Source organism: Entelurus aequoreus, linkage group LG08 (assembly GCF_033978785.1).
Source record: "Entelurus aequoreus isolate RoL-2023_Sb linkage group LG08, RoL_Eaeq_v1.1, whole genome shotgun sequence".
Taxonomy (NCBI): domain Eukaryota; kingdom Metazoa; phylum Chordata; class Actinopteri; order Syngnathiformes; family Syngnathidae; genus Entelurus; species Entelurus aequoreus.
In genome coordinates this window covers 2,355,671-2,416,839 of record NC_084738.1, presented here as the reverse complement: position 1 = coordinate 2,416,839, position 61,169 = coordinate 2,355,671, and the positions used below count along the sequence as shown (strand labels likewise).

Sequence of the window (61,169 nt, the reverse complement as noted above, 5' to 3'; positions counted from 1 at the left end):
CTACTACTACAACCATATTATTTACCAGCAACATAAAGTGAAACAGAGGCAGAGGTGTCCTGCCACCGTCAGTAACAAAATAAACAGAAAACAGTAGTGGTCAAATACAAATAAGGCAACAAGAGAAGTATCCTACACTTCTCTTTTGTAAAGTAAATCTGAACAGCCGACATGGGCATCTACATCAACTATTTGATTTGCCTGAGAAGCTGGACAGGACAACAACAACAAAAAAAAGTTTTTTAAAAATTACAACAACAAAAAAAAATCAATTTGTGGCGGCCTTAATTCTTTCGTGGCGGGCCGCCACAAATAAATGAGAGTGTGGGAAACACTGTAGTAACATATTGGCTCTTAACTAGTCATTAATAAGTACTTATTAATGCCTTATTCAGCATGGCCTTATTATAAGCCTAACCCTTTAATCCTGGCCCTAACCCTCTAACCCTAACCCTAACCAAATAACTCTAAATTAAGTCTTTATTACTTAGTATATGTTCCCCTAGTGCAGGGGTCGGCAACCCAAAATGTTGAAAGAGCCATATTGGACCAAAAATACAAAAACAAATCTGTCTTGAGCCGCAAAAAATTAAAAGCCATATTACATACAGATAGTGTGTCATGAGATATAAATTGAATTATGATGACTTAAAGGAAACTAAATAACCTGAAATATAGCTACAAACGAGGCATAATGATGCAATATGTACATATAGCTAGCCTAAATAGCATGTTAGCATCGATTAGCTTGCAGTCATGCAGTGACCAAATATGTCTGATTAGCACCCCACACAAGTCAATAACATCAACAAAACTCACCTTTGTGCCTTCACGCAGTGTGGTGGACAAAATGAGACAGAAAAAGAAGTGGCATAAAACACGTCCTAAAAAGTCGGAGAAAGTTATACATGGACACAAACTAAGGTGAGTTCAAGGACCGCCAAAAGTAGTAGGACAAAACGGTGCTCGCCAAATACTCGAATCAGTGAAGCATGTTTAATATAAACAGTGTGATTTATAACAATTAGGGAGGTTTGTGTCATGTTTGTCCTCCTACAGAAACCATATTAAAACAAAAAATATCTTTTTTTCCCCTCATCTTTTTCAATTTTTCATACATTTATGAAAAAGCTCCTGAGAGCCACTAGGGCGGCGCTAAAGAGCGGCTTGCCGACCCCTGCCCTAGTGTCCAAAAAACTCTAAATGAAGTCTTTGTTACTAAGAATATGTTCCCCATACTAAAGTGTTACCAAAAACATATAACTTTGTCTTGAATTTGAAAAAAAACAACATTTTATTTTTCACTAAAGGGTTCGGTGAATGCGCATATGAAACTGGTGGGGTTTGGTTCCTCCAACCAGGTTAAGAACCACTGATCTACACGTATTATTATATTTGCATGGTTCTATTTTGGTAGTTAAAATTTATATAGTTAAACACAAAAAACTGACTTAGAATCATTTTAACTTCAGTGGCTATAGTCACTGAAAATACAAAAAAAAAAAGGAAAATCCATGTTTGTAGTGATGTGTATTTCTGGTCTTGACATCCTCGTCCGGACAGTAGGGCGACACGTCAGTGCTGCTGGATCAAAAGAGACGTCGGAGACGCTTTACTGAACCAAAAGTTGCTTTATTACAAGCGAGTGTCATTATACAGGACTGCAGTACCTGGAGGAGGTCAAGTAAAAAAAAAAAAGAGGCACTCCTAACTTGGGAGGAGCCGAACCACAGTCTTATATATCCTTCTTTCTCTGCCTGGGTGTGTGTTAATTCAGGAAAGTACAACCTGACCATGTAAGGAGATGTTGATTGATTGATTGAGACTTTTATTAGTAGGTTGCACAGTGAAGTACATATTCCGTACAATTGACCACTAAATGGTAACACCCAAATAAGTTTTTCAACTTGTTTAAGTCGGGGTCCACTTAAATTGATTCATTCGTGTGTAAGTCACTGGGAAGACAACAGATGTATACCACAACTTGTAGGTTGACGTTAAGATAAACGTGGAATCTCTCCTCCAGGATAGAGCTATCACTTTTGCATTCCGAAGTCTGAATTTATCGCCTCTTCTCGTGAGAGGGTTAACCCAGTCCACATACGAATGTCCAACTAAGGCTCCTTAATTTATTATGGGCTCAACCATTATTTACTCAAACTTGGTGGTTCGCTCTCTCCAAGGTGAATATAAACATTCACCATAAGTAGAACATAATATGACTTAATTAATTCACTTCAGTAGAAAGTTACTATTTACAGTATACACATATGTTGTATGTTATAAAACAAATTGACATGTATAAAAACAAATGTGTTATTTACTTGTTGTAAAATACTGTTAAATTGTGATTAAAGTAGTCCGTGTGCAGCTGCCTGTGTAAAAAAAAGGAGGTGCCTACAAAGAAATTGTCTAAAATCTTTAGGAAAATGTACACACTCAGTCAAATACGTACATACTCATCCACTTAAAGGATGTCAATACCTATAATAATCCGATACAATATCAGCACGAATCGTGGTGCATACTTTTATTTTGTAATGGAGTGCACAAAAATTGATTTGTGGTTCTTATTATTCCTGATTCTAAATTGATAAATGATTTTCAAAAATCAGTTTTAAGAAAAAAAAATGTTTTTCTTGTTAAATAATACATTTTTAAAAAGACGTTATTAGGCCATCTTCATTCAACCAAAAATATATTTCCTAATTTATTTGAAAAATGTTCATTATAACTATTATGCAACATAATACATTGCAAGTATCGTTTTTTTCGTGTTGAATTGTCACCCCGGGAGTCGCACCGTATCGTCAGGTGCCAATTCAACACGAAAAAAACGATACTTGCAAGCTATTATGTTGCATAATAATATACACTACCGTTCAAAAGTTTGGGGTCACATGTAAATGTCCTTATTTTTGAAGGAAAAGCACTGTACTTTTCAATGAAGATAACTTTAAACTAGTCTTAACTTTAAATAAATACACTCTATACATTGCTAATGTGGTAAATGACTATTCTAGCTGCAAATGTCTGCTTTTTGGTGCAATATCTACATAGGCCCATTTCCAGCAACTATCACTCCAGTGTTCTAATGGTACAATGTGTTTGCTCATTGGCTCAGAAGGCTAATTGATGATTAGAAAACCCTTGTGCAATCATGTTCACACATCTGAAAACACTTTAGCTCGTTACAGAAGCTACAAAACTGACCTTCCTTTGAGCAGATTGAGTTTCTGGAGCATCACATATGTGGGGTCAATTAAACGCTCAAAATGGCCAGAAAAAGAGAACTTTCATCTGAAACTCTACAGTCTATTCTTGTTCTTAGAAATGAAGGCTATTCCACTAAATTGTTTGGGTGACCCCAAACTTTTGAACGGTAGTGTATTTCCTAATCTAATTTGAAAAATGTTCATTATAACTATTATGCAACATAATAGATTGCAAGTATCGTTTTTTCGTGTTGAATTGTCACCCCGGGAGTCGCACCGTATCGTCAGGTTCCCAAAGATTCACACCCCTATTTTGTATAGTGTGGAATGTTAGAAAAAGCTTGAGTATGTGAAATTACTCAGAACAGTAGTATGTGAAATAAAACATTAAACCTATGACAAATTTATGCTGTTGACGTGGTAATTATTATTTTTGTTGTTATCACAATAACTCATTTAAATTAAGCGCATGACGCAGTAAGTCGAATGATGCGGACACATCTGTTACTGGATAATTTCTAATACGCTGCTGCCTTTGAGATTTTGTATCTATACATGTTTATATTGACAAATACAGTGTTTCAGTCTGCAATATTGTTAAATTAAAGACACCTATTATTACATGTCTAGCTTATGTGCTATTGTGTACTTGGCTGCTGTTGGCCTATATCAGGGGTCACCAACGTGGTGCCCGCGGGCACCAGGTAGCCCGTAAGGACCAGATGAGTAGCCCGCTGGTCTGTTCTAAAAATAGCTCAAATAGCAGCACTTACCAGTGAGCTGCCTCTATTTTTTAAATGTTATTTATTTACTAGCAAGCTGGTCTCGCTTTGCTCGACATTTTTAATTCTAAGAGAGACAAAACTCAAATAGAATTTGAAAATCCAAGAAAATATTTTAAAGACTTGGTCTTCACTTGTTTAAATAAATTCATTAATTTTTTTACTTTGCTTCTTATAACTTTCAGAAAGACAATTTTAGAGAACAAATACAACCTTAAAAATGATTTTAGGATTTTTAAACACATATACCTTTTTACCTTTTAAATTCCTTCCTCTTCTTTCGTGACAATTTAAATCAATGTTCAAGTAAAAATTTTTTTTCATTGTAAAGAATAATAAATACATTTGAATTTAATTCTTCATTTTAGCTTCTGTTTTTTCGACGAAGAATATTTGTGAAATATTTCTTCAAACTTATTATGATTAAAATTCAAAAAAATTATTCTGGCAAATTTAGAAAATCTGTAGAATCAAATTTAAATCTTATTTCAAAGTCTTTTGATTTTCTTTTAAAATTTTTGTTCTGGAAAATCTAGAAGAAATAATGATTTGTCTTTGTTAGAAATATAGCTTGGTCCAATTTGTTATATATTCTAACAAAGTGCAGATTGGATTTTAACCTATTTAAAACATGGCATCAAAATTCTAAAATTAATCTTAATCAGGAAAAATGACTAATGATGTTCCATAAATTCTTTTTTTAATTTTTTCAAAAAGATTCGAATTAGCTAGTTTTTCTCCTCTTTTTTTCGGTTGAATTTTAAAGAGTCGAAATTGAAGATAAACTATGTTTCAAAATTTAATTGTCATTTTTTTTCGTGTTTTCTCCTCTTTTAAACCGTTCAATTAAGTGTAAATATCATTAATTATTAATAATAACATAGAGTTAAAGGTAAATTGAGCAAATTGGCTATTTCTGGCAATTTATTTAAGTGTGTATCAAACTGGTAGCCCTTCGCATTAATCACTACCCAAGAAGTAGCTCTTGGTTTCAAAAAGGTTGGTGACCCCTGGCCTATAGCCTAACATGTTTACCTCTTGACTAAAATAGAAGGATAAGTCCAACCCTGTGTGCTCGTTGGAGGACATTTAGATGTCAACTGGCTGTCCATATTTGCACAAGTCAACACGCTTGTATCGGACTGATATCAATATGGGATCAGGACACCACTCCTCAATAAGTCTGGTATGCTGGCAAGGAGAAACTACTAGCTGCATTCAATCAGGCTCACCCAGGAGAAATCGAAAGCGCGTAGCTTTGAGTAGAACTTACAGTGGCATGTAAACTGTAGGTCACACCTTAGAAAGACTATTTCCTCAAAGTGTTAAGATACAGTGGAACCTCGATTTACAGACCCCTCTATGTACGAACTTTTCGGTTTGTGAACTTTTAAGATCGCGCCAAACATGCCTCTGTGTGCGAACCATGTGTCTGTGTACGAACACGTTCATTTTGGCAGCCGTTTTCTGCTTGCTCGTATTGAAGAGATTGAGGAAACCATTTTTGTGTTACAGCAAGTTTTTAATTGTAATGTAAACTGACTTTTTTGGAAAAAAGATGCGAACGCAGACTACCTGTTGTTCAGCTCCCTCCCAGCAGGCACAAGACATTGATACAACGTTGATTATACATATTTGTTTTTTAAAACGGACTTCTAAACAATGTTGCAAAATTAGTTGTATTTGTAAACTGAGACAACGTTGATGTCTAACGTTGGATCCACGTTGTTGGTCAAATCAACGTCACAACCTGACATTGAATAAATGACGTCAAAAAGCATAATGTTTCAACGTTTTATTTGTGTTGTAAAATATTGGTTTGGAAATGACCAAATTTCAATGGTCAAATCAACGTCACAACCCAACATTGATTAAACGTTGTCAAAAAGCATTTTGTTTCAACGTTGTATTTGTGTTGTAAAATATTGGGTGGGAAATGACCAAAATTCAATGGTCAAATCAACGTCAGAATCAGTACCCAACATTGATTAAACATTGTCAAAAAGCATGTTGTTTCAACGTTGTATTTGTGTTGTAAAAGATTGGGTGGGAAAATGACCAAATTTCAATGATCAAATCAAAGCCAGAACTCAGAACCCAACATTGATTAAACGTTGACAAAAAGCATGTTGTTTCAACGTTGATTTGTGTTGTAAAATATTGGTTTAGAAATGACCAAATTTCAATGGTCAAATTAATGTCACAACCTGACATTGAGTAAACGTCGTCAAAAAGCATGTTGTTTCAACGTTGTATTTGTGTTGTAAAATATTGGTTTATACAGGGAATAAGCGGTACAAAATGGATGGATGGATAAATTTCAATGGTCAAATCAACGTCACAACCTGACATTGACTAAACGTCGTCAAAAAGCATGTTGTTTCAACGTTGTATTTGTGTTGTAAAATATTGGTTTAAAAATGACCAAATTTCAATGGTCAAATCAACGTCACAACCTGACATTGAATAAATGACGTCAAAAAGCATTTTGTTTCAACGTTGTATTTGTGTTGTAAAATATTGGGTGGGAAATGACCAAATTTCAATGGTCAAATCAACGTCAGAACTCAGAACCCAACATTGATTAGACATCGTCAAAAAGCATGTTGTTTCAACGTTGTATTTGTGTTGTGAAATATTGGGTGCGAAACGACCAAAATTCAATGGCCAAATCAACGCCAAAACTCGGAACCCAACATTGATTAAACATTGACAAAAAGCATGTTGTTTCAACGTTGAATTTGTGTTGGAAAATATTGGTTTAGAAATCACCAAATTTCAATGGTCAAATCAACGTCAGAACTCAGTACCCAACATTGATTAAACATTGACAAAAAGCATGTTGTTTCAACGTTGAATTTGTGTTGGAAAATATTGGTTTATAAATGACTAAATTTCAATGGTCAAATCAACGTCACAACCTGACATTGAATAAACGTCGTCAAAGAGCATGTTGGTTCAAAAATGACCAAATTTCAATGGTCAAATCAATGCCAGAACTCAGAACCCAACATTGATTAAACGTTGTCAAAAAGCATTTTGTTTCAACGTTGTATTTGTGTTGTAAAATATTGGGTGAGAAATTACCAAAATTCAATGGTCAAATCAACGTCACAATCTGACATTGAATAAATGACGTCAAAAAGCATGTTGTTTCAATGTTGTATTTGTGTTGTAAAATATTGGGTGGGAAATGACCAAATTTCAATGGTCAAATCAACACAAAGAGCATGTTGTTTCAACGTTGAATTTGTGTTGTAAAATATTCGTTTAGAAATGACCAAATTTCAATGGTCAAATCAACGTCATAACCTGACATTGAATAAATGACGTCAAAAAGCATGTTGTTTCAACTTATTTGTGTTGTAAAAGATTGGTTTAAAAATGACTAAATTTCAATGGTCAAATCAACGTCAGAATCAGAACCCAACATTGATTAAACGTTGTCAAAAAGCATGTTGTTTCAACGTTGTATTTGTGTTGTGAAATATTGGTTTAGAAATGACCAAAATTCAACAGTCAAATCAACGTCATAACCTGACATTGAATAAATGACGTCAAAAAGCATGTTGTTTCAACGTATTTGTGTTGTAAAAGATTGGTTTAAAAATGACTAAATTTCAATGGTCAAATCAACGTCACAACCTGACATTGAATAAATGACATGAAAAAGCATGTTGTTTCAACGTTGTATTTGTGTTGTAAAATATTGGGTGGGAAATGACCAAAATTCAATGATCAAATCAACGTCAGAACTCAGTACCCAACATTGATTAAACGTTGTCAAAAAGCATTTTGTTTCAACGTTGTATTTGTGTTGTAAAATATTGGTTTGAAAATGACTAAATTTCAATGGTCAAATCAACGTCACAACCTGACATTGAATAAATGACATGAAAAAGCATGTTGTTTCAACGTTGTATTTGTGTTGTAAAATATTGGGTGGGAAACGACCAAAATTCAATGGCCAAATCAACGTCACAACCTGACATTGATTAAACGTTGTCAAAGAGCATGTTGTTTCAACGTTGTATTTGTGTTGTAAAATATTGGTTTATAAATGACTACATTTCAATGGTCAAATCAACGTCACAACCTGACATTGAATAAACGTCGTCAAAGAGCATGTTGTTTCAACGTTGTATTTGTGTTGTGAAATATTGGGTGGGAAACGACCAAAATTCAACGGCCAAATCAACGCCAGAACTCGGAACCCAACATTGATTAAACGTTGTCAAAAAGCATGTTGTTCCAACGTTAGGTTTGAGTTGCTCAACGTCAGGACCTAATTCAGCAAGTTGTCAACGTTGTTTTACTGTCTTGTGCCTGCCATCTTTGCTGATGTTAATCACAATGAGCATTATTATTTAAGTATGCAATGTGCTGTAAGTGGATTTTTTTTATGTTATTATTGTAGCAATATGGTTGTTAAAAGTTAAGGATTTGTGTGCTTTCTGATCGTTTGTGAGGGCACCAATGGAACTTGTGTGTGTTGGCAGTGCAGTGCATACAGGACAGTTGAACTTGTCGTTTTTTTAGATAGTGATTTATCACCTCCTTGTTATGATATACAGTATTGTATATCACCTATTATTACTGTATATCACCTATTATTGTGCTCAAAGTGTACAAACCTGCACTAAAATATGGACTTTTGTCCACCCATTATTCATATTTACATTGTTTCTTATGGACAAATTTGCTTCACTACACATACTTTTTGATTTAAGAACACTATTCAAGAACCAAATAGGTTCGTAAAACGAGGTTCCGCTGTACTCAACTGCAGAGAGCACCAGGCGTCTGTTTGCAGATATACAGTAGCTACCTTTTTTTTTTTTTTTAAACTCTCCAGACAGACGTGGGCTGAAGCAACAAAACGTTTGAATATTTAAAAAGTCACTTCTTGTGTTGTCCTTGAGCGAAATGGCAGGCAAAGTCGTACTTGTCCGTGCACGTGTGCCCGCAGATGTTGCAGCGGAAGGGGTGCTCGTAGACGTGGCAGCCCATGTGGATGGTGTGCAGGACGTTGTCGGGGAATTGGATGTCACAGTGCGGGCACCTCTGCGGGTCCTCGGTGAGCGGCGTGGCGGTGAGCGGCGTGCCGGGCCGGCTGTTGCTGACACACAAGGCGGCGTCGTTCGCGTCCAAGCCGTGCGCCGACGCGGGGCTCCTGCGGTCTGAGGCGGGGTGTTCCGTTTTGGGCGTTCGAGTCTGGACGCCGTTGTGGCACGGCGCGGCCCGCGCCCCCGTCACCTCCTGTATCACGATGGGCTTCTCATCCGTGCCGGGCGATACTTGAGAGGCCTCGGGGTCGAGCGGCTGGAGCGACGCCAGCTGCTCCAGCGGGTTGTCGAACGACAGGCCGTTAGCGCCTCTGTTGAAGTCGTTCTGGAACACCCGGGGGGGGTTCCTGGGCTCGCCGGTTGGCATGTGGTGGTGATGCTGGTGCGGCAGCTCGTCGGCGTAGTCCAGCTTGGGCACGGGCACGGGCGGCGGGCTGAAGTTGATGAGCAGGCGCCGGCCGAAACCCAGCGAGCCGGTCCTCTTCTGGAGTGTGGCCAGACCTCGTTTGCTGGCGAAGGGCGGGCGCGCCACCCGAGCGGGCACCAGCTTGTGGCGCCGGCGGCGGTGATGCGACAGGTTGCTGCGGTCGCTGCAGCGGAAAGCGCACAGGTCGCACTTGTACGGCTTCTCGCCGGTGTGCGAGCGCATGTGGGCCTCCAGGTGGCGCTCGTACGCCGAGGCAAACGGGCACAGCTGGCAGCGGTGAGGCTTTTCTCCTGACAGACACAGAGGAGGGGAAATTTACACCAATATGAATGTAGAGGGGAAAAAAAGACCGCCAGTTTCTTGTGGGTGATCGTAGTTGACATCACAAGAAGGTGAGGCAGCTTGAGAAAACAAAGAAAAACGATTATTTTTCAATTCCACTAAGCTAACTTTAAAGGCAGTATTAACAGATTTTTAGTCGATCCAGTGAGAGTAAACTAAATGAGGTAAGCAGCAAACTCCACAATAATACACTACCGTTCAAAAGTTTGGGGTCACCCAAACAATTTAGTGGAATAGCCTTCATTTCTAAGAACAAGAATAGACTGTCGAGTTTCAGATGAAAGTTCTCTTTTTCTGGCCATTTTGAGCGTTTAATTGAGCCCACAAATGTGATGCTCCAGAAACTCAATCTGCTCAAAGGATGGTCGGTTTTGTAGCTTCTGTAACGAGCTAAAGTGTTTTCAGATGTGTGAACATGATTGCACAAGGCTTTTCTAATCATCAATTAGCCTTCTGAGCAAACACATTGTACCGTTAGAACACTGGAGTGATAGTTGCTGGAAATGGGCCTCTATACACCTATGTAGATATTGCACCAAAAACCAGACATTTGCAGCTAGAATAGTCATTTACCACATTAGCAATGTATAGAGCAGACCTGGGCATTCTCCGGCCCTTTGTGCGTCCCTGTCCGGCCCGCGTGAGGCCAATTATAAATGACAAAATACATTTAAAAAGTATCTATGTCGAGTGTGCAATACAACGGTGCTGCTTTTGTTTTGAAAATCGTTATTTGTATTACTTCCGTGTGGACGTGTGCGTGATTGTGAGTGAATGTGAACAACTGCAATTACAAATGACAAAATAAAGTTGAAAAAACATCTATGTCGTGCGTGCAATTACAACTGTGCTGCTTTTATTTTGAAAAGTGTTATTTATGGGCGTGTGTCCGTGTGTAACCTGCGAGTGAAGGTGCACATTCAGCAACAAGTGATGCACGGTTTGCACCCGAGACGCTAAAAAGAGAAAAGTTGATGACGAATGGCGTGTTTTCAACAAGACATGGACTGCCAAGCAACGTTCCCTCTAAGGTGCGCGCCTGCGCAATTGCGCACTGTTTAAGCGTCCTCTGCGCGCAGCAAATATATGCCGCGCACCAAATCAAATCCCATCTGAATTCTAAACAAAATAAACACATTTATTCTATGTAATTTTGCAATGCAACTCTGAGTGACAGTGACAACAAGCGGCCCTAACGGTGTTCGTCAACACCGTTCAATTATTGTAACGTCTGTCGAGATGCTTCGAGGACAGGAATTATATCGATCACTTTATTGAGCAAAACTGTTTATATTCGGACATAACCACACCAAAAACATGAGGAAAACAATTCTATCTTGAAAAACTAGTCATTTTCTGCCGTACAAACCAGGCCAAAACCAACTTGTCATCTGTCACCAACACGCATAGCACTAAACCACTGGTGCGTTTATGGCCACACAAAAAGTCGGACAACTCAAACACCACACAAAGTTACACTATGACTCCTCAGTCATACGTGTGCTTATTTTACTGTCATTTATTATTAATGTTAATTTATTTATATTAGTCATGGAATGCTGTTACACACACTATGTTGAAGTATTACTATTATTATTAATTATTATTATTATTATTATTTATCTTACGGTACATATCAAAAATAATATTTAGCAAAAGTTAATTGAAATATTGTTGATGTGGCCCTCCAGCAGTGCTCGGGTTGCTCATGCGGCCCCCGGTAAAAATTAATAGCCCACCCCTGGTATAGAGTGTATTTCTTTCAAGTTAAGACTAGTTTAAAGTTATCTTCATTGAAAAGTACAGTGCTTTTCCTGCAAAAATAAGGACATTTCAATGTGACCCCAAACTTTTGAACGGTATGTCTAGAAAAATGTCTTTTTAGACTTAGACAAACTTTATTGGTCCACGAGGGAAATTGTTCCACACAGTAGCTCAGTTACAAAGGATGGAAAGGATGAGGATGGAAAGGATAATGCACACAAGGGCACAAAAAGAGGGCGAAAACAATAGGTATAAAGTAGACTAAATATGTGCCATAGTGGCAATATAAAATATAACATCCATCCATCCATTTTCTACCACTTGTCCCTTTTGGGGTCGCGGGGGGTGCTGCAGCCTATCTCAGCTGTGCACATGGGCGGAAGGCGGGGGACACCCTGGACAAGTCGCCGCCTTATCACAGGGTCAACACAGAGAGACAGACAACATTCACACTCACATATAACAGGGTTTCCCACACATTCATTTATTTGTGGCGGCCCGCCACGAAAGAATTACGTCCGCCACAAATAAAAATAAAAATAAAATTAAAAAATTGCAGATTTACTTTACAAAAGAGAAGTGTAGGATACTTCTCTTGTTGCCTTATTTGTATTTGACCACTACTGTTTTCTGTTTATTTGTTACTGACTGTGGCAGGACACCTCTGCCTCTGTTTCACTTTATGTTGCTGGTAAAAAATATGGTTGGAGTAGTAGGCTAAAGTTAAATTATTTAGTATGCACTAATTAAAGGGGCAGAGCTTTAAGAGACATTTTAGCTTTTATATTTTATAAGATATATTTTTTGTAAGAACCACAATTAATAAATATATTTCAGTGAATAACTTATTGTTCAAATCTGTATATAAATATGTACATAAAGTGTTGTAATTATATTGTAAAATGGATGGATGGACGTTTAAAACAAAACTGTTATTATTAATTAGTAAGTATACTTTTTTTTTTAGAAAAAATCAAATCATTGTAGTAAATTATGCAAATTGCTCGATGATGTCATGGTGACCACGCCCATAGCCACGCCCCCACCGCCACAGGTATATTGGCAGTTTATGGGAAACACTGTATAACATATGTGTAATTTTTATATAATGATGTATTTTATTATATTATATTATATAATAATATATATACATTTTGTGGCAAGTAGACCATATCATAGTTTCTAATATAATAATACACTGTGTTTCTATCAAATATAAAACAATGTTTATTAGCTATAAGCTAGGATCCTCAAAATTATTAGAAAATCAAATGTGTGGCCCCGCCACTTCCTTTTATTTGGCCCTTAAAAGCCTGGAAATAATATTTATCAATAAAGTACTGTAACTTTTGTTACTAAATGTATTATTTATTTCTATTTTGGGAGGGAAAAAATATATGTACTCCATGTAATCGCAAATGATGTTAACTTAAATATTGTCTAATTATGCAAAAATATATTATCAAACATTCAAAACATTTTTTAAATACAAATGAATACCAATAATTATTTCAAAGCAAGTTATCCATCAAATTGTGCAAAGTAAAAGTAGCAATAGATTTCATGGTAAAAATAGTGAATTTTACTGTGATTTTTACAGCATTTTTCTCTAAATGAAAAAAATATATACTTTTTTTTACTGTAATAAACTGTGGTGTCGTTTTGGCATTTACAGTAATGCACTGAAAAATCTACAGTTGTTGATTTGCGGTAAAAAAAAAAAAAAAAAAAGGCAGCTCAGGTGCGAAAATGTTACTGTAAAATTGAAGTTTTATATATTTACAGTAAAAAAAAATAATGTACAAACCCCGTTTCCATATGAGTTGGGAAATTGTGTTAGATGTAAATATAAACGGAATACAATGATTTGCAAATCCTTTTCAACCCATATTCAGTTGAATGCACTACAAAGACAACATATTTGATGTTCAAACTCATAAACATTTATTTATTTTTTTGCAAATAATCATTAACTTTAGAATTTGATGGCAGCAACACGTGACAAAGAAGTTGGGAAAGGTGGCAATAAATACTGATAAAGTTGAGGAATGCTCATCAAACACTTATTTGGAACATCCCACAGGTGAACAGGCTAATTGGGAACAGGTGGGTGCCATGATTGGGTATACAAGTAGATTCCATGAAATGCTCAGTCATTCACAAACAAGGATGGGGCGAGGGTCACCACTTTGTCAACAAATGCGTGAGCAAATTGTTGAACAGTTTAAGAAAACCCTTTCTCAACCAGCTATTGCAAGGAATTTAGGGATTTCACCATCTACGCTCCGTAATATCATCAAAGGGTTCAGAGAATCTGGAGAAATCACTGCACGTAAGCAGCTAAGCCCGTGACCTTCCATCCCTCAGGCTGTACTGCATCAACAAGCGACATCAGTGTGTAAAGGATATCACCACATGGGCTCAGGAACACTTCAGAAACCCACTGTCAGTAACTACAGTTGGTCGCTACATCTGTAAGTGCAAGTTAAAACTCTCCTAAGCAAGGCGAAAACTGTTTATCAACAACACCCAGAAATGCCGTCGGCTTCGCTGGGCCTGAGCTCATCTAAGATGGACTGATACAAAGTGGAAAAGTGTTCTGTGGTCTGACGAGTCCACATTTCAAATTGTTTTTGGAAACTGTGGACGTCGTGTCCTCCGGAACAAAGAGGAAAAGAACCATCCGGATTGTTATAGGCGCAAAGTGTAAAAGCCAGCATGTGTGATGGTATGGGGGTGTATTAGTGGCCAAGACATGGGTAACTTACACATCTGTGAAGGCACCATTAATGCTGAAAGGTACATACAGGTTTTGGAGCAACATATGTTGCCATCCAAGCGACGCTATCATGGACGCCCCTGCTTATTTCAGCAAGACAATGCCAAGCCACGTGTTACAACAGCGTGGCTTCATAGTAAAAGAGTGCGGGTACTAGACTGGCCTGCATGTAGTCCAGACCTGTCTCCCATTGAAAATGTTTGATTGATTGATTGTGGCGCATTACTTTTTTGCAATGTGTTGCTGCCATTAAATTCTAAGTTAATGATTATTTGCACACAAAAAAATAAGTTTCTCAGTGTGAACATTAAATATCTTGTCTTTACAGTCTATTCAATTGAATATAAGTTGAAAAGGATTTGCAAATCATTGTATTCTGTTTTTGTTTACCATTTACACAACGTGCCAACTTCACCGGTTTTGGGTTTTGTAAATTACAACCTAAATACTGAGGCGTCTGGCAAGGTGTTTGTATAAAATAAAATAAAAACGACATTGCATGAATCATAATGATTTAGAAATGAAAGCTTATGATTGCATTGTTAAAAAAAAAATAATAATAATAATAAGGCAGGCTGACCTGTATGGATGCGGATGTGCTCAATCAGACGAGCCATGCCTTTGTTGGCATAGCTGCAGAAGCTGCACTTGTACTTCCCGTCACACGTCCTCTCCAGACCGTCCATCTGCACCTCGGACCCCTCCTCCAGGGGCAGGCTCACCTCCACGGATGCTGGGTCCACGCCGTTCTGCTCGCTCCTCGGACCAACTGCTCGCACAAACCCAAACACACAGTCTCCATCACCAGATCGCACACGTAGAAGATCCATGATTCCTACCTGGATCCTTCTCAAACGCATAATATCCATGATTCCTACCTGGATCTTTCTCAAACGTAGAAGAGCCATGATTTTTACCTGGATCCTTCTCAAACGTATAAGATCCATGATTCCTACCTGGATCCTTCTAAAACGTATAAGATCCATGATTCCTACCCGGATCCTTCTCAAACGTATAAGATCCATGATTCCTACCTGGATCCTTCTAAAACGTATAAGATCCATGATTCCTACCCGGATCCTTCTAAAACGTATAAGATCCATGATTCCTACCTGGATCCTTCTCAAACGTATAAGATCCATGATTCCTACCTGGATCCTTCTCAAACGTATAAGATCCATGATTCCTACCTGGATCCTTCTCAAACGTATAAGATCCATGATTCCTACCTGGATCCTTCTCAAACGTATAAGATCCATGATTCCTACCTGGATCCTTCTCAAACGTATAAGATCCATGATTCCTACCTGGACCATGATTCCTACCTGGATCCTTCTCAAACATATAAGATCCATGATTCCTACCTGGATCCTTCTCAAACGTATAAGATCCATGATTCCTACCTGGATCCTTCTCAAACTTATAAGATCCATGATTCCTACCTGGATCCTTCTCAAAGGTATGAGATCCATGATTCCTACCTGGATCCTTCTCAAACGTATAAGATCCATGATTCCTACCTGGATCCTTCTCAAACGTATAAGATCCATGATTCCTACCTGGATCCTTCTCAAAGGTATGAGATCCATGATTCCTACCTGGATCCTTCTCAAACGTATAATATCAATGATTTTTACCTGGTTCCTTCTCAAACGTATAAGATCCATGATTCCTACCTGGATCCTTCTCAAAAGTATAATATTAATGATTCCTACCTGGATCCTTCTCAAACGTATAATATCCATGATTTCTACCTGGATCCTTCTCAAACGTATAATATCCATGATTTCTACCTGGATCCTTCTCAAACGTATAAGATCCATGATTCCTACCTAGATCCTTCTCAAACGTATAAGATCCATGATTTCTACCTGGATCCTTCTCAAACGTATAAGATCCATGATTCCTACCTAGATCCTTCTCAAATGTATAAGATCCATGATTCCTACCTGGATCCTTCTCAAACGTATAAGATCCATGATTCCTACCTGGATCCTTCTCAAACGTATAAGATCCATGATTCCTACCTGGATCCTTCTCAAACGTATAAGATCCATGATTTCTACTTGGATCCTCCTCAAAAGTATAAGATCCATGATTCCTACCTGGATCCTTTTCAAACGTATAATATCCATGATTCCTACCTGGATCCTTCTCAAACATATAATATCCATGATTCCTACCTGGATCCTTCTCAAACGTATAGGATCCATGATTTCTACCTGGATCCTTTTCAAACGTATATAAGATCCATGATTTCTACCTGGATCCTTCTCAAACGTATTACACCCATGATTCCTACCTGGATCCTTCTCAAACGTATAAGATCCATGATTCGTACCTGGATCTTTCTCAAACGTAGAAGAGCCATGATTTTTACCTGGATCCTTCTCAAACATATACTATCCATGATTCCTACCTGGATCCTTCTCAAACGTATAATATCCATGATTCCTACCTGGATCCTTCTCAAACGTATAAGATCCATGATTCCTACCTGGATCATTCTCAAAGGTATGAGATCCATGATTCCTACCTGGATCCTTCTCAAACGTATAATATCAATGATTCCTACCTGGATCCTTCTCAAACGTATAAGATCCATGATTCCTACCTGGATCCTTCTCAAAGGTATGAGATCCATGATTCCTACCTGGATCCTTCTCAAACGTATAATATCAATGATTCCTACCTGGATCCTTCTCCTCACAGATGGACCCTGAGATCATGTTGACATGCTGGGTCTGCTGGGTCAGGTATTCTTGGAATTCCCTCACAAAATCCACAGGTTCTGTCTTGATCTCCTCCATTGTGCTCCTTTTGACGCAGCAAACCTAAACAAAACCAAACAAAAACTCCTACCGGACACTTTTTTTTGTGTTTGTTTTGTTTTGTGTCAAAGATCTGCTTTGATCGATGCTAGCACGGTGGCTAACGTTAGCACGCTAGCTGCAGCCCTTTGTGAGCTAACGTGTCGCGGCCATGTCGTCGGTTAAAAGGCGTTTGTAACGCTAAGTTTCACAACACCATGATGGTTCATCGGGAATTATCATAAATATGATTATAAATCCCTCATTGCGGGGTCGCTAGCGAACGCCTGTGTAGCATCCGTGTGTTTCCAATAGGGGGCTCGGTAGGTCGACACAAATGTCGACTGTGTCGATACTAGATTGACTGTCGATAGTTATTCTTACAGTTACCGATGTGTTCAAATATAGATTATTATATATTGTCAACGTTGTAATAATAACACAGAAGGGACAAATGATTTTAATTCAAACCAAAACTGTTTTTTTTTTGCTTTCATTTTTAACTTTATTTTGTTCAAACAAAAAGGAATACATATTTTATTGTGTTACATTGTTCTATTGTCGTGTACTTATAAGCATTTTTATGTTGTTGTTTTTTAATTATTTGCTATTTTTATGCATATTTCTTACTATATGCGAACAATTTCTCCTTTGGATCAATAAAGTTTGTCTATATTTTATATATAGTGCTTTTTGTTGTTTATGTTATTTAGTTTTTATTAATTGGTTTATATATAGAATGTTCTCTTGTGATTTTTATTATTTATCTGCTATTTTAATGCATATTCCTTACTTTATTTTATATATAGTGCTTTGTGTTGTTTATGTGTTTATGTGTATTTTACCATTTTTATTGATTGGTTTGTATATAGAATGTTCTGTTCTTATTGTGTTTATTATTTATTTGCTGTTTTAATGCATATTCCTTACTATATTTTGTATATAGTACTTTTTGCTGTTTATGTATAGTGCGTATTTAGTTTTTACCATTTTTATTGATTAGTTTGTTTATAGAATGTTCTGTTCTTATCCATCCATCCATCCATTTTCTACCGTTTGTCCCTTTTGGGGTCGCGGGGGGTGCTGGAGCCTATCTCAGCTGCATTCGGGCGGAAGGCGGGGTACACCTCTTATTGTGTTTATTATTTGTTTGCTGTTTTAATTCATATTCCTTACTATATTTTATATATAGTGCTTTTTGGTGTTTATTGGTAATGCTTATTTAGTTTTTACAATTTGTATTAATTGGTTTGTATATAGAATGTTCTCTTATTGTGATTTTTATTATTTATTTGCTATTTGAATGCATATTCCTTACTATATTTTATATATAGTGCTCGTTGTTTTGTTATGTGTAGTGTTCATTTAGTTTTCACCATTTTTATTGATTAGTTTGTATATAGAATGTTCTCTTATTGTGATTTGTATTATTTATTTGCTATTTGAATGCATATTCCTTGCTATATTTTATATATAGTGCTTTTTTGTTGTTTATGTGTAGTGCTTATTTAGTTTTTACCATTTTTACTGGTTGGTTTATACATAGAATTATTGTTTTTTTTGCTTTCATTTTTTACTTTATTTTGTTCGTACAAAAAGGAATAAATGCATCATTGTGTTACTTTGTTATATTGTTGTGTACTTGTAGGCATTTTTATGTATTTTTTTTATTTTATTTGCTATTTTAATGCATATTCCTTACTATATTTTATATATAGTGCTTTTTGTTGTTTATTTGTAGAAAAACCAAACCATTTTTACTGGTTGGTTTGTATATAGAATGTTCTGTGATTTTTATTACTTTGTTCTTACCTTTCTGTTTTTAATCTGTACAGCCCTTGGGGCTGTTTTAAAATTGTGCCATATAACTGAATAAACCTTACACCTTGAATTGTGTCATATTATTTAACTTGTAATAAAGACATTTGATGATTAAAACAATGTATATTTATTTGGGTTTTTTTTAACCTCGATAGAGAAATTAAAAGTAAACATTACAATGTTCATAATTATATTAAATGTCAAGTAAAAAGTATGTTTGTTCTTAACATTAAAGAAACACTTTCAAAAAATTTAAAAATGTACAACATTTTAAGGATTAAATATATTTCAAATATTTTCAGGATTAGCTTTATTGGTCAAGTATGTTTAACACACATGGCATTAGACTTGGTAGGCTGTGCACTCTTTTTTAATGTAAAAAATATATTAATGATTTACAAAAAAATATAAACAGTACGTAAATAACTAATATTTGTATGTGGAAGGCTAATAAGTAATAGTGTAGTGGAAAATAGAACAAAGCAAAAAGTGTTATACAATGTTTTCAATGTTTAAAAAATATATAATATAAATATTATAAAATATAATATAAAAATAGGTAATAAGATAATATAAAAATTAGAACAATTTCCATTGTGGATCATTAAAGTTTGTCCAAGTCGGTCTAAGTCTAAATTGTTTGAATAGTTTTAAAATGTTTTATGGTATTTAAAATGTTTTTAATGTTAAAAATTAGTAGCATTTTTAAAATGTTTACTGTGTAAAATGTTTAACATCTTTGAAGTTCAAAATGTTAACCACTTGGTATCGGGCTGATACCACAATTTCCCGTGTAGCACACACCATAGTTTCCGGTCGCGTTGCCTTCGTAAGTCGTAGGATATTTACATCACTCTGTTCATAAAAAAGTGATCAACGGAATACCAGGTAAAAACATTCCATAAAAAACAACTAAAATTGTTTTTAATTGTATTTATTGTATCTCAAAATCTTCACATTAAACCCACCACGTCAACCGGTTTACTCAAGTTCACCAGTCGTGGGGTTTCCTTTCGCGTGCGTGACATTTAAACGCAGCACTGCGTGTTACGTAGGCATGTAAACATTTACGTAACAAATCATGGCTGCCGAGTTGACGAGGACTCTGTCAAAGGTAAAGCCAGAGAGCGACTCTTAACACATCATAATATGTAAAAGTTGGTCTGTTTTGTAACGTATTTCGCTTCTCTTTAGTACTGACTTCCAATAGTTCCATAAGGGTGTCGATAGTAGCACGCTGCTGACTCGAGCTAATAGTTGTGGGTCAAGCTAGCGTGATTAGCATGACGGCTAACTAAGACTTCTTCACCATTGTTGCACTCATTGTTATAATCTTGTGGTTTTGATGCAGTTTTGATTTAGTCTTGCAGGCAGATCGCTCGCTCATGGGGTCCCTGCCAGGGTGCGTGGAGGAGCACATCCACCAAGTCTGCCCTGCATCCTGTGCAGGCTGCCGGGGTGGGTTCCTTCCCTCCTCTGCAGTCCTACTCCGAGGAAGAGAGCATGATGAGGGAAGCAGGTGAGATGATGGACGTGCAGCAGAATGGCACACGATGTTAATTAACATTTGTGTGTTTGACAGTTAGAAAGTACGCACAGGAGCGTATCGCTCCCTTTGTGGCCAAGATGGATGAGCAATCTATGATGGATGGAGAAGTGATCAAGTCTCTCTTTGAACAGGGCGTAAGAACCTCCATGAACAATAACATGCGACTACATATGCATGGTTTTGTTAATGTGTTTGTTGTTGTTGTTGTTGTAACAGCTAATGGGCATCGAGATCGAGGCGGACTACGGCGGCACCGGCTCCACGTTCTTCTCCTCCATTTTGGTCATCGAGGAGCTGGCCAAAGTGGACGCCTCCGTGGCCGTGCTGTGCGACATCCAGAACACGCTGATCAACACGCTGTTGGCGCAGCTGGGCACCCCGGCTCAGAAGGAGAAGTACCTCAGCAGACTGTCGACCGACATGGTGAGACGCGGAGGAAAGTTCACGTCTCTTCTAGAGCGGTGTTTTCCAACCCTTTTTGAAGCCGAGGCACATTTTTCGCGTTGAAAAAATGCGGAGGCACACCACCAGCAGAAATCATTAAAAAACAAAACTCAGTTGACAGTAAAAAGTCGTTGTCGCAATTGTTGGATGTGACTTTAAAGCAGGGGTGGGCAATTAATTTTTACCGGGGGCCGCATGAGCAACCCGAGCACTGCTGGAGGGCCACATCGACAATATTTCAATTAAATTTTGCTCAATATTATTTTTAATATATACCGTTAGATAAATAATAATATAATAATAATAATAATAATTAATAATAATAGTAATACTTCAACATAGTGTGTGTAACAGCATTCCATGACTAATATAAATAAATTAACATTAATAATAAATGACAGTAAAATAAGCACACGTATGACTGAGGAGTCATAGTGTAACTTTGTGTGGTGTTTGAGTTGTCCGACTTTTTGTGTGGCCATAAACGCACCAGTGGTTTAGTGCTATGCGTGTTGGTGACAGATGACAAGTTGGTTTTGGCCTGGTTTGTACGGCAGAAAATGACTAGTTTTTCAAGATAGAATTGTTTTACTCATGTTTTTGGTGTGGTTATGTCCGAATATAAACAGTTTTGCTCAATAAAGTGATCGATATAATTCCTGTCCTCGAAGCATCTCGACAGACGTTACAATAATTGAACGGTGTTGACGAACACCGTTAGGGCCGCTTGTTGTCACTGTCACTTAGAGTTGCATTGCAAAATTACATAGAATAAATATGTTTATTTTGTTTAGAATTCAGATGGGATTTGATTTGGTGCGCGGCATATATTTGCTGCGCGCAGCGGACGCTTGAGCAGTGCGCAATTGCGCAGGCGCGCACCTTAGAGGGAACGTTGCTTGGCAGTCCATGTCTTGTGGAAAACACGGCATTCTTCATCAACTTTTCTCTTTTTAGCGTCTCGGGTGTAAACCGTGCATCACTTGTCGCTGCATGTGCACCTTCACTCGCAGGTTACACACGGACACAAGCCCATAAATAATACTTTTCAAAATAAAAGCAGCACAGTTGTATTGCGCGCACGACATAGATGTTTTTTCAACTTTATTTTGTAATTTGTGTTCACATTCACTCACAATCACGCACACGCATACGTCCACACGGAAGTAATACAAATAACGATTTTCAAAACAAAAGCAGCACCGTTGTATTGCACACTCGACATAGATACTTTTTAAAATTTATTTTGTAATTTATAATTGGCCTCACGCGGGCCGGACAGGGACGCACAAAGGGCCGGATGCGGCCCGTGGGCCGCAGAATGCCCAGGTCTGCTTTAAAGCATAACCAAGCATGCATCAATATAGCTCTTGTCTCAACATAGGTGTACTGTCACCACCTGTCACATCACACCCTGACTTATTTGGACTTTTTTGCTGTTTTTTTGTGTGTAGTGTTTTAGTTCTTGTCTTGCGCTCCTATTTTGGTGGCTTTTTCTCTCTTTTTTTGGTATTATCCTGTAGCAGTTTCATGTCCTCCTTTGAGCGCTATTTCCCGCATCTACTTTGTTTTAGCAATCAAGAATATTTCAGTTGTTTTTATCCTTCTTTGTGGGGACATTGTTGATTGCCATGTCATGTTCGGATGTACTTTGTGGACGCCGTCTTTGCTCCACAGTAAGTCTTTGCTGTCGTCCAGCATTCTGTTTTTGTTGACTTTGTAGCCAGTTCAGTTTTAGTTTTGTTCTGCATAGTGACGGAAGTGGATAATTACATATATTCATATTTAAGTGTTACTTCTTTAGTTTCGTGGTCGTATTACAAAATAGCTAGTATTCTTCCTTCTTTCTCTCTCATAGTAATGTCTAGCAGTGGAATGCAGAGAGTAGAGATAACTCAGGAAGTAGTCTAAACAATGAGGGTGGGAGCGAGGGACAGAGGGAAGAACACAGGACTTCCGGGGTTTTGGGAGATCGATTTAGACTGGGCGAGGGAACGCTTCTGTACTGGATTTGGTCTCAGGTTTGTCTTCAAAGCTTTGAGAATAAACCATAAAATACCAACTACTGCCTGGTGATGAATTAAACTTCAGCTAATGTGCCATTTAAGAATTTGGGAGTGACCAGCAGCTTAAAATCCCTGGGAGGAAGAGCTGGTCAACGCGACAATTCTTAAATGGCACATAAGCTGAAGTTTAATTCATCACCAGGCAGTAGTTGGTATTTTGTGGTTTATTCTCAAAGCTTTGAAGACAATTGTGAAACCAAATCCAGTACAGAAGTGTTCCCTCGCCCAGTCTAGATCAATCTCCCAAAACCCCGGAAGTCCTGTGTTCTTCCCTCTGTCCCTCGCTCCCACCTTCATTGTTTAAACTACTTCCTGAGTTATCTCTACTCTCTGCATTCCACTGCTAGAAGGCCGACACACATTACTATGAGAGAGAAAAAAGGAAGAATACTAGCTATTTTGTAATACGACCACGAAACTAAAGAAGTAACACTTAAATATGAATATATGTAATTATCCACTTCCGTCAATAGCCTTCCCTAAGCATCAATGCCTTTTCTTAGGGGCACTCACCTTTTCTTTATTTTCGGTTTAAGCATTAGACACCTTTTTACCTGCACCCTGCCTCCCGCTGTATCCGACATCTAAAAGCAATTAGCTACCGGCTGCCACCTACTGACATGGAAGAGTATTACACGGTTACTCTGCCGAACTCTAGACAGCACCGACACTCAACAACAACACATAATTTGCAGACTATAAATACTGGTTTGCAAAAAATATTTTTAACCCAAATATGTGAAATTGGAAAATCTCCCACGGCACACCAGACTGTATCTCACGGTTGAAAAACATTGTTCTAGAGATCGACCAATGTAGTTTTTTCAGGGCCGATACCGATTATTAGTACCGTATTTTCCTAACTATAAGGCGCACTTATAATCCAACTTTTTTACTTTAAACTCGACTGTTTACCTTATAATCCGCTGCGCCTAATGTACGGAATAATTCTGGTTTTGCTTACCAACCTCAAAGCTATTTTCTTTGGTGCATGGTGAAATGATAAGTGTGACCAGTAGATAGCAGTCAAACATAAGAGATACGTGTAGACTGCAATATGATGGCAGTCACACACAAGAGATACGTGTAGGCTGCAATATGATGGCAGTCACACATAGGAGATATGTGTAGACTTCAATATGATGGCAGTCACACACAAGAGATATGTTAAAGTACCAATGATTGTCACACACACACTAGGTGTGGCGAAATTATTCTCTGCATTTGACCCATCACCCTTGATCACCCCCTGGGAGGTGAGGGGGAGCAGTGGGCAGCAGCGGGGGCCACGCCCGGGAATAATTTTTGGTGATTTAACACCCAGTTCCAACACTTGATGCTGAGTGCCAAGCAGGGAGGTAATGGGTCCCATTTTTATAGTCTTTGGTATGACTCGGCCGGGGGACTCGGCCAGGGGTCCTGGAAAATACGGTACTCAATATCGGCAACGATAATCGGTCGATATTTGGTCTCTTTTTATGCCGCAGTGCTAACTTTCTATCGCTCACAGATTGGCAGCTTTTGCCTGTCTGAGGCCGAGTCGGGCAGCGACGCCTTCGCCCTGAAGACGCGTGCGGAAAAACACAAGGACTATTACGTCATCAACGGGTCCAAGATGTGGATCAGCAACGCGGAGCACGCCGGAGTATTCCTGGTGATGGCTAATGTGGACCCCGCAGCTGTGAGTCACGCCCCCCGCGTCGGCGATGTGGCGTTCGAGCGTCGTAACACAATCCCAGTCTCTTGGCATCGACAGGGCTACAGAGGCATCACCTGCTTCCTGGTGGACAAGGAGGCGGAGGGCCTGGAGGTCGGCAAGAAGGAGAACAAGCTGGGACTGCGCGCCTCCTCCACCTGTCCGCTCAACTTTGACAACGTCAAGGTGCGACCCGACGCCATCATTAAACGCACTAATCGTGGGACTCGTACTGAAGTGCGCACTCTGCTGGACTGCAGGTGCCGGAGAAGAACATTTTGGGCCAAGTCGGTCACGGCTACAAGTACGCCATCGGAATGCTGAACGAAGGCAGGATTGGAATTGCAGCTCAGGTATGAAGCATAATTAAGAAAGATACGAGTGTGTACCATATTTTATCTTGGTTTTTTTTTTACTTTTAAATAAGTCTCAAATGTGCCATAATGGTCTATTGCAGGGATGTCAAACTGGTTTTCATCGCAGTTATGGCTGCCATCAAAGGTTATAACAGAGAATAATGTATATATATATATATATATATATATATATATATATATATATATATATATATATATATATATATATATATATATACATTATTATTTTTGAAGGAAAAGCACTGTACTTTTCAATGAAGATAACTTTAAACTAGTCTTAACTTTAAAGAAATACACTCTATACATTGCTAATGTGGTAAATGACTTTTCTAGCTGCAAATGTCTGGTTTTTGGTGCAATATCTACATAAGTGTATAGAGGCCCATTTCCAGCAACTTTCAGTCCAGTGTTCTAATGGTACAATGTGTTTGCACATTGGCTCAGAAGGCTAATTGATGATTAGAAAACCCTTGTGCAATCATGTTCACACATCTGAAAACAGTTTAGCTCGTTACAGAAGCTACAAAACTGACCTTCCTTTGAGCAGATTGAGTTTCTGGAGCATCACATTTGTGGGGTCAATTAAACGCTCAAAATGGCCAGAAAAAGAGAACTTTCATCTGAAACTCGACAGTCTATTCTTGTTCTTAGAAATGAAGGCTATTCCACAAAATTGTTTGGGTGACCCCAAACTTTTGAACGGTAGTGTATATATATTATATATATTATATATTTTATTTTATTTTTTTTTAAAGAAAACTGTCGATTTTACAGTTAAAACTTTACATTTACAAAATTTCACTGTAAAATAGTGTTTTTTGGTTGTTGTTTTTTTTACAACATTTTACGGTAAATGGAAAAACAGTACCATTGTTTTTTAGGAGGGGGTTTCCGGAAAAAGCTGGCAGCTCCGTTGCCAGAATTTTTTTTGTTAAATTTATATTGGTTTTTACAACATTTTATTTTTAATGGAAAAACAGTACAAGTTCTTTTTTTATTCTGGCAATTTAGCTGCCATTTTTTCTACCGTAAAAACAAATTTATTCATTTACAGTAATACACCGTTCAAAACGACAACCGGAGATTTTACAGTCAAAAACTGGCGGCTCGGTCAACAGGATGGGGGGGGGGGGGGGGGGGTGTATTTAATTTTTTTATTTATTTTATTTTTATTTTTTTTACATAAATACAATCATGTGTGCTTACGGACTGTATCCCCGCAGACTGTATTGATCTATATTGATATATAAAGTATATATTGTTTTTTATGTTGATTTCATTAAAAAAAAAAAAAAAACATTTTTTTTTATTTTATTTTTTTTTTTTTATACATTTCTTGTGCGGCCCGGTACCAATCGGTCCGCGGCCCGGTGGTTGGGGACCACTGGTATAATAGACTGTATTTATATTATTCACATGTAAAAAATACCTAAGTGTTTATTGTCTATTGTGAGCGAACTGTGGTACTGAATTTCCCCCAGGGATCAATAAAGTACTTTCTATTGTATTCTATTCTATATTGCAGCCTCCTGCGATAACGTTATCAGGGTTTCAGATTGCCACTATATACTGTATGTGTCGGTGGTCAATATGATATCATCATATTTATGACATAATTATTCATTTTATTGGCAATGATGCACATATGTTCTTTAAAAAGGCTAAAAAAATGTTTATAGCTATGGGTGGGCCAGAGGTGCTATCTTGCCCATGAGAAATGAGAGTTTTCCTTCATGAAACTTCAAAAGTGAGGGTTTACGTGCCTCTTCTCTCAAACAAGGGAGAAAGATAGTTTTCTCATGTTTGGTGCCGATAAACAGACTTTAGTGACACATCTCCTATTTAGAACATCTTTAAAAAAGACACTGTGGGTATTATAAAGCGACAAACTGCGTTACAGATGTTGGGTGTGGCACAAGGCTGCTTCGACCACACGATTCCTTACACCAGACAGAGGATGCAGTTCGGGAAGCGGATCTTTGACTTCCAGGTAAACTTCCCACGCGTCTTCCTCCTCGCATTCCAAACGTGCCTTTTTTTTTTTTGGTGGTTGGGTGACTTTTGTTGTTGTTTTGCATGACAGGGTATGCAGCACCAAATCTCCCACGTGGCCACGCAGATCGAAGCCGCCAGGTTGCTGACGTACAACGCCGCTCGGCTGAAAGAAGCCGGGAGGCCTTTCATCAAGGAGGCCTGCATGGCCAAATACTTCACTGCCGAGGTCAGACCACACCTCTCGCTCTTTAGAACTCGCTTGAGCCATTGTCACACGCTCCGTTTTCTTTGTTATAACTCGTCTTTTTCAGGTGGCAACGTTGACCACGTCCAAGTGCATCGAGTGGATGGGAGGGGTGGGCTTCACCAAAGACTACCCCATTGAGAAATACTACAGAGACTGTAAAATTGGTAAGTGCATGCTAGAAACCTAGGGAAAAGGTGTCCAAAGTGTGGCTAATGGGCCCTTTTTTTTTTACTCAGCATATTCTTTTATCCATATTAAATAATGATTGATTAATCAGTAATAAAACATGAAAACAAAACTTTATTTTTGAAATGTAAATGACACATTTTATGACAAATTTATTTTACTTTTAGAATGTGCTGGAGACCAATCAAAAAATATCAGCTGTGGGCTTAAATTGACCAAATTAATAATTAATAAATAATGAAATAAGTAATGATCAATTAACATTTTATTTGTTAAAAAAAAAAAAAAAAAAGACAATTATATTCTTTTCATTGAAATATTGATTAATACTTGTTTTTTGTAATATTTGAAATACGCTGAAGACCAATAAAAGTTAAATTCAGCTGAAACTCAAAAAAGAAAAAAATTATAGTTTTTTTAATTGTACTGTATTGCTAGAAATATAAATTAATTGAGTGATTATACTTTTAAAATGTGATGAAGACCCATAAGGAAAAATCAGCTGTTGCCCAAAAATTTTAAACTTTAAAAAAAAGATTTCATCAATTGGATTTTTAGAATATAAAAAAATATATTTATTTTCATTGAACTATGATTTCAATCAATAGACTTTTTTTTTTTTTTTTACATTTAAAAATACACTGATGACCTACATTCAAATGAATACATTCAGCCGGGCTCAATAATGAAAATAAAATTGGTTGATAATTTATTGTGTTTTTGAAAAATAACATTTTATATTATGCTTATAGAAATAGTTCAATATTATTTTTATTTTACTTTATTTTATTCATACAAATATTGATTAATTAATGACTCATTTTACTTTTAAAATATGCTAAAGACCAAAACAAATCAGCTGTGGCTCAAAGAAGAAAATAAATTGGTTATTAATTTCTTGTATTTAAAAAAAAAAAAAAAAAAACTTTATTTTATTGTTATTTTAATAGTTAATTTTTTTATTATTATTATTTCAGTCATACAAATATTAATGCATTGAAGACTAATTACAGGTAATTTTACTCTTAAGATATGCTGAAGACCAAAACAAATCAGCTGTGGCTCAAAGAAGAAAACAAAATTAGTTAATAATGTCTTTTATTTTAAAAATAAGAACTTTATTTTATTATTTGAATAGTTTTTTTTAAAAATTATTATTATTTTAGTCATACAACTGTTAATCCATTAAAGACTAGTTACAGATAATTTTACTTTAAAAATATGCTTAATAAATCAGTTGTGGCTCAAAAATTAAAATAAAATTAGTTGATGATAATTGTATTTTTCTATGGATATTTTTTTTTATTTCTCCAGAAGTAGTTTATTAATGACTAATTCTATTTTTAGAATATGCTGAAGACCAATTTAAAAAAAGACTAGTTACCTGTAATTGTAATTTTAAAATATGCTGAAGACCAAAACAAATCATCTGAAAATAAATAGTAAAATGAAATAATAATACAATCAGTTAACAATTCATTATTTATCATTAATTGATTTTATTTTTGAGAATATGCCGAAATAAATGTGCTGCCAGCCGAAGATGTCCCATTGCACCACACTTTAGACACTCGTGCCCTATGCAGTGTCATCAATGGTATTATTAGACTGCTGCCACACTAAACCACTGCTGTAAATGTACAACACCCAAAACCAGTGAAGTTGGCTCGTTGTGTAAATGTTAAATAAAAACAGAATACAATGATTTGCAAATCCTTTTCAACTTATATTCAATTGAATAGACTGCAAAGACAAGATATTTAATGTTCGAACTGAGACACTTAATATTTTTTTGTGCAAATAATAATTAACTTAGAATTTAATGGCAGCAACATATTTCTAAAAAGTTGGCACAGGGGCATTTTTACCACTGTGTTACATGGCCTTTCCTTTTAACAACACTCAGTAAACATTTGGGAACTGAGGAGAACAATTTTTGAAGCTTTTCTGGTGCAATTCATTCCCATTCTTGCTTGATGTACAGCTTAAGTTGTTCAACAGTCTGTCTCCATTGTTGTATTTTAGGCTTCATAATGCGCCACACATTTTCAATGGGAGACAGGTCTGGACTACAGGCAGGCCAGTCTACTACCCGCACTCTTTTAAATGGTAAATGGTAGTACTTGTATAGCGCTTTTCTACCCCTTTTTAAGGAGCCCAAAGCGCTATGACAGTATTTCCACATTCACCCATTCACACACACATTCACACACTGATGGCGGGAGCTGCCACGCAAGGCGCTAACCGGGACCCATCAGGAGCAAGGGTGAAGTGTCTTGCCCAAGGACACAACGGACGTGACTAGGATGGTAGAAGGTGGGGATTGAACCCCAGTAACCCTCAGATTGCTGGCACGGCCACTCTCCCAACTTCGCCACGCCGTCCCCCGTTTTTTGCTATGAAGCCATGCTGTTGTAACACGTGGCTTGGCATTGTCTTGCTGAAATAAGCAGGGGTGTCCAAGATAACGTTGTTTGAATGGCAACATATGTTGCTCCAAAACGTGGATGTACCTTTCAGCATTAATGGTGCCTTCACAGATGTGTACGTAAGTTACCCATGCCCTGGGCACTAATACACCCCCATACCATCACAGATGCTGGCTTTTCAACTTTGCGCCTATAACAGTCCGGATGGTTCTTTTCCTCTTTGTTCCGGAGGACAAGACGTCCACAGTTTCCAAAAACAATTTGAAACGTGGACTCGTCAGACCACAGAACACTTTTCCAGGCTCGGCTTTTTTGCTACTTGTGCCATCTTTTTTGAAACATGTTGCAGGCATCAAATTCCAAATGAGCTAATATTTGCAAAAAGTAACAACGTTTTCCAGTTTGAACGGTAAATATCTTGTCTTTGCAGTCTATTCAGTTGAATATAAGTTGAAAAGGATTTGCAAATCATTATATTCTGTTTTTATTTACCATTTACACAACGTGCCGACTTCACTGGTTTTGGGGTTGGTACAAACTAAGCAATGTTCTGTGTCGTAGTTGTGACTATTTTGTGTCGTGGTCCTCTGCAGGAACCATCTACGAGGGCACGACAAACATCCAACTGTCCACCATGGCCAAATTTATCGACAAGGAGTTTGACAATTGAAATGACTGAGCCAGACTGTCTGATACGTTGCAGTACTACCATTCTGCCGTGTTACACTCCTCTCTTCTTAACCATCACATCTAATAAGTCTACATGGCTTTCCTAGAAATGACGCAATAATACTGTACAAAACATGGAATTATTGTTACTCACGTTTTTCCCGATAAAGGGCCTTTATTTGTTTAACTACATATAAATATGGAAATTAATATAGAATGTTTCAGTGCCTTTTGCTGTGCCCGACCTCATTAAAGGTAAGTTCCTCTTTGTTCAATTATCATACTTCCCAAGCAGTTCCTGAATTGCGTCGCTAGATGGCAGCATTTTCCCTGTTACCAGTTAAAGTTGAGCGGCCAATGGTGCTCCTGCCTCAGATAGAAACATCTTGTCGTGCCTAATTGACACATTTTGCAGGAGAGTAGACGCTACAACGGCCACTTCATTAGGTACACCTATAGGACACAACCTCTGCAGGAAACTTGATGTTAAAATGTAGTAACTAGTCAAACATACACAATGTAATTACTAAATAACCTAACAATTATATTGTGTTAGTCCTGCCAATTCAAATGTGAACATTTAAATGCATTTATGACATCATATGTTGCATGCATTTTATGCAAATATGAAACTGCATTTTAACAGTAAAATTCTGGCAACTTAGCTGCCGGATTTTACCGTAAGAACGACAACTATAGATTTTACCGTGCACTATTGTGACTAGCAAAACAGTACCACAGTTTTTTTACAGTAAAAAACTGGCAGCTCAGTTGCCAGTATTTTATGGTCAAAAAACTGTGGTACTGTTTTTTCATGTACAGTAAAATGCTGTGAAACCACAGTAAAATTCATAAAGTCGCTGCAAAATCTATATAAAATTTGACAATTTGGTGAATATCTTGCTTTGAAATCATAAGTCAAGCAGATAAAAAGTATTTATTTCTAGTTTAACAAAATTTGAATTTATGATCATATATTTTGTTACGTTATAATATTTATGTTTAAAAAAAATATGCGATTGCATCGAGTACATGTATTTTTTTATGTCAAAACTGAGAAAACTAATACATTTAGCAATAAAATATAAAGTACTTTAATGACGCATATTATTTCCAGGCTTTCCAGGGCCAAATAAAGTGATGTGACGTGCCAGATCTGGCCCCTGGGCCTTGAGTTTGACATCTGTGCACTAGCATATGAGTAGATTGTGTGCATGTAAATGAACATTATTTAATTGGAAAATGAAAAATAACTGCTAATTCCCAATAATTATGTTACTTTTCATACCGTAAATATGTTCCCTTTTGCATTCTTTTAATTTCATATACTAGAGTACATTTTAGGACCATATCTGCGGACAAAGATGAAGATTTCAAAGTAAAACGAGATGGGTTATATGTGTCTGATTTGGATATTGTTTATATTACCGAACCTTACTCATGATATTGTTGTATTCAATTACACACAAGTCGGCCAATGTTGATTTAGGGGTGTCAAACTCATTTCAGCTCGGGGGCCACATGGAGGAAAATCTATTAAAATCATGGCATTAAATATAAAAAATAAAGACAAGTTCAGATTGTTTTCTTTGTCTTACTTTGGCCAAAAATAGAACAAACACATTCTGAAAATATTACAATAAAAATATTAGAAAAAAATACCCGGCAGCGGTAAAGTTTAGATCCATGAAGGAAAGAAGAAAGTCATTGAATATTTTAAGAATGTTTAAGCATAAAAAATTGTTTTCTTTTGTATTTTTTTTTTTAAAATAAATTAACGTTTATGACAACTTTTTTCCAAAACACAATATAGAATGTGAGATACAACAGGATAATGCATACATTTATCATTGGTTTTAAAAATGCTTACAAAAAAGTGGGACCCCAAAAATGTACTTCGGGACCCCATTTTTATGACTTGATGGGGTCCCTGTGACCTCATTTTGAAAATTACTAGGATAATGCAATAATATATCATTTATTTACAAAAAAGTGGGACCCCAAAAATGTACTTCGGGACCCCATTTTTATGACTTGATGGGGTCCCTGTGACCTCATTTTGAAAATTACTAGGATAATGCAATAATATATCATTTATTTACAAAAAAGTGGGACCCCAAAAATGTACTTCGGGACCCCATTTTTATGACTTGACGGGGTCCCTGGGACCCTATTTTGAAAATTCCTAGGATAAGGCATACATTTATCATTTGTTTACAAAAAAGTGGGACCCCAAAAATTTACTGTGGGACCCCATTTTTATGACTTGACGGGGTCCCTGGGACCCCATTTTGAAAATTCCTAGGATAATGCATACATTTATCTACAAAAAAGTGGAACCCCAAAAATTTACTGCGGGACCCCATTTTTATGACTTGATGCGACCCCATTTTGAAAATTCCTAGGATAATGCATACATTTAATATTTGTTTACACAAAAGTGGTACCCCATTTGTATGGTTTGAGGACCCCATTTTGAAAATTCCTAGGATAATAATATACATTTATCATTTGTTTACAAAAAAGTGGGACCCCAAAAAATTTCTGCGGGACCCCATTTTTATGACTTGAGGACACCATTTTGACAATTCCTAGGATAATGCATATATTTATCATTTATTTACAAAAAAGTAAGACCCAAAAAATGTACCGCGGGACCCCATTTTTATGACTTGACGGGGTCCCTTTGACCCCATTTTGACAATTCCTAGGATAATGCATACGTTTTTTATTTATTTACAAAAAAGTGGGACCCCAAAAATGTACAGCCGGACCCCATTTTTATGACTTGACGGGGTCCCTTTGACCCCATTTTGACAATTCTTAGGATAATGCATACATTTATCATTTATTTACAAAAAAGTGGGACCCCAGAAATTTACTGTGGGACCCCATTTTTATGACTTGATGCGACCCCATTTTGAAAATTCCTAGGATAATGCATACATTTATCATTTATTTACCAAAAAGTGGGACCCCAAAAATTTACTGCGGGACCCCATTTTTATGACTTGGGGACCCCATTTTAAAAATTCCTAGGATAATGATATAGATTTATCATTTGTTTACAAAAAAGTGGGACCCCAAAAATTTACTCCGGGACCCCATTTTTATGACTTGATGGGGTCCCTGGGACCCCATTTTGATAATTCCTGCAATAATGCATACATTTAATATTTGTTTACAAAAAAGTGGTACCCCCATTTGTATGGCTTGAGGACCCCATTTTGAAAATTCCTAGGATAATAATATACATTTATCATTTGTTTACAAAAAAGTGGGACCCCAAAAATTTACTGCGGGACCCCATTTTTATGACTTGAGGACCCCATTTTGACAATTCCTAGGATAATGCATATATTTATCATTTATTTACAAAAAAGTAAGACCCAAAAAATGTACTGCGGGACCCCATTTTTATGACTTGACGGGGTCCCTTTGACCCCATTTTGACAATTCCTAGGATAATGCATACGTTTTTTATTTATTTACAAAAAAGTGGGACCCCAAAAATGTACTGCGGGACCCCATTTTTATGACTTGACGGGGTCCCTTTGACCCCATTTTGACAATTCCTAGGATAATGCATACATTTATCATTTATTTACAAAAAAGTGGGACCCCAGAAATTTACTGCGGGACCCCATTTTTATGACTTGATGCGACCCCATTTTGAAAATTCCTAGGATAATACATACATTATCATTTATTTACCAAAAAGTGGGACCCCAAAAAACATACTGTGAGACCCCATTTTTATGACTTGATAGGGTCCCTGGGACCCCATTTTGAAAATTCATAGAATAATGCATACATTTATCATTTGTTTACAAAAAAGTGGGACCCCATTTTGAACATTCCTAGGATAATAATATACATTTATCATTTGTTTTATAAAAAAGTGGGACCCCAAAAATGTACTGTGGGACCCCATTTTTATGACTTGATAGGGTCCCTGAGACCCGGTTTTGAAAATTCCTAGCGACAACACTGATTGGTTCGTGCAAAAAAGGCAGCAGGCAGCTGTGGCCTGCGGGCCGGTTCTAATACTAATCAAATATCATCCATAGATAATTCATTGTGGCCCGCGGGCCCTGACTTGGACACCTAAGGAATATCCATATTGTATTTTCAGCTAGCAGAAGTCAAATATTTCAGCACATTTGGCTTTGTGTTCCCTTTTTAGACTAATTATTTAATGAACTGGCAGGTGATTGTGGAAGTGGAAAAAACAGAATGAATGTGCTCCTCTTTCAATCTAATTGGATGATAAGTGTCCATGACAAACTCCCCCCCTTCACCCCCCTTACCAGTTCCATCCAATCCCACGTGATCATCTCTCTGTCCAATCACAAGGACAAGAGAGGCTTTTTTTAAACCAGGATGTCATCTTTTATGTCATCATTGTGTCTGTGGAGGCTCAAGCAAGTTCACCTCCCTCTCATCACAGGATACTTCTGGAACTTTTTTTTAATGTATTTTGATGTTGCTGCATGTTGGTTGTCTGCGGTTGTATGTATGGTGATCCTGCAGGTGTTGGAACTAAGCGCTGATGGCAGGTGCACAAGAGAGCCGCCAGTCCCCTAAGGACGCCATCAAGTTCTCCATCAAGAACCTGCTCAGCATGGAGGACCACAAGAGCCCAGGCTGCAGGCCCAAAATCTCCCTGCAGGGCGGCCCGTCCAAGGGGCTTCTGGAGGGAAGCTTCTTCTCCCGGCTCGCCGACTTGTCTCTGCCGGGCTTGGAGCTCCTGCCCCCGCCGCGGCTCGGCCTGTCCGCGGCCCCCTGGTGGTACCCGTACAGCCTCGGTGCTCACCTCAAAGCTGCAGGTAAAACTTGTTTTTCTCTCGTAACTCTTCCAATTATCCATTGCTTTTTGCACATTTTAGTTAGTTTTTCCCCCCCACTTTTGTTGTTTTATAGTGGACACGGTGCTATTGTTTTTAACTGAACAACTCTGTAAATGTTGTTTATCATCATCACCATCAACATAATTATAAAAACAAAAACATGTTAAATAAAGTACAGTTAAAACACAAAAGGATTAAAAACAAAACACGAAAATACAATTAAATAAAAAATCAGGCTTATCCAAAACATCTTAAATTATCCCAATAAAGAACATTTTCAGGGCTTTTTTATTTGTAACCTTTTTCTTTTTTCCCCTTTTTTTTAATTGACATCCAGCATCAGACATTCCTATCTATTACGTCATATTTACATACATCATATATCTGTTGTCTGCCCTAAATGTCAAAATATGTTTTGTTTATATCCCAACGATGCCCCCCCCCCCCAAAAAAAAGAAAGAAACAGCAGGAAAATAAAATAACAATAATATTTCCAAATAAAACAATTAAATAAAGAAAAAATAATACATTATTAATAATTATAATCAGAAATAAAAGAATATAAACAGATAAATAATAATTTTAAAAATATATATATATATATAGACATATTGGTAGTAATCCTTTTTTTTTTTTTTATGTTTTGAACAGTACAATCACTAATTGTGATAGTGATTTTAGCCATTTTCCAAGATTGTATTAATCATTTGAAGTCATCAATCCAATAGGATGATTTTTAGGTTTCACGTTAATCAAAAATTAGCTTGCAACATAATTATACGAATAATCATTTTTGGGTCGTTACCCTTCATGAATACAGCAAATTAAATATCACATGAATGCATAAAAATATCCGTTTATATGCAAAATAATCCACGTTGCACATTTTAACATTGGTATTGTGCATCGTTTGAAACAAAGTTAAAGGAAACAATGACTTCCTATACACACTAAAAAAAATGCTGGGTTATTTTTGATAACCCAATTTATGAGTTGCTAGTGTTGGGTTAAATTTTGGAGTTATTTTTATGAATAGCAATCCATTTTTTGGGGCCATATTCTAAGTCAATTTCTGAGTTTCAAATTATGAACCATTTTCGGGTTGTTTTTTAACGAGTAACGCATTTTGGGTAAAAGGCTTTTTTTAAATTAAAAAGTAACTTTTTTTTTGAAGGGAATTTTATTATGGATTAATCTCATTAAACAATATTTACAATCAACCAACATTGAGTTACATAACTTAACTTTTGAGTTAAATAATTCAAGCCAACAGTTTGGTGGGGAATAACCCAACCTTAAGTTATCTTAACTCAACTTTTTGGTTAAATGATTCAACGCAAAAGTTGGGTTGAAAAAATTAACCCAAAATGTTGAGTTAAAATAACTCAAATAAGGGGTTTCGTCCTTTTCTGAACCAGCAGTTGGGTTTAAATTGGGTTAATTTTTAACCCAACATTTTTTAGTGTGTACCTTGTCTATAAATTGCATGTTTTACATTTAACACGTTGCACGCATCATTTTAGAGTATACCTAACAATCTAAATGAAATAGAACAATAAAATCGCAACTATCTTTATTTGACAAATTAACTTTAAATATGGGGAAATCTCATTCTGAATATGAATTGTGTGTCTTTTTACATATTTGATAACCGTTTGTATAATTCCATATGGCAGTCCTTCTCAAATAGCACACACACACCCACAAACACACATACACACACACACACACACACACACACACACACACACACACACATCCTTTATCAGTATCACTTTAAATTGTGCTCATTGCAGCCATTAATCCTGACTTCCTTATTTAGATTTTTTTAAATCTGCACTAATTATTTTATTCGTTTTTGTTTTGTAATGTGTTTTATATAGTTATGTTGATGATCAATTTGAATTTATTACGATTTATTGAGTTTATTTACTTGTATTTTTTCAGTATCAAACGGTTCAAGTCGGTCCAAAAATGTTTAGGGTTTAAAAAAAAAAATGTATTTAAAATTTGGGACAAATTAATGCACTTTAAATCTTTTCTGTTACAGCCTTTAAATTTTTTTTTTTAATTATTAGATTTTGTAAGTTGATCTATATTTCTTTCTTGTTTATAAGGATGCAATGGTATGCAGAGGTGTACTTTTTGTACAATTTTATAGACAAATACAGTATTTATAGTTGGCGGAGAGTGGATGAGGGCACAAAATGACTTTTTCTACCAGGGTGGTAAGTAATTGAGAAGCCCTGACATGGCAAAATGAAAAGATGTATAAATATATCACTTTTTTTCCAACTTGTGGCCCCACTTTGCGTGACAAAGCGTATGTAAAATGTCAGTTAATCTATGACAGGGTGCCTCATATGTAATTTACAGCACACATATTCCCAGTGCCTTCCTGCTCTGTCACTGTCAATATTATAATAGCAGAATTTCTATTGTAATTGTCACAGCCTTAATGCACTATAAGAGTGATTTTCAAACTGTTGTAAGTGTACCACTATTGGTACAAGGGCTCCATCCAGTGGTATTTCAAGGAAGTCACTGTTGATGATGTTTGTGCATTGTGTGTAATGTGACAGTGGTAAAAAAAAAAAATAGTCAATGAATACTTAGGCTTACTATGCTACTGTATTTTAATGTTGGTCATTATGGTGGTACTTGGAGAGCCAAGTGTTTTCTGAGGTGGTACTTGGTGAAAAAAGTGCACAATACCGATCATTGGCTGTAAAAAAAATGTACTATTACTGTAGTTTACATGTAAATACTGTTATCAAATTTTACTGTAACGTTACAACAAATGGTTATAAAAATGGCAGTAACCTTATATTTCTTAGCTTTTAACTTTACATGAATAAATGTTAGGGTTGTGACTCTTGAGGTATCTAACGGTTCGATCCGATTACGTATCCGGGGGTGGCGATTCGATTCAGAATCGATTCAAACCAATTCTCGCAATGTATTATTTGGTCAAATAATTATCATGAAACTTTTTCAAAGCAGTTGACAGGTTAGAAAACCTTCTGGTTGCATGGAGATCACCTAAAAACATATTTTTACCAATTGGTTCTCGTTTTAAAAATTGTTATTAAAAAAATATTTTAAAAATACTTGTTCTTCTTTTTTTAATACATTTTTGAAAATTATGAAACGTACTTTTACAAATTGGTTCTTACTAAAAAAATACATTTAAAATACATGTTTTCTTCTTTTTTTAAATAATTTTTTTAAAATTATGAAACATATTTTTACAAATTGATTCTTATTAAAACTATTTATAAAAACATATTTAAATATACTATTTTTTAAATACATTTGTGAAAATAATAAAACGTATTTTTACAAATTGATTGTTATTAAAAAAAATTAAAATATTTTTAAATACTTTTTTTCCTTTTTTTTTACTACATTTTTGAAAATTAAGAAACATATTTTTACAAATTGATTCTTGTAAACAAAACGTTTTTAAATTATTGGAAAAAAAATGTTTTTTGTTATTTTTAATCAATTTTTGAAAATCATGAAACATATTTTTACAAATTGATTCTTATTTAAAAAACTTTTTTTATAATTATTTAAAAATACTTTTTTTCTATTTTTTTTTCATCAATTTGTGAAAATTATGAAACGTATTTTTACAAATTGATTCTTGTTAAAAAAAATAAAATTACAAAATATTTAAAAAAAATAATTTTTCCTCCTTTTTTTAATCCATTTTTTAAAATTACGAATTGCTTTACAATCAGGATGAATAACTATCGCGATTGGGATGTAAACGATTTTTTTGTGCATCCCTGTTACTGTGAAAGTAATACAAATATTAGGCGGTAATTTACTTTAAATTTACAATACATGTGGTTTAATTATGTCAAATTTGTTATTTTTTCAGCCCAAAAAAAGTACAAAATACATGTGAAAATAATCAAACGTATTTTTACAAATTGATTGTTATTTTAAAAATATATTTTTTTAAATATTTAAAAATACTTTTTTTCTTTTTTTTTTTAATAAAGGTTTTAAAATTATGAAACGTATTTTTACAAATTGATTCTTAGTGAAAAAAATTTTTTAAAAAATATTTTAAAAAATACTTTTCTTTTTTTAAAATCAATTTTTGAAAATTATAAAATGTATTTTTACAAATTGATTCTTATTAAAAAATTAAAATATTTTTAAATACTTTTTTTCCTTTTTTTACTACATTTTTGAAAATTAAGAAACATATTTTTACAAATTGATTCTTGTAAACAAAACGTTTTTAAATTATTGGAAAAAAAATGTTTTTTGTTATTTTTAATCAATTTTTGAAAATCATGAAACATATTTTTACAAATTGATTCTTATTTAAAAAACTTTTCTTATAATTATTTAAAATACTTTTTTTCTATTTTTTTTCATCAATTTGTGAAAATTATGAAACGTATTTTTACAAATTGATTCTTGTTAAAAAAAAAAAATTACAAAATATTTAAAAATAATAATTTTTCCTCCTTTTTTTAATCCATTTTTAAAAATTACGAATTGCTTTACAATCAGGATGAATAACTATCGCGATTGGGATGTAAACGATTTTTTTGTGCATCCCTGTTACTGTGAAAGTAATACAAATATTAGGCGGTAATTTACTTTAAATTTACAATACATGTGGTTTAATTATGTCAAATGTGTTATTTTTTCAGCCCAAAAAAAGTACAAAATACATGTTTGAGTAAAATGGTAAAACAAATGACTGCAAATTTTGATGGGGGTTTGGGGGGGGGGGTAGCTGTATGTAAACATAGTGTGTTTAAATGTAGTTTTGCATGATGTTTGGAGGTATGAAAGCAACTTTTATTTCATTTTTGACTATCTTGCAGGCTCAGACAAAGAACAATTGCTGCTGCACGAGAGGCGCACCCCTGACCCCCCCAAGAGTGACCCCAAAGAAGAAAGTGCAGAAGACGACGAAAGCGACCTCGACGAAGCCAAGACGAAGGACCCAGAGGACGACTGGACGAGGAAGCCTCATGACGACGATGGCGGCGACCCCTTGGACTCTGCGGACAAGAAGCCGTGCAGGAAGAAGAAGACCCGCACCGTGTTCTCCAGGAGTCAGGTGTTCCAGCTGGAATCCACCTTCGACATCAAGCGCTACCTGAGCAGCTCGGAGAGGGCCGGCCTGGCCTCCTCGCTGCGCCTGACCGAGACCCAGGTCAAGATCTGGTTCCAGAACCGCAGGAACAAGTGGAAGAGGCAGCTGGCCGCAGAGCTGGAGGCGGCCAACCTGAGCCACGCCGCGGCGCAGAGGATTGTGCGGGTGCCGGTGCTGTACCACGACAACGGAGCACCGGAGAGCGGCGGAAGTCCGGCTGCAGGCTCCCCGGAAGCCAAACGTCTTTTTGGCCTTTTCCCACCACATGTACTATCCACATCCGGTCCCTCTACTGAGGCCTGTGTAACACTTTATATATTATCCTTTAATGTGCTCTTCCGTGAATGTTTTTTGGTTTTTTTTGGTATTTGTCATGAAATGCTCCAAAGTACTTGAATATATTTTCATGTGCAAAATTGTACATAATGTATTTTTCAGACTCTTGTGCTTGTGTTATGTCACACTGTGGGATTTCATATTTTGATATTTCTTATATGGTGCAATACAACCATATTGACGTTATATAGGTCACAACCCAAAATTGATGTATATGCTTTGTAACACAATGGACAATCAGTCACCATCATTGTAAATTAAACCAACTATGAAGCCAAAAAAAAAAGATAGCGTTTCCCTTATATTGTTTCTGAAATAGACCTTATGTTGTCCCAAGTAAAATTGCTCCAAAAAAATTCTGGAAAAAATGCATTATTGATAAAGTTTTTTGTTATTAAAGATTTTTAAATATAATTTATTACTAAAATTATCATATGATGTATTATTACTATTAAACTGATCTGTTTAATGTATCGTATATGCATTATATATTATTTATATTATATATTATTATTAAATATATATATATATATATTAGGGCTGTAACAACTAATCGATTGAATCGATTAAAATCGATTATAAAAATAGTTGGCGATTTATTTAGTCATCGACTCATTGGATCTATGCTATGCGCATGCGCAGAGGCAATTTTTATTTATTTTATTTTTTATTTTTTTATGAACCTTTATAAACTGCAACATGTACAAACAGCTGAGAAACAATAATCAAAATAAGTATGGTGCCAGTATGCTGTTTTTTTCCAATAAAATACTGGAAAGGATAGAAATGTAGTTTGTCTCTATTATCCGATTAGTAATCTATTAATCGAAGTAATAATCGACAGATTAATCGATTTAATCGTTAGTTGCAGCCCTAATATATATATATATATATATATATATATATATATATATATATATATATATATATATATATATATATATATATATATATATATATATAAAATTATTTTTTTATATATATATTATTAATAAATCCAACAAAATAATACACAACAATACCATAATATTGAAATTCCAATTCCAAAATAGGGCTGCAACAACTAATTGATTAAAATCGATTATAAAAATAGTTGGCGATTAATTTAGTCATCGATTCGTTGGATCTATGCTATGCGCATGCGCAGAGGCAATTTTTATTTTTTCATTTATTTTATTTTTTATTTTTTTATAAACCTTTATTTATAAACTGCAACATGTACAAACAGCTGAGAAACAATAATCAAAATAAGTATGGTGCCAGTATGCTGTTTTTTCCCAATAAAATACTGGAAAGGATAAAAATGTAGTTTGTCTCTATTATCCGATTATTAATCGATTAATCGAAGTAATAATCGACAGATTAATCTATTATCGAATTAATCGTTAGTTGCAGCCCTAATATATATATATATATATATATATATATATATATATATATATATATATATATATATATATATATATATATATATATATATATATATATATATAATTATTTTTTTTTTTTATATATATATTATTAATAAATCCAACAAAATAATACACAACAATACCATAATATTGAAATTCCAATTCCAAAATAGGGCTGCAACAACTAATCGATTAAAATCGATTATAAAAATAGTTGACGATTAATTTAGACATTGATTCATTGGATCTATGCTATGCGCATGTGCAGAGGCAATTTTTTATTTTTATTTTTTTTAATTATTATTTTTTTAATATAAACATTTATTTATAAACTGCAACATGTACAAACAGCTGATAAACAATAATCAAAATAAGTATGGTGCCAGTATGCTGTTTTTTCCCCCCAATAAAATACTGGTAAGGATAGAAATGTAGTTTGTCTCTTTTATCAGAGTATTAATCGATTAATCGAAGTAATAATCGACAGATTAGTCGATTAATAAATTAATCGATAGTTGCAGCTCTATTCCAAAACCGACCCAGCAACATTCAGAATAGCAATCAACAGAGCAATTGAGAGGACACACAAACATGACACAAAACAATCCAAAAGCAGTAAAAAAAAAAAGAATATTAACAACAGCGGTATCAATATTAATAACAATTCCAACATAGCAGTGATTAGAAATCCCTCATTGACATTATCATTACAGCCATTTATTTAAAAAAAAAAAAAAAAAAAACATTAAAAAAATTAACAATGGTGTCACAGTGGCTTACACTTGCAACACATCTCATAAGCTTGACATAAATAAAGGTTTATAAAATAAAAAAAATAATAAAATAAAATAAAAATAAAAAATCTCATAAACTTGACTTAAAAACAAAATATATTATTTTTTAATTATATAATTATTTGTGTAGATACACAATATATCAATTTGGTATACTTCACAAATGCTAAACAAATATATTTTTGTGTGTTTTCATCATGTCCTACAAGGCACACGAACCGTTCAAGAATACGCATGCGCAAAACTCCGGGTTTGGTGCCTAGTCACGTGATCTCGCCTCCCAACACCGTAATCCCGCCTTCTGGATCCATTCAGCCAATCAAAGTCATTAGCGGGTGTTCGAACATTCGTTTCAACCAATCAGCGTCAAGCTAAAGCCCGTCGCCTTCCCGGTCCGAGACGGTTAGCTTACAGCTCATTTCTGTCGTGTTCGCCACGAGAAGGTGCGTTTAAAAGTGTTTCTTTTCCAGACAAAGAAACTGAATAAAAGAGCATTGTTGGGATATTTCAACAACACACGACGGTAAGTGTTAGTGAGTAGCACGCTTTTTTTATTTTTATTTTTAGCATTAGCATGCAGTCTGTCAGTTAGCTAGGGTGGGCTAGGTCTAATTCCTGGATGCAATGTTACGACTAAAAAACAAGATTTTTTTTTTTAACCCAGCAAAACCAAAGCGGTAACTATTTAATTCACCCTCAAACGTACATATATTAACCACATGTCAGCCCTATGATTTAAATGTAATTCACAAGCCCAGTACTCGTAGTTGAATTGATCTAATTTAATCTAATCTAAGTGTATGTTTTCTTGGTCAGCCATCTACTTCCTCCTTAGTTTGCCAAAATTAGATTTTTCTTGTTGTAACATGCATTTATGTAGGGGTTTACAAAGTGTAAGGAGACTGGAGAGTTTAGGAGAAAATAAAGAAATTCACACATTTTAAACCAGATCATTTCCAATCCAATCCACTTTATTTATATACCACATTTTAAACAACAAAAATGTTTCCAAAGTGCTGCACAAACATATTAAAAACAAGATTCAAATACTATCCTTAGCTTCACCAATGACTGAATAAAAAACATATAAATATAGAAATAAATATGATTAAAAACGACTTTAAAGGGTAAAACTAGAGATGTCCGATAATATCGGACTGCGGACATTATCGGCCGATTTTAATCTTGTTTTTGAACACTGACTTTTTGCAGTGTGCCGTGTGACAGGCACTGTTTGGAAACATTCCGTATCTGTTTATCTGTGGCTTATAATCTGGTACGGTTTATATTTGTAAAAATATTAATTTATTCTAAAATTTGGTGGGTGCGTCCTATAGCCTGGAAAGTACGGTAATCGAAGCAACAGAATAAAATATATATCGTTTCAGTCCTATTCCAAAATGTTTAGCTTTTGAGATCATTCAAATCAAATGTCACACGATAAATGCTTTAAAATGTAATATCGGAAATTATCGGTATCGGTTTCAAAAAGTAAAATTTGTGACTTTTTGAAACGCCGCTGTACGGAGTGGTACACGGGCGTAGGGTGAAGTACAGAGCACCAAAAAACCTTAGAGGCACTGCCTTTGCGTGCCGGCCCAATCACATAATATCCACGGCTTTTCTCACACACACACAAGTGAATGCAATGCATACTTGGTCAACAGCCATACAGGTCACACTGAGGGTGGCCGTATAAACAACTTTAACACTGTTACAAATATGCGCCACATTGTGAACCCACAACAAACAAGAATGGCAAACACATTTCGGGAGGACATCCGCCATGTAACACAAATACCCAGAACCCCTTGCAGCACTAACTCTTCCGGGACGCTAAAATATACACCCCACGCTACCCTCAACCCCCCCCCCCCAACCCCGCCCACCTCAACCTCCCCATGCTCTCTCAGGGAGAGCATGTCCCAAATTCCAAGCTGCTGTTTTGAGGCATGTTTAAAAAAAAAAAATAAAAAAAAAAGCACTTTGTGACTTCAATAATAAATATGGCAGTGCCATGTTGGCATTTTTTTCCATAACTTGAGTTGATTTGTTTTGGAAAACCTTGTTACATTGTTTAATTGTTTAATGCATATGTTCCTTGGCTGCACTTAAATGTAGAGTATATGTAGAATATATTTGTATTATTCATATATTATATATATAATATATATATTATATTATTATTTATTATTATTGTCTATTGTGAACGAACTGTGGTGCTGAATTTCCCCCAGGGATCGATAAAGTACTTTCTATTGTATTCTATTCTAATGCATCCAGCGCGGCATCACAACAAAATTAGGCATAATGATGTGTTAATTCAACGACTGTATATATCGGTATCGGTTGATATCGGAATCGGTAATTAAGAGTTGGACGATATCGGCAAAAAAGCCATTATCGGACATCTGTAGGTAAAACCAATTAAGACAATAAATAGAAATGAACATTTAAAAACACAGAGGACCACACAACTCACGTAGTGTTAAAAGTCAGAGAATAAAAGTGGGTCTGAAGACGAGACTTAAAACACTCCACTGTGGGAGCAGTTGGAACATGGAAGGGCAGACTGTTCCGGAGCTTAGGGCCAACCACAGAGAAGGCCCAGCTGGAGCTGGCTCTCGAACCTCAGAGCACGCGCCGGAGTGTAAATTTGGATGAGCACCGAGATATAATGAGGTGCCGGTCCATGCGAAGCTTTAAAACCAAACGGCAAACTTTTCAAATCAATTCTAAAATGAACAAGGGAGCTGGTGCAAAGTCTCAAGATTCGGGGTCATATTGCTCGCGTTTCCTGGCCCCTGTTAAAAGTCGTGCTGCCGCGTTCTGGACTAACCGCAACCGGGAGAGAGCTTTTTGCCTAATGCCAGCATAAAGTGCATTGCAGTAGTCCTGGCGACTTGGAAAAACTCACAATGTGTAAAATATAGGTGTCAAATGTGGTTAATGTTTAGTAAAATGTACCCTACTACAAACAGTTTTTGTGAAGCAACATAATTTGACTTATTTGATTACTGTCCCATGCAGACCATGGTTTCCAGTGAGTACAAGCTGAACCAGGGACCGGACGATGGCATCTCCGCTGTCAAGTTCAGCCCCTGCAACTCTCAGTTCCTGCTGGTTTCCTCCTGGGACTGCACGGTCCGTCTCTACGACGTTGTGGCCAACACCATGAGGATGAAGTACCAGCACTCGGCCCCGGTTCTCGACTGTGCTTTCTATGTACGTCAAGGGCTCCAATACCCATTTAAAGCTTTAATATTTAATATTTAAGCGTGTTGTTGTATCACGAGAAAAATACCACCTTTTACTCGCAGGACCCAACACATGCTTGGAGTGGAGATCTGGAACACAAATTAAAAATGCACGACTTGAACACGGACCAAGGTATGTCCTATCTTCCTTCCCGCTGCTTATCCTTTCACACCACTTACTGTATGTCAACAACCCATCTGTCAACCAACTCATCAGGTCATCTCCCTGTTCTTACAAAAAATGAAATGCTTATGATCGATCAGTTTTGTTTCGAGAAAAATATGAGATTTTACCTTTTTGAGTTCCTGATTATTTCAAAGTAATCTTCAAAATAAAAGCACGTCAGTGTTAACAGTATTGCATTCAATTTAAATTGTAGATGGCACATTCAACAACCTCAGTTGACAAAGGCGTTGTACATAAATACAATTGACCGTATTTTTTGGATTATAAATCGCTCCGGAGTATAAGTCGCACCGGCCGAAAATGCATAATGAAGGAAAAAAACATATACCGTAATTTCCGGACTATAAGCCGCTACTTTTTCCCCTCGTTCTGGTCCCTGCGGCTTATACAAGGGTGCGGCTTATTTACGGCGTGTTCTTCTCCGACACCGACGAAGAGGATTTCGGTGGTTTTAGTACGCAGGAGGAAGACGATGACACAATGATTAAAGACTGACTTTTCATATACCGGTAGGCTGGTTATTTTGATAACGTACAGGCGAGCACTTTGTATTACTTTGCACCGTTGTATTATTTGTACTCTGCACGAATGCTGTTCGCCATGTCAAAGATGTGAAAGTTTGATTGAATGATTGAAAGATTTATTGTTAATTAATGGGACGCTTTGCGTTCCCAAACAGTCATCTCTGTCCCGACAATCCCCTCCGTGGTAGCAGGAACCCCTATATACTACGCTAATTACACATCAAAACCCTGCGGCTTATAGTCGGGTGCGGCTTATATATGGAGCAATCTGTATTTTCCCCTAAATTTAGCTGGTGCGGCTTATAGTCAGGTGCGGCTTATAGTCCGGAAATTACGGTAAGTCGCATTTTTGGGGGAAATTTATTTGATAAAATCTAACACCAAGACTAGACATTTGAAAGGCAATTTAAAATAAATAAAGAATAGTGAACAACAGGCTGAATAAGTGTACGTTATATGAGGCATAAATAACCAACTGAGAACGTGCCTAGTATGTTAACGTAACATATTATGGTAAGAGTCATTCAAATAACTATAACATATAGAACATGCTATACGTTTACCAAACAATCTGTCACTCCTAATCGCTAAATCCGATTAAATCTTCTACCTCTGTGTCGCTTCTAAACAACTCCACCAACTCCAAAGGTAGACAATGCACCGCTTCCTCTTCTATCGGTACGTCTAGTCTCTTACGTGAATGAGATAAATAATATTATTTGATATTTTACTGTAATATGTTAATAATTTCACATAGAGCTGGGCGATATACGCGATATATCGCGGGTTTGTCTCTGTGCGACATAGAAAATGACTATCGTGATATTCGAGTATACGTCCTCACGCAGTTGCTTTTAGCTGCTGGCATTACACTACAGGCTCTCCTCGCTCTTTCCTGTGTCTCCTTCTCACAGACAGACAAGCGCACCTTCTTACACACGTCACATACGTATACGCCCTCGCGCAGCAAAGAGGTAGCCGCATGGGTAACGATAGCTGTGATGCTAGCGCGGCCGTGCGAGTGGTAATACGAGAGAGAGAAGGTGCGAATCTGGTAACAAATGAAGGAATAATTAATTCCCCCAAAAAACAGCAGGGGGGTCCATCGTCGGTTGAACAGACAACCGTAATTTGTCAAGTGTGGTTCAAAAGCGTTGCTATAAAAAGTAGCATTACTGCTAATATGTAGCATCATTTGAAAAGTCACCTGCTAGAGAATGAAGAGTGCTTACTCCGCATGTCAACATCTCCGTTCGGTGCCACACGCCCACACCGACAAAATGCCGAGGCAAACATTTCCAGATCAACACCGTATGAAAAAAATAGTGATTTTTTTTAGTTGTGATTTCCTTCTCTGCATGAAAGTTTTAAAGTAGCATATATTAATGCAGTATGAACAAGAGTGTTTTAATGTAGACACACAGAATCATCATACTGCTGTGATTGTATGCATCAAGTGTTCATTCAAGGCTAAGGCAAAATATCGAGATATATATCGTGTATCGCGATATGGCCTTAAAATATCGCGATATTAAAAAAAAAAAAAGGCTATATCGCCCAGCCCTAATTTCACACATAAATCGCTCCAGAGTATAAAACTGCGATTTATAATCCGAAAAATACGGTAATTAGTACTGTTGCAAATACAGTGTGAATAAACAAAATGTGTACATTTCCGCTTTTTGATGTTTTTTATGAATATTATTTGCATTTAAAATCTGTGTAGGCCCTTTACAGTTTTCACACTTCCTATGTTCCTAAAACATTTTGAATACTCTAAAACAGAGCTGGGCAAATATTTTGACTCGGGGGGCCACATTGAGAGAAAAAAATGTGTCTGGAGGGACACGGTGCATGTGTGTATAAATTATATGTACATATTTAGCTGTAAAAATCTGTTTGGGTCCCTTTTTTTCAGGAACACGAATACCAAAAGTCACAATGTCCGATAGAGTTGTGAAAACGTTATGACAGACCACCTCAAAAAAACGGAATAGAATTTTACAGTTTTTCACTGAACGGGACACCCAAAATATACAGTAAATTAAACTGGGATTTACAATATTAACTATGAACAATAAAACACTGAATATTAACAACATATGAACGTCGCTTCTCTTTTACGTCTCATGTCAAGCAAAACACAACAAAAATGTAAAAAACAGCAAAATATGAATGCAAAGTGTAATAAACACCTACCATATGATATATTGTAACGCAAAAATCGGCTTCCGCATCTGTTTCTGACACGCGCGTTTCGGGCTGGCTGCTCTGGCAACAAACCCCGCCCACTCGACTTGTTCCTTGTCTGAGCTGCTGTGACGTAGATTACCGTAATAACTCGTACAACACCCAAAAGCGCAGATTTCGACCATTGAAATACTTTCTATAGTTCACGACTTACGGTCATTTGAAAACAGCACTGCACATCATAATGGTGGCGACAGTTTTGATGTTAAAGGTCTAAAATAATTATGTAGAACGTCCGGCGGGCTGGATTGAAAGTCTTAACGGGCCGTATGTGGCCCGCGGGCCTTATTTTGCCGAGGTCTGCTCTAAAATCTACATTTTTAAAACATAAAGACTCAAATCTCAAAGTAGTCAATGCTACTGCAAAAATCTGATGTGCTGTAAGTGAATTGCAAAGAAACACTGTAATGAATACACTCATAAAATGGCAGTAGTAAAAAAAAAAAGTTGTATAGATTAATGTATTTATTAGGGGTGTAACGGTACACAAAAATTTCGGTTCGGTACGTACCTCGGTTTAGAGGTCACGGTTCGGTTCATTTTCGGTACAGTAAGAAAACAACAAAATATAAATTTTTTGGTTATTTATTTACCAAATTTGTAAACAATGGTATAACATACATATACATACAGGGTCCATTGCCAGGGTTAATGTGGTCAACATATATCAAATAAAAACTAAATAAGATAAGGCTCAGAATGGTTTCTTAACAAAACCTTTCTACATATAAAGTGCATTTTTTGATTGATTGAGACTTTTATTAGTAGATTGCACAGTTCAGTACATATTCCGTACAATTGACCACTAAATGGTAACACCCCAATACGTTTTTCAACTTGTTTAAGTCGGGGTCCACGTTAATCAACATTAAACTGCCTTAAATTGTTGCTCAGATTAAATAAAATGACAAAACTTTTCTTCTACAGCCTGGCTAACTTGGCAGTAAGAGGATATATGGGCTTATTGTTCTTCCACCATAGACGTGGGTCAAAATCTAGTTTCTAATGCCTAGGGATGATGTTTGATAAGGAATTATCGAGTTCGAGCCTATTATCGAATCCTCTTATCGAACCGATTCCTTATCGAGTCCAGATAGGTTGTTGTATATGGAAAAAAACACACAATATTAAAAGCTCACTTTTATTATATAATAAAAAAATAAAATCTAATAAATAAATATTGACTGTTACCCACCTAATAAAATAAATAAATATTGACTGTTGTTACCCAAAGTATATTAAGTGGGATTTTTCAGAGAAACAAATATATACAGTAACACAAAAACTACCTGTCTCTGTGATCACTATAGGTGTATAAATAATAATATAGTGTTAAATAAAATCAGTCCCTTGGGCACAAAACTGAAAATAATACAGCACTCCAAAAAGTGCACTTCTGCTGCTATTTGACATAACTGTTTGTTATGATGCTTTGACATTTTTGCACTTTATTTCTTTATTGAAAGAAAATTCTATGAAGAGAAAAGTTGTTTGCAAATGTGGTTACAATGCTAAAAAATGAAAAGTTAAAGCTAAACAAAGAAATACACTTTGAGTTAACATTATTTCTTTATAGGGGGAAAGATGTTATGAGCTAGAGAATATAACAACTACACTACCCAGCATGCAACGGGAGTTACGAGCATGCGCGGTAGCCCCGAAAAGTGTTGCATGTTGCCACGCTGTGAAAGTAAACGTCAAGAACTCAGCCAACACGCCTCGTCTGCATTATTTATAATTAGACAGACAACACATATACAGTGTGATTTTGTTTTGTCTACAAGGAAAGAAAAACAAAAGTTAAAAAAAGGGAGATGTGTTGTATATATATGTATGTGCTGCGGTTGCGACAGCTGCCGTAAAGGAGGTGCGTTGCTAGCCTGGTTGCTATGTTTCCGGTTGGTCGTAAAAGTGTTCGTCATGTGTTTTTCCCCTGCTAAAATCTCTCAGTAAAGTTATTCGTTGGATTATACCTTTTGTTTTGAACTTTATTACACCTTGGAGCGCTTTTTCCCGTCCATTTTTTTCCTGCTTTCGCTATCTGCGCCTAATGACTGAGCTACGTGACTCCATTTCTTGTGATGTCCCACGGAGCATTTCTGGTCGGGACGGGATTCGAATAAAGAATCAACTCTTTTTCTTTACTATAGTGGTCTCGATAACGGGTACCGGTTCTCAAAAAGGGATTCCAGTCCGAGGACTCGGTTCTTTTCTTATCAAACAACCGGGAAAACCGGTTTCGAGTATCTTCCCCTACTAATGCCATATGGTCTTAAATCTGCTGCTATAAAAACATTTGTTATTGCTTTAGCCCTGCCTGACTCGCCGAGGAAAGGCTGCTTGAATGCGGTGGTGACGCTTCAAATGGGTTAGCATGTTTGACGTGTCGTCAGAAGCAGCTGCTGAACAATGTCGGCAAACCTCCGTCCTCCATTGTTGTATCGCGCAGCCAAAGTGTTCCCAAACGGGAGATCTTAACGGGGCAGGAGGGTCTTCCAGCTCTGGCTTTTACATGTTGTCGTAGGCCGCTCGCTGCTAGCATGCCGTGTGTTGTGCCTCGTTGTGCATTGTTTACACACCGTGCGGTACGCTACTTAATATGTCCGTGTGGAAACTCGTTCGGTACACCTCCGAACTGAACCGAAACCCCCGTACCGAAACGGTTCAATACAAATACACGTACCGTTACACCCCTAGTATTTATACATTTGTTTTTTTAATAAATGCATGTATACTTTTATTACGTAATATACTTTAAATCAAAATAAAAATGTACGCCGAGTAAAACCATGTCAACAAACTTTAAAAAAAAATCCTTATTTTGCCCATTCTCCTTTGCTTCTGGCTAAAGTCACAAGTAAATGTGCAAGCAATTGCTTGTTTTGATTTCAGTTATGTCGACGTCAGTCAGCCAGTCGACGAGGGGGTCCACATAAACTGCTCCCACTGTATCTCATCATGATGGATCTCCTTTTAACTTCCCATCCAATTGTCTCAAATATGTTGTGGGATTCAAATCATGTTACAGATACAGTGGTGGGAAAGCACGACGCTCCCATTCGCTGCGTGGAGCACTGCCCCGAGGTGAACGTCATGGTGACGGGGAGCTGGGACATGTCCGTTCGACTGTGGGACCCGAGGGCACCCTGCAACGCCGGCACCTTCACACAACCTGATAAGGTACGTCCATCAAGACGCCACTGCAAAGATGCTAGGTATTTCGTCTTATTCAGGGGTGGTTGTTTTCCCACTGTGTCCAAGGTGTACACCATGTCCGTGGCGGGCGACAGGTTGATCGTGGGCACGGCAGGAAGACGCGTGCTGGTCTGGGACTTAAGGAACATGGGCTACGTGCAGCAGAAGCGGGAGTCAAGCCTCAAGTTTCAGACCCGCTGCATCCGGGCCTTCCCCAACAAGCAGGTTCGCCCGGGACAAGAGCGGTCTTCGACCCCAAGCTGTCAGGCGTGCTGACGAGTCATTGTCTTCCCCTCTCGCAGGGCTACGTCTTGAGTTCCATCGAGGGCCGCGTGGCCGTGGAGTACCTGGATCCGAGCCTGGAGGTTCAGAAGAAGAAGTACGCCTTCAAGTGCCACAGGCTGAAAGAGGACGGAATGGAGCAAGTTTACCCCGTCAACGCCATCTCTTTCCACAGTCTGCACAACACTTTCGCTACAGGTACAGCTCTACTGTACACCTTTCCACAAATTAGATAATTTTACACTCTTCTTTGATCAAAAAAAGAACATCCAGTATTACCTCTCCTTTTGGAGAATAATTTTGCCCCGGTTTGTACGCCGTATTGATTATCGTACGGCCAAACATTGTGCGTAACGCACTAGTTTGTTTGCCTGCGTATCATTCGCAATATTACTCCGGGACCTCCCATGAAGGACGGCAGAAGACAATTAAGAAGTTTCTTTGCGGAGTCTAATAATGATTATAATAGGGCTGCAACAACTAATCGATTAAATCGATTAAAATCGATTATAAAAATAGTTGGCGATTAATTTTATTTTTTATAAACTGCAACATTTACAAACAGCTGGGAAACAATAATCAAAATAAGTATGGTGCCAGTATGCTGTTTTTTTTCAATAAAATACTGGAAAGGATAGAAATGTAGTTTGTCTCTTTTATCCGATTATTAATCGACAGATTAATAGATTATCAAATTAGTTGTTAGTTGCAGCCCTAGATTATAATAATAATCTAGAGAAGCATTCAGATGGTACAAACCTGCACCAGGCCCTATTTCAAAATGGTAAAGAATCCTGTGAAAAGATCTTTCATCCGGACTGATCCGAATCACTACAAAAGAAATAAAAAGAGTGAACCTGCTTGCCATTCATCCACTCCCTATGTCTCTGTGGGTGGAGGCGGGGCCTTGCATGGTTATGTAGAAATGGTTCGGATCAACCCCCAAATTGGATACTTGTTCTGTATCCAATTTCTGACATGTCCAGAAAGTTTTGTCAAATTGCGGCAATAACATTTTAAGTTATCTATAACGGAACCAAAACAGTGAACCCTCTTGTCATTCATCCACTCTTTGTCTCTGTGGGTGGAGGCGGCAGTGGCGTGTCCAGACTTTTTTTTTTTTTTTTTCAGGGGCAGCTGTAGCTACTATAGTAGCTTACCACCACCCAGTGAGTCAATCGCTGACATTAAATAATAACGCTGCCGAGAATGGAACCCACTTTATGTGGCATAAATTGTAAATGCGTACACCCTTAGGCTACAAGAGAACTGCTACGATATCAGAAAAATTTGGCTTATGGCGCTCAGAACGGTAACCGGCTTGCGTCAAATTTTAATATCTTCCGCCGTTATTCTTTTATTCTTTTGGCATTTAAAACAAATATATTTTTATTCTCTATTCGCAACTCTCAAAAGTTTCAATGGAGCTTTGGCGCATTGTTTGTGGGGAAAAAAATGATCCCAAAGAATCATGATATGATCTCTTTAATGATCTCCATTTGAAAGCAAGAAAATCATAATTTGCAGTTATTGTGTCGAAATATGGGGAAATAACTACAAAATAACTACAAATGTGCGCTTCATTCACTAACGGTGTTACAAAAAAGATCAATTAGAACAATACATAACGTTGGATGTAGAGAACATACAAACCCTTTTATTCATTGAATCACAAATATAGAAATTCAACGATTTGGTGCATTTGCAAACAGCTAAAATGATGTACAAAGCAAACTATAACCTTCTACCCAAGAATGTACAACAATTTTTCTCAACAAAAGAGGAGAATTATAACCTTAGAGGAAAATCTAATTTAAAACATGTGTATGCTTGTACAACACTTAAAACCTTTAGCTTATCAGTACCGTATTTTTAGGATTATAAATCGCAGTTTTTTTCATAGTTTGGCCGGGGGTACGATTTATACTCTGCAGTGACTTATGTGTGAAATTATTAACACATTACCGTAAAATATCAAATATTATTTTCTCATTCACTTAAGAGACTAGACATATAACAGCAATCGTCACACACACACGTCAACCAATAAAAATTTGGCGGGGCGGGTCATGGCAGAAGTGTATTGTGAAAAAAAAGATGCTACCTGCTACTACTTCCGTACCTATGAAAATTGATAATTTCAACATTGGCGGTAACTTATAAAAACTGAGAAGGGCTGAAGAAAAATGGGACCGAAAAGGAAATCATATACTGCAAGTTACAAGATGGAAGTAGTGAAATATGCAGCAAAAAACGGCAATCACTATTCTTTATTTATTTTAAATTGCCTTTCAAATGTCTATTCTTGGTGTTGGTTTTTATCAAATACATTTATTTTTCCTTCTGTATTATGCATTTACGGCCGGTGCCATTTATACTCTGGAGCGATTTATAATCCGAAAAATACGGTCTGTGGAATTCAATTATGGAATGGATTAACCAAAGAAATCAAACAAAGCACCAATATGATTCATTGTAAGAGACTGTTCAAACTACAAGTGTTCACAAAGTACACAGAACAAGAATTATGATGAACATCTTGAACCCTTTTAATTTTTTTTGTGAGATAAAGATAATTATTTATCGTATTTTTTGGAGTATAAGTCGTACCGGCCGAAAATGCATAATAAAGAAGGAAAAAAACATATAAGTCGCACTGGAGTATAAGTCGCATTTTTGGGGGAAATTTATTTGATAAAAGCCAACACCAAGAATAGACATTTGAAAGGCAATTTAAAATAAATAAAGAATAGTGAACAACAGGCTGAATAAGTGTACGTTATATGACGCATAAATAACCAACTGAGAAGGTGCCTGGTATGTTAACGTAACATATTATGGTAAGAGTCATTCAAATAACTATAACATATAGAACATGCTATACGTTTACCAAACAATCTGTCACTCCTAATCGCTAAATCCCATGAAATCTTATACGTCTAGTCTCTTACGTGAATGAGCTTAATAATATTATTTGATATTTTACGGTAATGTGTTAATAATTTCACACATAAGTCGCTCCTGAGTATAAGTCGCACCCCCAGCCAAACTATGAAAAAAAACTGCGACTCATAGTCCGAAAAATACGGTATGTATTTAACATTTGGTTACTTACTGTGGTAGGATAGGATAGGATAGAATAGGACTTTATTGTCATTGCACAAGTACAACGAAATTACGTTTTCAGCACAAACCCGTTCAAGATTAGACAAACAGTGCACAGGGTTACAGAACAGGAACGCTGATGGGTCGCCAAAGGCGCCCCGTAAAAGAAAAGAAAAAGGTAAAACACTGGGGAAGAAGATGAGTAAAAAAATACAATCTAGACTGGGCTCCTATGGGGGCCTAGTTTGGAGTGGGGAAAAAACTCCATGCAATGCACACATAAACATGTTACATTTAATCACGACAAACTCGCAACAGAGGGGCGGGGAGTTGGGGCCCTGGAGGTCGACTGCTGCTATGAAGCTCTGCCAGCCGACTATGGTATATTATTTATTCACTTCTCTGTTAAAGAGAACAAGGAAATGGGATAAAACTGCTATGGTATGAAAAGGGGTAGGATTAAATAAGCTCAGCTTCTTCCTACTCCTTTTCGGACGTGCTGTAATATAACAACTAGAAATATGTGATGCCTTACATTGTATCGTATGCATGTTCCAAATAAACCGCAACTGGAACTGATATTTTTTTTGTCAGAATCATCCAACACAATAAATAGAAACTTAATGAAATATTCCTAATATTGAGAACCTCTCCCCTCGTGTGTCCGTCCAGGCGGCTCTGACGGCTTCGTCAACATCTGGGACCCGTTCAACAAGAAGCGCCTGTGCCAGTTCCACCGCTACCCCACCAGCATCGCCTCGCTGGCCTTCAACAACGACGGCAGCATGGTCGCCATCGCCTCGTCCTACATGCACGAGATGGGCGACGTCAGCCACCCGGAGGACGCCGTCTTCATCCGCCAGGTCACAGACGCCGAGACCAAGCCCAAGTGAGTCCCTGCACTGGCGCGGCGCTCGTCTATCTCGGATCTTTTTTTTTACGATCTATATTTTTGTCTTTTTGAAAAGTGTTTTAGCACAAACGGTGCAGGACAAAGACTCAAAAGCTTACAAGCAGTTCCAGCAGATTTAGTTGATTCCTCTCGTTTTTTTGTGGTTCACATAAGTCCACCTTTTTTTGATGGCATCCACTTGAACTTTTTATGTTTGTCTTTCTCTCAAAAGCAGCAGTTTGTCCCTTTCTTCCTCTGTGTCCGTCATTAAAAATGCTTTTGATAAGTTTTCTTTGACTTAATGGGGTTATTTCAGAGGTCCTCATCAAACCACTTCTGGTTTGGAATGCTTGACCCAGATGGCGACCGGCGCTGATAAGACATCAGCGGTCTAAACCAGAACCCACTTTATTGATGAGGAAGACCGAAGTAATGGCGGTGGTCTGCGTCCGGCAGGCTGGGAGAAGCAGAACGCGTCACACCAAAAATGATCCTGATGCAAATAATGATTATTGCAGTGAGAGCCAACAGGAGACTTTTTTTTTTTTTTTTTTTTCCTCCTCCAGTTAAGATTTTCAGTTGCGTCTTAATAGGATTTGTGAAGCCCTTCAGCCCAAAGCAGAGGAGAAGATAGAGATGGGAGTCAATGATTCTATTTAAGCGGTAATGGCTTCAATGGGTCTCTGCAGCATCCTGGAAATGATTAGCTCGCTTTGTTGCAGTAATTCCCGTGATTGTGGACGACTGATCGGATCAAAGTCTAATATGAAATGGCATTTATGCTGCTGCCTTTTGTTCGCTGGACTAAAATCATTGAAGGGATTTTTCTCTTCTTTTTTTTTTTTTTTTTTTTTTTTTTTTTACCTAGTAGGGGAAGTTTTGCTTTTCTCCGCAAACAATCCAGTCCAACCTGAAAAAAAAAAGGGACCCTTAAAGCCGGTTTCAACTCCGGTGGAGAACTAACTGCGTCACAATTCTAGTTACTAAGGACGTGAATCTTTAACTATTTGATTCAGAATCGATTCTTGCGATATAGTATTTGGTATATAAATCATAATAAAACTTTGTATTTTTTTACTGAACCAGTAAAAACCAAAACTCCTCTTGTAACCCGGTGAGTAAGTGCAGAAATTGTTTAATAATGCATTAAAAAAAAATAGAATACATTCCAAATCAGAATAAATATTATTTGGATATGAATCTTTTTTATTTTGGCATCCTTAGTTGCCACTTTGTTTTTTCCTGTGTGTGTAATTTGTAGTCTAAAAGTCATCATTTGTCAGTCTCAACAACATTTGAAAAAGTGCCCTCCAGCTGCTCTAGAAACACATAAGAGCCAGTGTCCTCTGCAGCCAACACAGAAACTTTTTTTCTGAAATTTTTCACCAAAACACAGGTAAAACTCCCCCAAAATTACAATATCTTGCAAAGGTTTCTTTATTCCAACAATTAGATTTGCAATGTAAAAGTAATACATGACATTGGCTCTTAACGTACAACTCCATATATTTCAAGCCTTCTTTTGATGTAATTTTGATGATTATGAAACAAAAATTGAGCTGTTTGGCCACAATACCCAGCAGTATGTTTGGAGGAGAAAAAGTGAGGCCTTTAATCCCAGGAACACCATCCCTACCGTCAAGCATGGTGGTGGTAGTATTATGCTCTGGGCCTGTTTTGCTGCCAATGGAACTGGTGCTTTACGGAGAGTAAATGGGACAATGAAAAAGGAGGATTACCTTCAATTTATTCAGGACAACCTAGTCATCAGCCCGGAGGTTGGGTCTTGGGCGCAGTTGGGTGTTCCAACAGGACAATGACCCCAAACACACGTCAAAAGTGGTAAAGGAATGACTAAATCAGGCTAGAATGAAGGTTTTAGAATGGCCTTCCCAAAGTCCTGACTTAAACGTGTGGACAATGCTGAAGAAACAAGTCCATGTCAGAAAACCAACACATTTAGCTGAACTGCACCAATTTTGTCAAGAGTGGTCAAAAATTCAACCAGAAGCTTGTGGATGGCTACCAAAAGCGCCTTTTTGCAGTGAAACAGTGGCGCAGATAGCGATAGTGAAATATTAACATTACTGTATGTATACTTTTGACCCAGTAGATTCGGTCTTATTTTCAGTAGACCCATAATAAATTCATAAAAGAACCAAACTTCATGAATGTTTCTAGTGACCAATCACTCTATCACAAAACAATAAGAGTTGTAGAAATGATTGGAAACTCAAGACAGCCATGACATTATGTTCTTTACAAACTTTTCACCAGGACTGTATTTATATAATTTTTCTTTTCATTTTTTTATTTATTTATTAAAACGAATGCATGCTTTGCCTTACACTGAGACAATGTTGTAACTGTAGGTCAACAAATGTATTTAGCAAGTCGTACAGTTCAGACAGCAAAAGATAACCAGTTTCAACACAGTGAGCAAAATTCTATTTTAAATTTTTGCATTCCAAAAGCAGATGTTTGACATCCATTCATTTTTTTTTTTACACCGCTCATCCTCATTAGGGTCAAAGCTGGAGCCTATCCCAGCTGACTTCAGGGACAATGCGGGGTACACAGTGGGCAGGTCGTCAGCCAATAGCATTGACATTTTTTGTGTGTATTGAATGTAAAACACATTTGTGGCATACAAAGTGCATTTATTTTTCAACCATGAAATCAATCGCACAAAAATGTCTCATTTTGTCCTTAATGGGCATGATGAACTTTTCGGAATTTATTGAAGTGCGTGTTTTGAGTCCGATGCAGATTAGGCGAACTAATGCGCGTAAACAAATCAATGCGACTGCATGTCTGTGTTTTGTGTGCCACTAATTGTCCGCCATGCACACATTAAAACATTATTGACGGGCCTTTCCATTTGGCGCCCCGCTTTAGGGGCACAGTGGCCACACAACCCCCCCCCCAGGGCCTCTCTTCTTTTACCCATTGATCGTCGTAGCTCGCCGATAACGCGGCGCCCGACACATTTGACAACATTATGCGCTGCGGGGGTCAAGGGTCGAGGCTAATGAAACAAGAGCGGCGGATGTTTAACCTTGCTGCCAGCCTTTTGGGGTTGACAGAGCTGCGTAAAGATGAAAAAAAACAAAAAAAACCTACAAGCTCAGGAAATAACCTTTTAAAGTACAGTGGTAACTTTAGGTTTGGGTCTGTGAAGTTGTTCTTACCTTTTAAAAACTAATTAATTAATTGCTTTCCTACGGAGCCCCTAAAGGGACATGGGGAATTTTTTTTTTTAGACATGTATCTCGTATTAAAAAAAAAAAAAAAAAAAATATATATATATATATATATATATATATATATATATATATATATATATATATATATATATATATATATATATTTTTTTTAAATAAAAAGTTTCTCGTGCGTACGAGAAACTTTCTCGTGGCCACGAGAAAGCATTGGATGCGTGCGCATGGTTTGAGGTGTGTGTTAAAATGGCAGTTTAGGAGTTAATTTGGCTGTATTTCCAACTAGGACTTTCCCCCATGTGTGTTGTGGCAAAATGTGAACGCCTGTAACGCTACGTGTTTGACATTATTTAAGACTTTATCAGATAAAGTCTTAAATAATGTCAAACACGTAGCCAGGAAGATAAAGTGTTTGTCTCACACCTACTAATCAGGCATTCACATTTTGCCACAACACACATGGGGGAAAGTCCTAGTTGGAAATACAGCCAAATTAGCTCCTAAACTGCCATTTTAACACACACCTCAAACCATGTGCATGCATCCAATGTTTTCTCGTGGCCACGAGAAAGTTTCTCGTGCGCACGAGAAACTTTTTATTTAAAAAAAAAAAAAAAAAAAGTTTTATAAAAAGTTTCTCGTGCGCACGAGAGTTTCTCGTGCGCATGAGATACATGTCTAGGGATGATGTTTGATAAGGAATTATCGAGTTCGAGCCTATTATCGAATCCTCTTATCGAACCGATTCCTTATCGATTCTCTTATCGAGTCCAGATAGGTTGTTGTATATGGAAAAAAACACACAATATTTGGTTTAACAAAAGCTCACTTTTATTATATAATAAAAAAATAAAATCTAATAAATAAATAAATATTGACTGTTACCCACCTAATAAAATAAAATAAATAAATATTGACTGTTGTTACCCAAAGTATATTAAGTGAGATTTTTCAGAGAAACAAATATATCCAGTAACACAAAAACAAGCTGTCTCTGTGATCACTATAGGTGTATAAATAATAATATAGTGTTAAATAAAATCAGTCCCTTGGGCACAAAACTGAAAAT

At 36.7% G+C, this 61,169-nt stretch overlaps 4 protein-coding genes across 4 annotated transcripts; 3 read left to right on the top strand and 1 right to left on the bottom strand.

Annotated features, from left to right (window-relative positions):
- Positions 1-4,576: 4,576 nt before the first annotated feature.
- Positions 4,577-17,554, bottom strand: LOC133655304 (zinc finger protein Pegasus-like). Its single transcript, XM_062055329.1, has 3 exons — positions 17,068-17,554; positions 14,956-15,144; positions 4,577-9,780 (listed from the first exon to the last, which is right to left on the bottom strand). Exons 1-3 carry the CDS (start codon positions 17,183-17,185, stop codon positions 8,897-8,899), a joined length of 1,191 nt encoding a protein of 396 aa, XP_061911313.1. The 5' UTR covers positions 17,186-17,554; the 3' UTR covers positions 4,577-8,896.
- A 2,462-nt stretch (positions 17,555-20,016) lies between these two features.
- acadsb (acyl-CoA dehydrogenase short/branched chain) lies at positions 20,017-32,409 on the top strand. The gene is made up of 11 exons (XM_062054805.1): positions 20,017-20,120; positions 20,369-20,525; positions 20,589-20,689; positions 20,772-20,978; positions 24,576-24,746; positions 24,822-24,947; positions 25,022-25,114; positions 27,039-27,128; positions 27,222-27,359; positions 27,445-27,544; positions 30,589-32,409. The coding sequence occupies exons 1-11, from the start codon at positions 20,088-20,090 to the stop codon at positions 30,663-30,665; spliced, it is 1,293 nt and encodes a 430-aa protein (XP_061910789.1). The 5' UTR covers positions 20,017-20,087; the 3' UTR covers positions 30,666-32,409.
- Positions 32,410-34,387: 1,978 nt separating this feature from the next.
- hmx3b (H6 family homeobox 3b) lies at positions 34,388-41,383 on the top strand. Its single transcript, XM_062054804.1, is given in 3 exon segments — positions 34,388-35,493; positions 40,371-40,891; positions 40,893-41,383. Coding segments are annotated over 3 exon segments (858 nt in total). The 5' UTR covers positions 34,388-35,216; the 3' UTR covers positions 40,953-41,383.
- Positions 41,384-46,211: 4,828 nt separating this feature from the next.
- On the top strand, positions 46,212-57,176 carry bub3 (BUB3 mitotic checkpoint protein). The gene is made up of 6 exons (XM_062054803.1): positions 46,212-46,412; positions 46,508-46,577; positions 52,434-52,585; positions 52,667-52,825; positions 52,903-53,080; positions 56,660-57,176. Exons 1-6 carry the CDS (start codon positions 46,212-46,214, stop codon positions 56,878-56,880), a joined length of 981 nt encoding a protein of 326 aa, XP_061910787.1. The 3' UTR covers positions 56,881-57,176.
- Positions 57,177-61,169: the final 3,993 nt, after the last annotated feature.

Coding starts and splice junctions, on each gene's coding strand:
- LOC133655304 (XM_062055329.1), bottom strand. CDS start 17,185: ATGGAGGAGATCAAGACAGAACCTGTGGATTTTGTGAGGGAATTCCAA. Junction 15,145..17,067: donor CTGTGAGGAGAAGGATCCAG/GTAGGAATCATT, acceptor TTGTGCGAGCAG/TTGGTCCGAGGAGCGAGCAG. Junction 9,781..14,955: donor GCACATCCGCATCCATACAG/GTCAGCCTGCCT, acceptor TGTGTCTGTCAG/GAGAAAAGCCTCACCGCTGC.
- acadsb (XM_062054805.1), top strand. CDS start 20,088: ATGGCTGCCGAGTTGACGAGGACTCTGTCAAAG. Junction 27,129..27,221: donor AGCGGATCTTTGACTTCCAG/GTAAACTTCCCA, acceptor TTTGCATGACAG/GGTATGCAGCACCAAATCTC. Junction 27,545..30,588: donor CTACAGAGACTGTAAAATTG/GTAAGTGCATGC, acceptor GGTCCTCTGCAG/GAACCATCTACGAGGGCACG.
- bub3 (XM_062054803.1), top strand. CDS start 46,212: ATGCAGACCATGGTTTCCAGTGAGTACAAGCTGAACCAGGGACCGGAC. Junction 46,578..52,433: donor CGACTTGAACACGGACCAAG/GTATGTCCTATC, acceptor ATCATGTTACAG/ATACAGTGGTGGGAAAGCAC. Junction 53,081..56,659: donor GCACAACACTTTCGCTACAG/GTACAGCTCTAC, acceptor GTGTCCGTCCAG/GCGGCTCTGACGGCTTCGTC.